Below are 66,607 nucleotides of genomic sequence, written 5' to 3'. Positions count from 1 at the left end.
CCTACCTTGTTCTCAGCCAATTGAGGAAGTCTGATGACAGAGAATAATCTAGAAAAACAGGTTTCTCAGAAAGTCATATTACTAAAATATCAGTGTTCTTTTAGCCTTGTTATGTCTACCACAGCTCCTTCCACCTGAGGAGCATGTACCAGCCATGTTGATGAATTAGAAGAGAGGTCTCTTTACAGTCATGTCTCCAGGTGCCTGCACCTTATTTCATTAAAGCTCACTACTGTGCCATGACATTATTATTATTACAACAGGTTTACTCCAGAAGGAAATGAATCATGCCCTGAATACTGACTCTGTGGAATTGATCCGCATTGACTCTAAGCAAGTGTAGTCTGACTGGGTAGTATAGATGTCCATGTTCAGTCATGAAACATGACGCTGTAGCTTGAGTGTACCATGGCTTGCCAAAGAGTGACATCATGTAGGACTGCAGAAGGCTGAAGAGTGGACAGAAGACTTGGATGCTAAGGGCAGAGACTGCTGAAAAATATTTGTTCCTAATGATTCCCGTTCCTATTATTTTATATGATCATTATGTGAGAAAGGGAGAGGGCCTCTCAGACAGAAATAAGATGGATGTGGAAAGGCTTGCATAATATTCTGAGAAGATATAAAAATGGACTCTGCTCAAAAAAAAAACCACCCTTCATCTACTCAGTAACACACTGTGATTCCATAACAAATTAAGTACCATCTGAATATGTGCTGTCTGGATTGTGATTTCCAAATTTAACATGAAAATACAAGTGAGAGTGAGTTAATAATTTCTTTATGTTTTTAAATTATTAAATTTAAATGAGATTTAAATATTCTTTTCAAGAATTTCTATGTGCAACTTCAGCAAGGATCGCAAACAGCTCGTGTTTAGATTTGGATTTTGTAGCAGGGTAGGAATACACTACCATGGTTTAAGTCAGAAAACTGTGAACCTAAAATCATTGTACCAAATAAAAATATGAGAAGAATTATAGTCACTCCTTCACTCCTCCAGTCAGCATTCAGAAGCAAAGGAATGGAATTTTTTTCCATGTTTTGTAAAGAAAAGGATATTTGTCATGGCTCTGGTGAGGTGAAAGTTGTGTCCCAGAATGTTTGGCATCAGTCGTTCAACTGGAGCATTGGACTAGATGATCTTAGAGGTAATTTGCAACTTTAACAATTCTGTAATTTTAGCCAAATAATCCTTTCTTCTCTGTAGGTTTTATTACCCTAGGATAGACTGTGATCCAGGAAGGAATCTACCCAGTGAGGACAGAACACTGAGAACAGAAATGTCACTGTGTTTGAAAAGAAATTGAATGTATTTATTCCCAGGGATGTTACAGTGCATAGAAATGCAACAGTCCATGGCTCTGCATCTGCCCAGAGATATATTTGCTTATTCTTTGTCATCCCTAGGAGCTAAATCCCCCAGGTCATTGTTCTCTGCTTCTTTTTTGTATCATGCTTCAGAATACACATTTCCATCCTTAAACCACTTTTTCCTTTGTCAAAGACATAGAAATACTTAGTTTTGAAAAAAAAAATAATAATTGATCATCTCTTTCTCTGTAATGAGGTTTGGCCAACTGATCAATACGAGCACTCAAGTCTGTGGCTGTTGTGATCTTTCTCATCTACTATTTTTTGGGGGGAAAAAAAAGAAAGGGATGGAGAAAGGATCATAAACCATCACCTCCATGCAAATAAGAGTAATGTTATTTCACTCTTGGTGAGCAAACATAAATCATTCCTGGATATTGATGTTCTTGCAAATAACAAGATTCCTTCAAAACCTTCTTTGTTTTTGAAGGGACGATTTAATAACTGTGCAGCATCAGAGGCTTGCTAGCGATCACATGGGCTGGTAAATGCAGTATCACCCTCGGGAATGGCTGCATAATTCTCTCTTCAGAAAGCCAGTGGACAAACTGGACAGGACTGCTACGTTTCTGCCCACCAGGCGAGTACGCCTCAAGGAGGAAGGCAAGTGAACTATGAGTTAGGACTGCAGGGCTGGGAGAGCTGTCAAGTTCAACTCTGGATATGGCTTCAAATGAGAGGTTTGGGGAGCTTTGGTATTTATGAATCAACATAATTTGATTTTAATATTGTAGAAGTCAATTACTTTCCTTCCTTGCAGTACTTTAAAAACAATTGCTTATCATACGATACCTCTGAGTCAAGGAATGCCACGAGACATCACTAAAACACATCTTGTTGCTGAGTTGTCATGTAAAGATGACATAACCAAGAGCACTGGATGTAGAGTGAACATGAGATGTTTCAGTACATGAGGCAATGGCACCTAATTGAATCTGAGAAAACTCAGCTTAGATGGGAACAAAAAGCATTTTTACCATCTGTGTAGTCAAATACTACATCAGATTGCCCAGGGAGACTGGGAAATAAAAAATATTCAAATCTGGGCTGGAAACAACCTGGGACGACCTAGTTGATTTTGCTTTGAGCAGTGTGGTTGGGCTTGAGACCTCCAGATAGCCCTTCCACTCTCAACAATCCTGTAATTCTATGATATTTAGTAAATATAGCTCTGGACCCATAGAAGAACCACAGGTGTATCTGTAGAATTATGGAGGCATCAAAACAATGTGGTTTTGCAGTGAGAGATTGGAAGGACGCACAACTAGTTGTTAACAGTAAGGATGTCTTCACAGCTGCTATATTTCTTTTTGACACAATCCTTATCTGGATAAACAGGAAAACTCTCTGTAAGCTGTAGCAATGTTATTTGTGGACACAAGTCACTCTATTTCACACAGTGCCTGTTAATTTGCAGCAGACATTCAAACATAGATGAGAGGTTTACTGTATGGTATAAGTGATTGCTTCTAGAAATGAACATTTAGCTTTATCTATTTCAAGCACTACCCTGAAACTCTTCAGGACCAAAAGGGATTGCAACCTGCTTTCCTTATTTGGAGTGAAAAAATATTCTCTCTTTCAACCTACATCTATCCAAGAGTACAGAAATTTCCTGACAGATGAAAACGCATGAAAATATCAGAAATGAAATTGGTTCTGCTAAGACAACAAATACAACTGCTGTTGATTTCCTGAAGTTGTAGTTGTCTCTTTTATTTTCTTTAAAAGCTTATTTGCAGGGTGTGAAATGCACTTTTTTAGAATACTGAAATGTTGCTTAATATGAAAGATATTTCACAATTTACTGCATTAAGCAAATTATGATATTGTACAGTACCAGAGTGTTTTAAGCATCAGAGATGGATGATTTGGGAAATGATGTACTGTGAAATTACTGTGAGATTTCATAGAATTATTATACTGCCTTGTGAAACATGACAAGAAAAGCCTACTTAGAAACACTTGCACATTATCATATTTGAACAATGATCCATTAATTATGTTTCCATAAAATATTTTCATGTGATTAGGTTTAAAGACATGAGAGACATGTGGTTAGTTGATAAAAAAAATCCCAATTTTCCACAGAAATCACACATCAGCAGGAGTGGTTGCATCTCAAAATGTCTAAGCCCCATTCCCCACTGTGCTATTGTTAACACACAGCAGAATAATCCATCTTACAAAAGGCACCACTTCACCCACGATGAAATGTAACCACATGCAGTTGTACTTCAAATTACATAAGTGTACCACCACTCAGAAAACAACATGTGAATGCAAAAGTAGGACTGTTTATATCCAGTCTTACATACTAGACATTTTCTCTTCTTACCATGCAGCTGTACTAACGATCCACCTGCTAAATTCACTGTTTAAAAATATGCACAAGCCTTCTATATGTAGCACATGTGTGTTGCCCTCCTGTTCTATCAGTTTTCTAATATAATAATTATATTCACATAGCATTATAGACCTCTGAATGTGAAGTACACCATGAAATGATTGGTGGGCCCAATTAAAAGAGAGTCAGCTTTCTCTTCTCATTTTTTTTTTTTGTCACATGTTTGTTTAGTGGTGATTAAGGTTGCTGTTCCACTCATTAGTGAGCCATATTAAATGGTAACATCAATAACTGACAATAGAACAGCAGTAGGGCTGTCTGTTCCACAAATCTGTAGAAGTATATCAACAAAAACATGAACACCGTGACTCCAGGCTTTGTGGAAATGTTCTCTCCCTGCTTCTTAGCTGATGGTCATGTAAGGGATATAGGTTCATAGGTTCATAAGGTTGGAAAGGACCTACAAGATCATCTAGTCCAACCATCCTCCTATCACTATCCCTACCCAACTACTAAATCAAATCCCTTAGCACCTCATCTAAACGCTTCTTGAACAGCGCTAGGGACGGTGCCTCAACCACCTCCCTAGGCAGGCCATCCCAGTGCCTGACCACTCTTTCAGAGAAAAAATGTTTCCTCAGGTCTAATCTAAATTGATATTAAATCAATATTAAATCTAATATGACAAGAGAATGGAATAATGGAATCGTAGAAACATCAAGGTTAGAAAAGACCTCCAAGATCACCAAGTCCAACCTCAAGCCACCACCACAGTGCCCACTGACCAGGTCCCTCAGTGTCACATCTCCATGGTTCTTGAATACCTCAAGGGATGATGATGACTCCATCACCTCCCTGGGCAGCCTGTGCTGGTGCCTTTTAAGCACAGCAGAGCTTGGCTCCATGCTGTTGAATAGGTCTGCTTTACAAGCAGAGGTGCCAGGATTGGTCTACTTGGTTTCTAAAGAGAAAAAAATAACATAAAGAAAACAATCATCACAGCTCCTAAGCATGAATTTCTCTATGTGACATCGTTACCAAATTCTCAGAGGTCAAGCTCTGGTAAAGGAGTCTTCTGTAAATTCTACTCAGGATCTTGTCATATACTGAGGAATCAGCTTGAGACATCTCCAGTTTGGGGACCAGCTGTGATGGGTGCTGTATCAAACTGTATAATAATTGTAAGAAAATCTATCCTTATCAAAAAGACTTTTAAAACGTAACAGGTGGATTGAAATAAAGGGAAGCTGAAGACAGCAGTGGGAGAAATGAAGAGAGAGGGTGAGATCACAGAATTAATAGGATATTTTAGCAAAGAAGAGGAAGGTGAACATTATTTAAACCAACTTGAAGAAGAAATCACAACATACCACTAACCTACTTGTTACTATACAGCTGTGTGATAAGAAAATCTTCCTGAAAAGGAAATCACTGTGTGTATCTATTTGTGTGCATGGGGGGTGGCCTAGTTTTATGAAGGCAAATGAGATATGCAATCATGTTGTTTGTCTGTGTATATTTTAATTCGTTTCTTACCTAATAATAGCTATTTTCAGGCAAATTTGGCTAAGTATCAAAATCTCAAAGATGCTATATTTTAACACAGAACTATTTAACATAGCACCAGCACTGACATCCCTTGCCCTTCTTCTGAAAAAGATCTGTAGGTGAAGCGTGAGGGTCAGTGGTGTTATGAAGGGAGTGAGGAAGCCTGGGAAAACAGAAGGCAGGTCAGTTTGCTGCTCTAGAGATGTTCAGCCAAGAAATACTGAAGATATGATAGATGTGAAAGGGTAGAGAAGATGCTTAAGGGGATTGTTGCAATACTTACTGAAGGATTTAAGGGGGAACGTCAGAGATTCTGAGGGTGTTACTTTTCAACATTCGCTACCATGGGACACCACAATTCATTTGTAATGTTTCTCAGTCTCAATGATAAATCTAAATTTTATGCCTTTTTAAAAGTTTTTGTAGAAAATTGATCAGTTTGTGCTTCAAATCTGAACTACCTTGAAAACACTATTCTTCATCTTGAAGGAGACTAATCAAACACACTGTTCAGTCCTCAGACTACTTTGTTCCAAAGTCCTCTCATACCCTGGTCTTTAAGAGATTATATACAACAGTATCTCATGTCAAGAACAAGCATTCCTATTACTGTGCTGCACTGTAAAATATATATCTCTACAGAAAATATCACCAGTCCATCACATCCATATGACAAGTTCTAACAGTAATCTTCTAGGTTTAACAGGCTTCAACTTCTCAAGTCTATGAAATGCTCATTAATTTCCTGTTAAATTCTGTTCAATAAGGAATCAAATCTTCCGTTCTGAAAGCATGTCATGATATATCTCTTAATTTATTCACCTTATACCATATTTTTGCACTTATTCTAATATCTTGTCTGATTTGTACTATTAGCCAGGAGAGAAGGCAGCTATAATATGTTTGGTTGTCACTAATGTGCCATTAATATCTCCCTTTCTCTACTCATCTCCTCATCTCTACTTCAAAGAATTAGGAAACATAAGGTCTTATTGTCCCACCCATCCCAAAGACTATAAAACCAAAATCCTTTGTGAGAAGGAAAGAACAAACCTGTAATTAACAGTACAGAGATGTGCAAGACCAGCTCTAGTGTATATGCTAAGTTAGATGTTCTCTGTACTGGGGATAATGGAACTGGAGAACATTTATCATACTATTATTTTCATCAAGTCTGTATGCATTTGAAAACTAGTCTCTCTGCACTATGATTTTTCTCTTTTCCATTCCACACACATTAGAATCTATGTAAGCCTCATGCAATGCAGAATTCTACTGGATTCCCTTCCAGGAGATCCTTCTAGAAAACCTCCAAACTGGGATAAATATTTCCAGATCAATCCCATTCACCTCTAGGCTGTTGAATAGAGACAATATTACATCATCTGGACCAGCCTCTCACTTCAACCACTGTCAGCTTCAAAGTGACAGCAAAACTCAAAATACAATGGTCTCACATAGGATTGGATATATCAGCTGCAAAACAGACAGAAGAATGTACTTCATAATTAAAATGGAGAATATTGACAGAAATCCCTTAGCTTGAAATCCTGCAATTGATTCTTGTGGGGCCTGTGCTTCTGTTTCCAACCAACACGTCTTCTAGTCCTCTGTGGCTTCTGTATAACCATTTTTTTTGTGGTTGGTCTGGACCACATTTCTTTTCACTGCAAGACATTGGACTGCTGTCTGCATACTTTTCATGCCTCCCCACTCCTCTCATCACATTTGTTTTTGGCTGTGACTGATCCTTGACTTCAGTAGAAAGAGCATTCACCACTTAATTTGGATGTACTCTATAACTATTTACAGGGTTTCTCATGTTACTAGATGCTTGATATTTTGCAGGTATTCAAAAATTCTTGTTGCTGCTCGAAGAGAATTTTGTCAGTGAAACCGCATAGGAAGCTACTTAAATCTCTTCAAAACTGATGGCAACATTTCCATAGTTTATTAATAGAGATGACTGCACTGTTTGTCGTAAAAGGAGAATTACATGTGGGAAGCATCTGGGACTTCATTATTTTAAGAAATGAATAATATTTTTAGATATTGCTATGGAAGCCACTTTGGAAGTAATCAGAATGGCATGAAACTTAAAATATACTTGCAGAAAACCACCTACCCAGCCTCTGAGCACTTCAAAGGAAATGTATTAATAGAAACAAATTACATGTGTAAACTGATCATTACAAAATGCCAGTCAGCTGAAATAAGTTTGGGTATAGATCCTGAGATATATAGTGATGAGGTGCACTCTTGAACTTGTAACATACTCAAACCAGTAAGATGTGTTTTCTGGAGAGGTCTTAGCTTTGTTCAGTAAAAATCTTCATGTGGAGCAATACATTCACTACAGAACAGGAAACAAACATATATGACTTTGGCTGTCTTTGTCTCCTTCTCTGGAAGCACGCATTTATCTGTCCAGTTATACTTCCAGAAAACTCCACCTAGTTCAGTGAAAGAAGTGCAAGACTTCAGTGAAAAGCTTAAGAAGTTCAGGGAATAGGCTTTGGGTCAAAAAGTCCTCCACACCCTGACAGCTTATATCTCATGATTGTGAGATAGTATGTCCCACGACATTAAGCATTTTATCTTTCCATAACATTACATATTTCTAGATCCAGTAGAAGTACCAGTCTGAGTCCATTTTGCCAATATATATATGCATCAACAGCATATATAATGACATAGTCAAATCCTCCCAGCAGCTTCCACTGAAAACAGAAAAAAGTCAGTTGAAAACAAAATGGTCCACCTCTTTACCTGGATAAGAACCATTCCAAGGCCAGACATCTGACCAAACTATGCCTTCCTCACTAACTCTCAGCTCTTGCTATGGAAATCTACATGTGGAAAGGCAAAACGGGAGAGGCTGTTTCATCCTGTCATCCTTTGAAATTTCATTCTGTGAGATAATGCAAAAGTTGCTGAGGGCAGTGTATGGTTGCCACTCCTGCCACCTGTGATCCTACATGGAAATTTAGAAGATTGGATATGTAGAAATCTTTCAGCCTCTTTCACAGATTTTAATTAATTATTTCAAGGGTGTGTATTTTGCCCCACAGCTAAAAAAGAAAACCAGGGCTTATTCTCCTACAAAATAAAACCTCAGGGCTAATAAAAATCTGTGATCGTTGACCAAAAATTTAAGGTAAAATAATCTAGTAATGACTGTTACAATACAATTGGAACAATACAATTGAAACAAAGAGAATGGAGAACAAAAACACTTCAGATCAACAGCACTGAGATGTTGGTAGAGATGTTCATGTTATTGAGACTTCAGACTAATTAGAATTAGACATCAAGCTTCCTTTTTCATGTTGTTTGAGAGCAGATTTTGAAATTGAACATAGCTGGATTCACTACTGCTTACATCCCCCACAGCTACATAACAGCTAATATTTGCTCATGTTGGAGAAACTGGAGGATAAAGATCTAAATATCCCATACTGCTTCAGTTCCTCTCTTCATGGCTCATTTCCTTGGAGCATTTTAGTAATGAGAACAAAAATTAGTTGTTCAAATGGAAAATAAAATAAAATAAAATAAAAAGCTAAAAAAAAAAAGGAAAGGTGTAATCAAAATTTGTTCTTTTCACCAATATTTGAATGCATGTATAAATTCATTTCTGTTTTTTATTTTGTTGATTGCTTCATTCTCCCCACTTCCCCTTCACCAGCACTTGTATTCAAGCAAACAGAGAGAAGAACTGGCTTATCTGTAAAGTTTTCTTTTGTTTTGTTTTGTTTTTTAAAGCTAATTTGTTTCCAACCAATTAAATCTCTACTATGTTTTGTGTGTGTGTGCAACCACAGGAGTGCTGTAGAGCAGAAAAGCTCCACACAAAGCACCAGATTGTTCCAAATTGAAAGAGTGGTGTACCTACATCTTGACATCTGCATTTGTGTATCAAAGGGATACTACTACATCTCATGCTTTAATATCTGCAAAGGATCAGGAAATTTCCTGATTATAGAAGTTGAAATAAAACAATTAAAAAAATAAAGATCCACTCTTCATTTTTTACTTATTTTCCCTCTTCACATTTTTCCTACCAAGTATATATTACAACTGTCCCACGGGACATATACATATTATTTATGACCAGAAATCTTCAGGATAAGATGATGTTTCATGCTCAAGGCATTTCCAGAATCTCATGCAATAGGAAGTGAGATGTTTTCACAGGTGAACAACTCTTCAGCAGAAGCTTGTTGCATAATGTAATATCTCCTAGACATCAGTGAATTAATTGTTGATAATCTATAAAATTTCATTTTATATGATCAAGATGGTTACCCTGAGGAAGGATGTGTTCCAACCAAAAAGCAAAAAATGGGAAAACGGAGGAAAAAGTCTTTTTTTGGTTAAGTGCTTAAATAGTTTCACAAAGCTTTTACCAGTATACTGCAACACCTTCCATTTTGCTGCTTTCATGTTTTTCTGCAGAATATGCCACGGAGTTTTCACCTCCCACTTTCAAAATTTCCTCCCATCAAGATTTTTTTCTTCCTTCAAACTCATCCCATTAATCATTTCACCTTCAAGATCTATCTGAACTCTGTTTCACACACAATCCAGATTGTCAAAGTTAAGAAGAAATAACTATGCTTGAAGTTGTGCAGTAATTCTGGATCTTCCAGAAAAAAAATAAGATTTGTCAGTCTGATCATTTTCTCCAAAAAGACACTGCAAAACACGTTTTTACTTTTTCTTTCTAGTATGGCCTGTTAGAAATAATATGACTTCTTCAGAGATATAAGACTGTGAATGAGAAATTATTTGAAAATCTGGCTTGATCAGATTATGAATCTAAAAAGTGAGTCCGTGACAAAGATAATATGAATGATGTGCTTGAAAATATGACTGTTTTGCTTTGACTTTTTAAGAATCCTTGAATAAGGAGTTATTTGCTTCCCCCCACAAAATCTGCCTTGCTCATTACTACTTAAACAATTTCATCCCCTTCTGAAAATGTTGACCCAAAGATGGCACAAACTGACATGAATCGGACCAGGTCTTCTTTCATTATTGGCTACACCTGTTCTGTAATACATGTGCTAACAAACACAAAAACAAACACGTATAGGTGTTGAGGCAAACTGGAATTGGTACTGTTAGTCAGGTGATAAAAGAACAGATGCTAATCTTCTTTATAGGTTCATAGGTTCATAAGATTGGAAAGGACCTACAAGGTCATCTAGTCCAACCATCCTCCTATCACTATCCTTACCCAACTACTAAATCAAATCCCTTAGCACCTCATCTAAACCCTTCTTGAACAGCGCTAGGGATGGTGCCTCAACCACCTCCCTAGGCAGGCCATCCCAGTGCCTGACCACTCTTTCAGAGAAAAAATGTTTCCTCAGGTCTAATCTAAATCTTCCCTGGCGCAACTTGTGGCCATTCCCTCTCGTCCTGTCATTACTTATCAGGGAGAAGAGGCCCACCCCCTCCTCACCACAACCCCCCTTCAGGAAGTGGTAGAGTGCAATAAGGTCTCCTCTGAACCTCCTCTTCTCCAGACTAAACAATCCCAGCTCCCTCAGCCGCTCCTCATAAGACTTGTGCTTTACTTGATCAATTCCAAGTCGCAATAATCATTAGGAACCTACCCAGTTAGAGAGTTATCAGTGCTGCATGAAAAAATAAAACCTTCAGATCGTCTTGTCTAATGTGGCTGTTGGTGGAAAGTCATGCTGCATTGCTCCTACCTATTTCTCCCTGGTGGCAGAAAATGTGTTTCGACAGAAGCCTGTTGCCTGTACAAAGCCAGCTGTGTTATTATTCAATGCAAGTCCATGCTAGACAAGCCATGCACATCCTACTAGCAACAGCAGGGGGCCAGAGGAAGCTCTGTGTCAGTCTATTGCAAACATTAGCACTGGAACACACAAGTTCTATTTCCCATTAATTTGTGTACACCAGATGGTGGATCAACACTTTTCCCAATCTGCACAATGACAGTAGCATTGCTGTTGGATGCTCATCTTTCAGATATTTGCCAGAGACTATTCTGTAAATGATTTTCATTTTATCTATTGTGCTGAAATAGCCTTCAGCAGTATGGCCTTCCTCTCTAAATTCCATTTGTTTTCCTGAAATTTCTCTTTCCTACTGTTTATTTTACTGTTAGCTTTTATGACCTGCTCATCCTGGATATCACTGCTGTGCCTGAGTTCAAAGCCAAACAAAAAAGACAGGTTTATTTAGTGGAATTATTTGCAACTGCAGAGCAGGAAAACTTTATTCCTTGTTCCCTGCGGCTAAATAACTTCTCGGAGAAGGTAATAATAACAAGAGGAAAGATATAAATTAGTTATGCTTCTAAATGAACAAATAACAAATACAAAAAAAAAAAGTTACTATAATAGAGTGCAGTCTTAGTGACATTCAATAAATTGTACTTTTTATTTTGCAAATCAGCTAATTGCAAAATGCATTGAGTTGCAAGTTGCTCTCTGTTTCCAGCTGACCTGAAGTCTCTCTTTCCTTTCCAGCTAATTAGTAGATCTGGTTATGAATTAGGGGCATTTTGCCCCTGAACATGTAGAATTCAAAGTGAAAAAATCTTTACATGGGCCCAGAATTAAACCATCTTTAGTGAAGTTCTCCTGTGAGTGTTCACATTATTAGTTGGCTTGGAATGGCAGCCTCTGAGAAACTGTTTCATGTCAAAATAAATATCCCCAAACCTAAAAATATACTTTCCCCAAATTCTATGGACATTTAGAAGAAAAAATGGTGACTCTTCAGTGATCTTGCACTCTCCAGGTGACTTATTCAGTGCTGACAGTTCCACGAGACAGCTACGTTCACCTAGAAGCACTTAGGACACATCCTGATCTCATCTTCTGAGAGTACTGTTGGGCAGCAGATTAGAAAGACCAACAGAAAGAATGATACTGTCTCATTATATCTCCCAAAGTGTTCTGTTACCCGGGGCTTTGAGGTACATCCTTTCCAAGGCAAAATAAAATGAAGGAATTTTAGGTCTGCCCTAAGACGGCCATTGAATGAACACTCTTTGATCCAGCAGCCCTGGGTGCCATAGTCTACAGTTTCATAGAACCATTGACCTATAGAATCACCAAGGTTGGAAAAGACCTCCAAGATTATCCAGATCAACCATCCACCCACCACCAGTATTTCTTCACTAAACCACGTCCTTCAGTACAACACTGAAATGTTTTTTGAACTCTTGCAGTCCCTCCTTTTCTCTTATATTTTCTATCATTTCTTTCTAATTCTTAAATTTTCCCCCCAAAATTAAAGAAAAATTATGCTAGGCCATTTTTCATTTTTAAAATAAAATTCTTCTTCCAGTTCTATTCCACAAACTGTACAACACACAATTTATATATATATAAATTTCCCTAGATGAAGGCTAAACCCTGACCCGGTTAGGCATCTTCTACAAGATGCACTTAGTTAGGTCTCAGGTAGGCAAGGGCTGATCTACATTTTGTTTGCTGGTATCTAGATTTGAATACTCAGTAAATGAATAAATGGAATTATATGTTGCAGTCTGTTAAATGAAAATATGCTCATTGTTCTGAAACCTACTGAAATAAGCCAAAGAGTTTCAAGCTATGGATTAGTTTTGCTTCAGGAGAAAATCATACAAAGCCTTTATAAATAAGATATTGGTTTTTCATTCCCAAGCTAGCTAACACACAAAAAAAAGCTACTTTTTTTTTTTAATCATCTAATCACATAAGGGAGAATATAAAATTTTTGAGAATTGCTTCATAATTATGGTCACTTCTTGTAAAATTCTCTCATAAAAGGCAGAAATAATCCCCTCAAATAAATAAAGAGACATGACATTATCTGAGAGGTATTCAGTGAAAATGAAAGTTATTCAGGATGGATAATTGGAGCAATTATGGACTATATTTGTATTGCATGAAGACAATTTTATTAGAAATGAGAGTTATTTTAATCTCTATTAAAACGAAGAAATACTTTTTAAATTCATCTTTACCAGTTAGTGTAACATATGAAGACCACTGTTAGTGCTTCTTTTCAGTGAAGACTTCTCCTGCTCCTGGCTTCTTGGCAAGACATAGACTGGGATAAACTTGCAGTCTTCCACATTGTGCCAGGGTACAAGTCTTAGTATGACTGTCGGATAGCTTAGGGTGCTGATGTATTGACTGCCTTCAACACTGGCTTTGTACATGCTCCCCATGAGGGTGCAGTATGGATGGAGAGGGAATAGGATGTGACATCAGAAGGGTTGTATCCAGCTCTAGAGGACATGCTGAAAGCAATGGAGACCTTCTTCACTGAACCAATCTTTTAATCCAGCCCTGACATGCTCTCACAATTAAATCAGCACCATCTGATTATTTCTGGATGGGAAAACAGAGAAGAAACCTTGGATGCTTTTAATTAATGTCTTCCCTCTCAGTGACACAAGTGAGCTTGTCTGAAGGCTGCTTTAATTTCAAGTTTACCCATATTAAGTCACTAAGGAGCTCAGTCAGATTTTCACAGTCGTGCCAGTGCCCAAGTGAAAACCAAAACCAGCTCCCATGTTTCTGTTTCTAATGGAGAGTGAGGAAGTGCCATCTGCTCTCTACTATTTTCAGGCATTGCTCAAGAGCAAGAAAGCTTTGTCAGCACACAGATCTCGAATTATAAAGGAAGATGTTACTGGAGCTATGCCGAGGTAGTTTGCCTTCTGAAAGTCAGGGTCTACGGCATTAAGTTGAGCAAATGGAGACACAAAATCATCTGTCACAGAACTGGATCTCCTTTTGAACACATTCTTGGTCAATAACAGCTGCCTGTAAAAAAAAAAAAAGAGAAGCATATCCTTCCTTGGCAAGTTAGGTTGTCATCAAATTATTACACAATATATATCAACTCTAAGAAACTGTTTTGTATATTCTGTGCTTATATTAGTTGGCAGTAATCAGCAACAGTAATAATTAACCATTGGCAGGGGCCATTACCTAGCTTCAAGGTAAATTACATACCCTCACCATGACCATATGATTAGATTCTCTTGGCCTCCAAATAGAGTGACTGTACTCAACCCACCTACTGGGTACAGTCCATGGCCTAACTGAATAACTGAACCATGCCAGGGATATACTAAATATAGTTATAACGATCTACCAGTGTCCATCCTTGGTTCCAACTCCTGCATCGTTGCCCTAACATTTTGCAAACACTGTTGTAGTTCTGTGGTTTATTCCTTTTTATATTCTTAGTCATTTTTCATATGATGAATTTCCACTTAAAGCAGAATTGTTTATGTTTTTAATACCCCATGTCCATGACTTTTGCCTCTGGTACCATATATTGTTATTCCACTAATTAGTAACCTTTCTTCAAGATATTCAGGCCACCCAGAATGACTCTCCAGTTTTACACAAGAGTGAGCATGCCTCTAAATATCATGTCTTTAGTGATTATTCTTACCTCACGCCTGCTTCGAGTGGCTAAACTCAGTGGAAATTCTGACTACTGATTTCTGGGAGGCTGATCCACTACTAACATGACTCCTTTTGGTGATGCTTCTTTTAGAGCAACTAATTTTCATGATCTAACTTTGTATGTCAAGCACCTGTAGTTTACCCATCAGCAGCTCTTCCTGATAGGTCTCAGTGACAATCTGCCCGTGTTACTTCTCTTAATAGGAAAGATTGCCCCTGAGATATTCTTAACTTCAGTAGAAATGCTTCTGAGCCACACAGAGCATCTTTGCCATTTACAGCTTTCTGCTCTGGGGTTCTGATGGTGGAATTAATGATTCTTTGTCATAATAATCCTCTTCCAACAACATGAATGCACACACATCTAGAAGCCAGGCATTTGGTCTAAGCTAAACTTCAAGCTCCTTCATAATCAGCAGAAAGACACAAGCTTTTTAAATGATGGCTCATTGCACTTTAGATATTTATTATAGAATAACTCTTAGAAAAATATCTCTCCCCTGCATTTTAAGGGGAATTAACATGACTGACTTAATTTTAAATGGCTAAAATCAAGTGAGATGAATCCTATTTTTCTTACCAGTAACATAATGCCTTTAAGTGACTGGGAACAGATCTTAGAGCTCGGCTTACTTCTTCCAGCCCTCATTATCAAACTGGACTGTTTAAGAAAACTCTACAAATTTCCCATTCAGCAAGTATGCACATAAGCTATGTTTAGAAACCTTGACTCTGTACAAAGATGAAGCTGATCGAGGTCACGTTTAAAGTGGAATATATCAAGAGTTTATATTCCTTAGTGTCCAGATTCTAAAATTTTCTTTAAGAAGATGTAACTTTGATGTTACTGTCCATACAGCAATGCCAGCTGATGCAATAAGTTACTGCTAATATACAAAGACATTATCTTTGTCACTAGGTGAAAGTTGTCTGAGGTTTAGTTATGTTGAATTACTCATGTAATGAAGAAGTGCAAAGATATGGTAATTCATTTCACATCATGCTCACATCAGAGCCCATAAGGGGAGTAAGAGTTTGGCCATCATGTTTATGGTCCAGTAGCTACTGGCTGATGTTTCAGTTCTTCTGGAGAGACTGATTTCAAACTTTCTCATTTGTCATCCTTTAACACAAAGATATCTTGAAAAGTGGGCAGACTGACAGAACGTGTAAAAAAATACAGAGCTTTCCCTGACAGAATATGTAAGACTTTTTAAATAACACAGTACATATATTGCACTTGTGTTTGAGGACGCTGGAAATATATGTTTGATGTCCTTGCTGCTAGTTACATCTCAAATAAAAACGATATGAATGTGTGAATATATGAAACAGACACACACACAGAGGGGCATTTATAATTTAGTCCATCTTGAAATATAAAATAGGGTCAAACCCCTCGACACTATTCCTGACAGATGTATATTTGTCACATTTTGAAAAATGTCTTTTAATAGGCATTCTTTCATTATTCTAGTTAGCTATTCCAAATGTGAAAGATCAGACTCATTTCAGAGCTTTATATATATACAACACAGACTCAGAGGGCTCAACCAGTATCTTCTGGGTTCTTTCAAAAACCAGTGAGAAGCAGAGGCTTGGAGGCCATCGCTCATCTAACTTTCTTCAGATATCTGCTCTGAGTTTAATCATATTCTTTCTGTATATCCCCGAGGAGTGCAAGTTGATTCTAGATGAGCAGTTACAATGGAGACATCTGTATTTCCTAGTTGACTCCCACCAAAGCTAAACATCTTTTCTCAGTATCTATTCTACATCTCTTCTACAAACCAGTACCTTTTCTACATGCCTGTAGCTAGTGGTGTTCCCAAGGGGTTGGTGCTGGGTCTGATCTTGTTCAGTGATGTCAGTGAGGGGATAGAGTCCACCCACATGAGTTTGCTGATGATACATAGCTGAGAGGATTGGCTGACACACCATGAGGCTGTTCTGGCATCAGCAAGACCTGGACAGGCTGACACAGGCTGACCTGACCAGGTCCTGGTTCACTAATGGCTGACCAACTGCTGACCAGCAATTGGCCAACAGTTGACCAACAGTTAACCAGTGGTTAACCCAGTAGTTCATCATGAGCCAGCAGGGTGTCCTGGTAGCCAATAAGACCTATGGGTGCATTAAAAAGAGCGTGGCCAGCAGGGCCAGCAGGGAACAGAAGGAGATTCTCTTCCTCTTCTCTGCCCTGGGGTGGCCACATCTGGAGCACTGCTCCCATTGCTGGGCTTCCCACTTCAGAAAAGACAGGGATGTTCCAGAGACAGTCCAGAAGAGGGCCACGAAGATGATTAAGGTCTGGAGCATCTCCTGTATGAGGAATGGCTGAGAGATCTGGGACTCTTCAACCCGGAGAAGGCTGAGAGGGGATCTAATCACTGTTTAATAAACACCTAAAGTGTCGAGTGGATGGGGGTGGAATCTTTTTGGTGGTGAGCAGCAAGAGAATAAGTAGTAATGGTCAGAAGCTGGAACATGGGAAGGTCCATACAAAAACAAGGAAGAACTTCTTTGCTGTCAGAGTGATGGAGTACTGGAACAAGCTGTCCAGAGCTGTTGTGGAGTCTCCACTGGAGATATTCAAGATCCGTTTGGACGCCCAGCTGTGAAACCTATTGAAGGGAACCTGACTGTGGGGCAGTGGCCACAGTGATCTTTACAGGTCTCTTCCAACCCCAAAATTGTGTGATTATGTGATCTCCCAAAGACAAACGGTATATTCGAAAGAAGTTCAAAGTATTTGGGCATTAATAGTTATCTAAAACTTATTCCAAAATTTGTATTTATTTATTTTAATGTACATATTTTAATGTTGCTTTTATAGCAACAGTAACATGCTGTTAAATCCCAAGTGGACTGGTATTCACTGTCAATAATACACATATTTCTGATTAATCAGTTACTTGTCATTCTAATTATGTATTGTGTTTTATTTAAAAATATCCTTTGCATTTCTTTCTTTTTTTTCTGTCAAAAAGATAGCTGCATCATCTTTTAATTCTTTTTGTCATGGCAGTAGTTGTTAATTTTGACTGAATTCAGACTAATTTACATTTATAACTCAAACTACTATGTATTCATAGTTATCAAAGTACACACACTGTACATGCAAAAAGTTTCAGAATCACAGGTCTGCTTTATGTATAATTACATAGAATATTTATAATAAGAATATTATATTTATAAATTATACATAATATTATACATATTATATGAATGTGTGTGCATGTAAAGAAATGTAGATGGAATGCAAACCAGCCTAGAACTTGATTTAGTGAGTGTCAGCCCTTCCTGTGGCAGAGGATTGGAACATGATGACCCTTAAGGTCCCTTCCAATCCAAGCCATTCTATAATTCTATGATTCTATTATTCTATGATTAACTAAAGTATAAATTTATTTCTATTTCTTCATGATTGTTTCTGATACAAAGCTTGAATATTAATCTGGTGTAGAGAGATATTAAATACAATGAGTGATGCCCAGCAGCACATGTGTAAACTATACTGTAAGCTTCTTTCTTACACCACTGACTTGGATTATACTTTCAACTCTGAATCAAATATCTGTTCATTTTGAAAACGAAAAATGAGTAACCAAACATTTTCACCAACATAGGAACATTCATTTCTTAGAACCCACAGTTACAAAAGCACTGAGTGGTCAAAATTATGAAAGATTGTATTCCATTTTCCCTGGGAGATACATATCTTTGACTGCCCAATTTCTTTCTATGCACTGCAAACATTCATTACTATAGTAACAACACACAGCTTTCTAATTTTCTTGATTGCAGTCTGAGAATCAGAGGAAAAAGCAGATTGGTGAAATTTTCAGTAAGATATGAATCTTCATACTTAAAAAATTGTCCAGGAAGGAACATTCAGTTCTCTGTTGTCGCTATACAAAAATGATGCAGTTTTATTTTTCATCCTCAATAAGAAGTAATGGAAGAAAAGAACCCAAATACTCTGCTTCCATTTACTTCTTTTTCATTTTAGTTCTGCTGTTGAGTACAGAACTTTCAGAAAAACTTAATACTTTAGTATTACCTAATACATCAGGTTTTCAAAACAACCAATAGCTCCAAAATTCAAGATGTCATTCAATGTTTTTCATAATGATACCATGCAGCAATATGGTTTTGGAAATCCATCTTGTAGAGAAGGACGTGGTGATCTGTTGGATAGTGAACTGACCATGAGCCAGCAGTGTGCCCAAGTGGCCAGAAGGCCAAAGGCATCCTGGCTTGTATCAGACATAGTGACTTAATCTTGAATACTGTGTTCAGTTTTGAGTCCCGAATACAAGAAGGGTATTGAGTTGCTCCAGTACTTGCAGAAAAGAGCAACAAAGCTGATGAAGGGGCTAGAAAATAGAAGTTTTGAGGGCTGAGGGAACTGGGGTTCAATCTGGAGAAAAGGATGCTTAGAGGAGATTTTGGCATTCTCTACAGCTCCATGAAAAGAGGTGCAGTGGAGCATGTCAATCACTTTTCTCACATAACTAGTGAAAGGACAGGAGGAAAAATATCTCAAGATGCACCTGGGGACATTTAGATTGAATATCAGGAAGAATTTATTTTCATGGAGAAAATGAAAAAGCATTAAGAAGAGCTGAGGGAGGTGGTGGAGTTCCCACCCCTTGAGATATCTAAGAAATGTGGATGTGGCATTAAAGGACTTGGTTTAGTGATGGGACTCGGTAGATCACTTGGTGGTCACTTAGTATCACAAAATGGTACTAAATGCCATTAAATTGCACCAAAAATGCCCACAGTAGGAGTGTAGAAGTATGGACATTTACCTCTGTCGAGTGCTCAGAGAGATTTCCATGGTGGCACAAAGGGTTTGGGCAATCTGTGGACCCTAATCTCTGTGAGGGGAATAGTAATGATGCACAAGCTGATACTTGTTGACACTAGAGGAAATCAGAGAAAGTACAAGCAGGTCTTTCTGCTAGATGCTGTGCATGCCAGATTGCAGATACCACACTTTGTGCATCTTTGAACTGCCATGTGAACGCATCCTTTATTATTTCCTACTTGCAGCCATTTTCAGGCAAAGTTCACTTTCTACATCTACAAAGATTTCAGTTGAAATAGAACCACTTCCATTTGAAGCAAAGAGAACATTTTTTGCCCCACTAAAGCTCAGGTCTTTTTTAGTGAATCAATACTATTTAGACTTCTTAAATCAGAAAGTTATTTTCTATGTTATTTTTCTCTTGAATTGAAAGTGAGATACAGTTATTCTGGGAACATAAAAGTGGAAATGAATTAGGTTTTACTTGAGAAGAAAGTATTTTTGATGGAAAGAAAAACTCACTTGCCTAGAGGTGTCTGCTAAAATAGAAATGCTTTTCAGTTAGCCTTAAAGTTGTATAATATGCACACAGAAAAAAAAATATTAGCAGAAATCTGCCATTTCCTCTCCAGTGCAGTTCATTTGCAGTATCTGTCTCCTCCAAAATCATTATGTACTTGATGATAGAATGCTCAAAACCAAACACATGATATTTATGTATTTTTTTCCTACAGTGTATTGTGCTGTGAAGACATCAAAAGAAGCAGGAAAGCAGGAAACGCATAATTTTTGCGTAAACTGATTTGAATTCACTGCACCAATTCAAGGATCAAAACAACATGTGGAAATCAGGTTACCTTATGTCCAATCTGAATACCACAGTGCAGCTTTGTTACACTCCCAGGAGTCTTACTGGTCAACAAGGAGAAGAGAATGGCACTTCCCTTTGTGCTTCCTCTGCTCAGGAAGTTACAGAGAACGCTTTCTAAATGAACTCGAACAAGATCCAGTGAAAAACGAGGAGAAAATAAAGTCTACATAGAAGTGTGTAGGTCATACAGCTCATGTTGAACAATGTGCAAACTGACACTCCATCAAATAAAATGGCAACACTCGCTGGCAAACTCCTATAGATGTAAAAGCATTATCCCATGGAGAACAAGATCAGAACATCTGAAGTATGAGATCCAGGGTATAGATCTCTATAGCTTTTAATGAGCTCTGATTACCTCCTGGGGTCTAATCCAGTTGCTTGGACAATGGTTATAGTAAACAAGAGTAGTTATTTATATGAATATCGACATCACTTTGGTGCACTTTGAAAGTAGTTTACAAGATAGTTAAGATGAAGCAGTGTCTGTTGGCACTCTATGCTGTGCTGTAAGATTGCACTTTATTCTATACAATAGGGCCATTCTTTACTGTCATTATGGATAATGTTCCAGAAACTTAAAGACTTAAGACGAAAGGAAAAAGAAAAGAAAAGAAAAGAAAAGAAAAGAAAAGAAAAGAAAAGAAAAGAAAAGAAAAGAAAAGAAAAGAAAAGAAAAGAAAAGAAAAGAAAAGAAAAGAAAAGAAAAGAAAAGAAAAGAAAAGAAAAGAAAAGAAAAGAAAAGAAAAGAAAAGAAAAGAAAAGAAAAGAAAAGAAAAGAAAGAAAGAAAAGAAAAGAAAAGAAAAGAAAAGAAAGAAAAGAAAGGAAAGGAAAGGAAAGGAAAGGAAAGAAAGAAAAGAAAAGAAAGAAAAGAAAAGAAAAGAAAAGAAAAGAAAAGAAAAGAAAAGAAAAGAAAAGAAAAGAAAAGAAAAGAAAAGAAAAGAAAAGAAAAGAAAAGAAAAGAAAAGAAAAGAAAAGAAAAGAAAAGAAAAGAAAAGAAAAGAAAAGAAAAGAAAAGAAAAGAAAAGAAAAGAAAAGAAAAGAAAAGAAAAGAAAAGAAAAGAAAAGAAAAGAAAAGAAAAGAAAAGAAAAGGAAAAGAAAGGAAAGGAAAGGAAAGGAAAGGAAAGGAAAGGAAAGGAAAGGAAAGGAAAGGAAAGGAAAGGAAAGGAAAGGAAAGGAAAGGAAAGGAAAGGAAAGGAAAGGAAAGGAAAGGAAAGGAAAGGAAAGGAAAGGAAAGGAAAGGAAAGGAAAGGAAAGGAAAGGAAAGGAAAGGAAAGGAAAGGAAAGGAAAGGAAAGGAAAGGAAAGGAAAGGAAAGGAAAGGAAAGGAAAGGAAAGGAAAGGAAAGGAAAGGAAAGGAAAGGAAAGGAAAGGAAAGGAAAGGAAAGGAAAGGAAAGGAAAGGAAAGGAAAGGAAAGGAAGGAAAGGGAAAAGGGAAAAGGGAAAAGGGAAAAGGGAAAAGGGAAAAGGGAAAAAGGGAAAAGGGAAAAGGGAAAAGGGAAAAGGGAAAAGGGAAAAGGGAAGGGAAGGGAAGGGAAGGGAAGGAAGGGAAGGGAAGGGAAGGGAAGGGAAGGGAAGGGAGGAAAGGAAAAGGGAAAAGGGAAAAGGGAAAAGGGAAAGGGAAAAGGGAAAAGGGAAAAGGGAAAAGGGAAAAGGAAAAGGGAAAAGGGAAAAGGGAAAAAGGGAAAAGGGAAAAGGGAAAAGGGAAAAGGGAAAAGGGAAAAGGGAAAAGGGAAAAGGGAAAAGGGAAAGGGAAAAGGGAAAAGGAAAAGGGAAGGAAGGGAGGAAGGGAAGGGAAGGGAAGGGAAGGGAAGGGAAGGAAGGGAAGGAAGGAAGGGAAGGAAGGGAAGGAAGGGAAGGGAAGGGAAGGAAGGGAAGGGAAGGGAAGGAAGGGAAGGGAAGGGAAGGGAAGGGAAGGGAAGGAATGTAACTTCCAATCCATCCCTTCCAGAGGAAAGAACTACTTTTACTGGCATTTCATGCTCTCTCTTTAAAATAACAATGAAAAGTGAAATAGTTTGTGTATGAAGGTACAAACCAAAGTTCATGAAACACACTTCTGATGAATTTCCGAAGATATTCTTGCAAAAGCATAGATATGTAGTTGTGTGTAATTACATCAAATCTGCATTAAGTACAGAAACTTTTTTGCAAGTGTAAACAAGCTTAGCATGAGTAAATCTGTAAAAAACAGTAAACTGAATTATTCTGTTGGAGGAAAAAAGAGAGAAAGAATAAGCATTCAATAAATATTCTCCTAAATGTCCACAATGCAGCCAAGAGGAAAGAAAAATAACATCTAGTGTACACAGGACTCTGAATTAAAAATAAGCTGTGTGCTAGATATCAGCCCTTGATAGTTGCTTTGGAAACTGAGGATAGTTATTCTGTTGCTGTAATGCAAGAGCTGGAATTAAGATTTCATGAACATAGTCCAATACTCAAGGGATGCTGAAAAATATGTGTAAGTTAAGAGCAAGAGGTTTAATAAGGAAATTAATAAGATTATTTGGAAGCACTGTGTTGTCTTCTAAAACCCAAGTGGTATTCTGCTACCTATAAAATGGTGTGGTCTGATAAATACAAAATTATTTAACTCCATAGTGCTTTGGTGTTTAATTCAAGAGAATATACTGCAACTTCAGCATTTCACTGAAATAGTTACTATTAATAAATCCAATTTTGATTGGCCTTTTTTTTTTTTTCAAGGAGATCTCTGAAATACTTTTATATTTATATTGAATGAAATTGAATTAATGTTATGGAGGGACAGACCACAAGCTGGACATCACTACTCTTTTTTCTACGCATGATAGAGAGCTGCCTATGCTAATTTACTTTAGATGAAATTCCTTGAATGATTTAGAACAATTAATTCTCTGAAGACAAAGCTCTGTCCTAAAAAGAGGCAGCACTGCAGGCTTCTTCTGCAGTCTTTACAACTCCGCATTCAGGAGTTATCTATAGAAGCAATCTCTTCATCTGTTTCTCACATGAACTCTGAAGGAAAATTAGAAGATATCCATAGAAGAGAACAAAGAGTTTCTGATATACTTAAAGTTGTTCTGAGAAAGTGAAAAAAAAAAAAATTCTAGGAAGTCTTAATGGATTTACAAATCAGAAACCTTTTCTTTTTTTTGTTCCCAAAAATCTAGGCGTCCAAACTGTCCATTAATGTTTTCAACTTGGCTGCTTTTCATAATACCCCTAAGACAATTGAGATATGGGATTATGGAAATTCATTGTGAGATTCATATTATCTACTCATAGCATCCTAAAAATATTTGTGTCTATTCTCAGAAGTCTCTGTAATAGTAAGTGGAAAGAGGATGATCATACCACCCACATCTGGGAGTTCATCTCAGCAATGCCATCTGAGCTGGCCAGAATGGTCTTGCCTGCCTGCTCAGAACACAAGACTCATATAGATTCTCTGTTATATCTTCCAATCCATGCAGAAGGTTTCAATATAGTGCAGCACCTGATATTGTAATAGGTGTCTAAATTGAGACAAGTATGTTACTGATGGACAAAAAATTTAATATGAGCTAGCAATGAGTGGCTGCAATCCTGAAAGCCAATCATGTCCCAGGCTGAAGCAACAGAGAAGTGGCCAGCAAGTCAGGGGGGGAATTGTCCCCCTCTAATCTGCTTTCATGAGGCACCATCTGCAGTACTGAGCTCAGGTCTGGGGCCCATAGTACAGAGAAATATGGGATTGTTGGAGCAGGTTCAGAGGCTGTTGTACCTCTCCTACAAAGGAGAGAAAGTCTAAAGGAGATGGTCTTGTTCAACACAGAAAAGAGAAGGCTCTGGGAAAATCTTACAGTGACCTCCCAGTACTTAAAAGGGGTCTACAGGAAAGCTGGCAGGGACCCTTTATCAGAGTGTGTGCAACAGGGAGTTTTGAACTGAAAGAGGGCATATTTAAGTTAGGTATAAGGAATAACATCTTTATAATGAGAGTAGTGATACACTGGCCCAGTCTGCCCAGAAAAACTGTGGATTCACCATCCCTGAAGGCATTCAAGGCCAGGTTGGATGGGACTTTGAGCAGCCTGGTCTGGTGGAGGTTACTGCCCACAACAGCAGGATGAAACTGGATGGAATTTGAAGTTTCTTCCAATGCAAATCATTATTCTATTCTATTCTATTCTATTCTATTCTATTCTATTCTATTCTATTCTATTCTATTCTATTCTATTCTATTCTATTCTACTCTACTCTACTCTACTCTACTCTACTCTACTCTACTCTACTCTACTCTACTCTACTCCTCTAATCCATTCCATTCCATTCCATTCCATTCTATTCCATTCCATTCCATTCATGATCCTATATGTACATAACTGGATAGAAACTCGGGCACATAATTCATACGTGGAGATACAGACTGTAACACCTATATCTAGGTGTCTGTATCTGGAGCTTTAAGTTGCAGAACAAGAACTGTGTACCTAAAACTAAACAGCATACCTCCTGCAATTAGTTATCAGTCCCTGTTTTTCTATGAAGACATTTCCTTTCAGTCTCATTTCAAGGTCTTGAAATTTTACAGTCTTAAGAATTCAGTGATAAATTTGAAAGGCTTTGATAATAAAGAAAAAAATGTGAAGAGTTTCCTGTTAAATGTTATTACAATTGATATTATCTGAGGAACAATAATTGAGATGAAAGCTTGCTGCAAACCAGTGATCACCTAGTTCCAAAAAAACCTACAAGTCATATCTTGCTCATTTAATCAAATGCTGTGTCCTTTTTAGCCTCATAGTATCTTCTGATACAGTTTTTTATCTCAGAAAATTTGCTTGAAATCACACAGCAGAATATTTACTTTAATATTCACTCAGAATCAGAAGGATGAGGGTTTTCTTTAAAATAATAATAATAATCAGGTAAATGTTGAGGAAAATGCTGTTGACAAACTGTAAAAATGAGCAGAAATATATCAAGGTCTTTAATTGAGTTTCATCACACTTAAGATAAATAACATGTAAAGTTTTCATGGTTTTTTGACAGCATTAGCTGGGCTGTTTTTAAGAGCCACCTGACAGTCACCATAATGCTATATTCATTTTCTTCTGACAGCTGAAAGCATTGGACCATCACTTGATGGCTTAATAGCCTCTCTTCTAAATCATCTTTGATATGTTACAGGGTTGAATGAAGAAAATAGACTTAACTAAATTAATTCTCCTAATTTCTGGGACTAACTCTCAATTCTGTTAACATGATCCTATTTGATTTTTTTTGGGGGGGATGAGGAAGTGAATCATGAATATCATAGAATCACAGAATAACCCAAGTTGGAAAGGACCTATATGGATTGTTGAGTCCAGCTTCTAAGATGAGTAAGCAAATATGATCCTTCAAGCAAGAAGTGTTGGTTGAGTATTCATATGGAATCATAGGATCATAAAATGGTGTGGGTTGGAAGAAACCTCTAAGATCATTTAGTTTCAGCCCCCTCTGCTATAGGCAGGGACAAGTCCTTCCAGACCAGGCTGTTCCCAGCCCCACTGAGCCAGGCCTTGGTTATTTCCAAGGAGGGGGCATCCACAGTGTCACTATGCAGCCTGTTCCAGTATCTCACCTCCCTCACAGTAAAGAATTTCTTCTTGCTGTTTAGTCTAAATCTACCCTCTTCCAGTTTAAAGCCATTCCTCCTCATCTTGTCACTACATGTCCTTATAAAAAGTCTCTCCTCAGCTTTCCTGTAGGCCCCCTTCAAGTACTGGAAGGCAGCTGTAGGGTCTTTTCAAAGCCTTCTCTTCTCCAGGCTGAAATGCCCCAGCTCTCAGCCTGTCCTTGTAGGAGAGGTTGAATTACAGAGGTTGGATAAGACCTCTAAGATCATGAAGTCCAACTGCCCACTGATAATGTCTCTGTGTCACATCTACCCTTTCCTTGAACACCTCCAGGGTCAGTGATTCCACCACTCCCTGGACTGCCTGTGCCAGTGCCTGACCACTGAAAGAGAGAAGAAACTCTTCCTAATATCCAACCTGAAAACATCTTTTGTTTATAGTAAAACTGTCAATACTGTTGGAATCTATTGCAGTTTTAACTCTTCACTGCGGTGGTATCTTCACAATATCCAATGTTGATGGCAGCAAAAAACATGATGATGCTCTAGCATACTGCCAAGGCTGAGCCACATTGTAATGTGGGCTCTGTGCTGAGATGTGAATGACAGCATCACATGCCAAAACATGGAACAAAATTTCCTGGGAACTCTTGGCCAGAACTCATGTGAGAATTCCCTTTCAGTTTTTAAAAGCTCGTTTTTTTTTATCATGTAATGAATTTCTCAGCCTCATCCAAAAACATCATCACAAAATCATTTGTTCTCTGTAAGCATCTGTTTCCTTTATACATAAATAACTTCTTTAAAAACAGTGAACTTCATTTTGTTAGACAAATACATTTCTCACAGATCTTCCTACTTTGCATATTAAAGAAACAAATAATGAATGGGGAAGGAGTCAAGGACAGTGGATTAAATGTAGATACCCATGCTGTAAACATCTACATTTTTTCACATAAAACCCAAGAAATAAAGTCAGCGAGGCAGCCAATTCCCAAGAAGAAATCAGCAGGCAGTCATCAACAGCAACCTTTGCATTAGCAGAGATGGTTCCTTAAGTGATTGCACTTCCACCAGTCAACTTCTACCAGCAGATAAATGTCTTCTCCGAGGTATGCCCACAGCCATGTACATTTTGATGGCACTGAGCAGCTAAGCATGTAATTCGTATTTATATACTGTCAGGGTTTAAAAACCAATCATTTTTCTGAATCTAGTTGAGGATTATAAAAAGTTTTTGCACCAATTCCGTTCTCAAAAAATTGAAGAGTTTTGTTTTTATTTCCACTTTATCCAGTATTTGTTTTTCCTTTTTTTTCCTCTTCTTTCTTATTATTTTTTTTTCAATCCAAGAGTCGGAGATTTTAAGTCTGTCTCTTAACCAGGAAAAGTTAAACTCACACAAGCATGTCCTAACCATTAGGCTGCAGTCTGGTGGGTTCTGAAACCATTCTGCCAGATCTTTTTTTGCTGTTTTCCATGCTAATTAACAGTTACCTGAGCAAGAGAAAGGAATAGGGTTTGCAGTTAGCACATGAACCCAGGAGACAGGAAACTGCATTTACACCATGCTCCAATGAATGCATACATTACTTATGTTAATTAGAAGTGGGACTCAAGCCTATCTGCCTTCCCTCCAGTAGCTGACTAGCCTCTGGGGTTCAAAAATTACATTCACTAATGTCTTTCTCACTCCCTCTCTCTCTGGTCCAATTCATACTGAATTATTTCTTGCAAAGCACAGTGGCTTATGCAGAGAACTGAAACATCCACCCCCTCCTGATGGCCTGCTGATTAGAGCAGAGACTGTCAAAGCACAGAGATGATAGAATCAAAGAATCAGAGAACAGCTTGGGTTGGTGGGTACCTTAAAGATCACCTAGTTTCAACCTGTGCCTTGAGCTAGCTTTCTCCCACCAGCTCGTACTACCCAGAGCCCTATCCATGGTCTTGAGCACCTCCAGGGATGGGACACCCAGAGCTCCGGGCAGTGTCAGGGCCTCACCACCCACCTTCCTCCCCACATTTAATCTGAATTACCCTTTATTCAGTGTAAAGCCAATCCCCCTTGTCCTATCACTATCAGACCGTGTACAAAAGTCAGTCTCCCTCCTGCTTCTAATCTCCCTTCAAGTACTGGAAAGCTGCAATGAGGTCACTGCAGCCTTCTTTTCTTCAAGCTGAACAAGCCCAACTCCCTTAACCAAGTATCTTCCCAGATATAGGGAGGTAGCAAGCCATCCACAGAAGAAGATTCCTTTTTTTTTTTTTCATAAATATTTTTAAAATATGTTTACTTATTTAACAAGAGAATAAGTTATTGAATTCCAAGAGTGTATATCAAACTGCCAGTTCCCAGAAGGATGAGGCAGTATCCTTCAGTAGAAAAAAAAACACAAAAAAAACCAACCTCAAAATCATCCAAGAACTCATGACACAACACTCTACTTGCATTTCTTATTACCCAGTCTGGATAGTGTTCTATTGACAGAATTTTTGCAGATCTCCTCCTTTTGCTCCTAGCACTTGCTTGGATGTTGTGAATTCTGCTTGGCAGCTTGACTGACAGCACTGTAACAAGCAGCACAGTGACACATTATTCACCTTCACAGATCTGACCCAGAGTGATTTATTAAGTCTCACACAAGAAGTGTGCAGCAGACTACAGGGCTGAACTTGTCTCCTGAATCTTAATGTAGTACCTGACCTTCAGGATCCCTCTCTGAAGGCTTCACTTGAGTGTCTTAACAACTGGATGCTCTTCAGTCACATTCTGACATCTCAGAATTCAGTCATGAACACATTCCCTAGGACAAATTCTGATTTGTGGGATCAGAAACTTAATTATTTTTAGTTTGATGCTTCATGGTTAATGCTTCACTTCATAATGTGAAATATAATTTCACTATCCAGCTTTATAGACTGATAGCCTCTTTTCTATTTTGACTTGAAAAGATTTATATGTTCTTAAATTATTGTCTGTTAGAAATTAAATTGATTTTTTTCTTTGTTTCCTTGTCTTTTTAAATGTAGCAGAGAAAGGAAGTGTTATTGTGATTGACAAGGTCTTAAAAGGAAGACGTCCCACAAGACTCAAGAGAACTAACTTTGAATCGAAGTAGTGTTTTGTTGGCCATTGTGGAAACGAAAGTAGCTGAGTAGCAAAGCTAGTTAGTTTTTATATTTTATGTTTTATCATGTGTGGGGGAGTTAATAACTCTATGATTAGCTCTGTAAGTCTGCACAAACCAACTATCCCTGTTTGGACCTGGTCAAAGTAACTAAATCAGTATTTGTAGCCCACACATACAAAATGATAAATTGGAGTCAGGGTAAAGAAAAAGTTTGATGATCTCTAGAGGTCTCTTAAACCCCTACAATTCTGTGATTCTGTGATTTCTGTTTAACAATAATCACGATAGCAAGTCAGATGATGGTGATCCGAGGCAAATAAGAAAGTTTATACGGAGGAATGGTTAGCTGATGTTTTTCCAAAGGGACAAATAGCTCTTCATATTTCAGTAAGGTTTCAGATTTATAATTCATTTCAAAACCTAGAGAAGAAAAAGCATTGCCATGTTCAGAGTGAAATGGAGGTTGTAAAAGAAGATAGTTTTACTCTTATTCAAACTTAAGTTCATTTGAATTTCTTTTCATCATTCTACTGATGGCCATTGCTAGGCACTAATACACTCTTTAGGATTTTATATAGCTTTTTTCATCAATACTAATATGTGTGATTTCTGTTACAAAAAGTCTAAACAACCAGTGCAAGCTTTACTCAGTAGAAGGATACGCTTTAGACTGAGAAACAACCTCAGGACAAATTTGAAGGAGTTGTTTAAGGGGTTAGTTGGTTTGAAGGAGTTACCTTGACGTCCTTACCCAATACACAAAAATCAGCAGCTGAATTTCTCATTTATCCTAATCCTTCAGAAAATGAAATCTACTTTTGCCATTCTTAGCCCTGGTAACCAATGAGAATACGGGTGGGAATGACACAAGCTACACAAGGGGAGGTTCAGAATGGATATAAGGAGACATTTTTCTTTACCCCGAGGGTCAAGCACTGGAACAGACTTCCTAGAGAGGTGGTTGATGTCTCATACCTGTCAGTGTTCAAGATAAATTTGCACAATACCTACGATAATGATTAGACTTTTGCTTAGCTCTGAAGAAGTTTAGGAGTTGGACTAGGTACTCCTCCTCTCCTCTCCTCTCCTCTCCTCTCCTCTCCTCTCCTCTCCTCTCCTCTCCTCTCCTCTCCTCTCCTCTCCTCTCCTCTCCTCTCCTCTCCTCTCCTCTCCTCTCCTCTCCTCTCCTCTCCTCTCCTCTCCTCTCCTCTCCTCTCCTCTCCTCTCCTCTCCTCTCCTCTCCTCTCCTCTCCTCTCCTCTCCTCTCCTCTCCTCTCCTCTCCTCTCCTCTCCTCTCCTCTCCTCTCCTCTCCTCTCCTCTCCTCTCCTCTCCTCTCCTTTCACATTCCTCCTATATCTATAAATCAATATCAGATATCATTGTATATGTAACTTGTCTATGCTTTATCTTATTCTCTTACACACTGCTGAAGAACTGTCAACATGAAGAAAATAATACAAGCTTGTACTGTGGATGACAACGATAGTCATTCAGTATCTAAGATCAGGTTCCTTTGTTTCCTCAGTGCTGTCCTCACTAATAATTATTATAGTCTGTATTTCTCTACCTGTAGAAAGGCAGAAATATATTTTCCAAAACGGAACCATAAAAAACCCAAACTGCTCAACTTTTTAGGATTTGCTAATGCAAACATACATATTGTAGCTACACTATCAGATATAATGACTGATCCCAGTGGGTTATCTACATATCCACATATATCCATATCCTTGGACCTTAATTTCTCCAAGACTGCACTATATCATAACAGCCACAAGTGTGAAATACTTGCTGAGGTTCAAGAGACCTCAGTAATTAATTTTAATCAATGTACTTATTGAACGATACAATGAATTATATCATCAATGAATTATCCTAAGTTACTTCCTGACCATATTTCCCAGAATTTAGTGTGTATGCAGAATTCAAGAGTACTAATTGAAATTATAGTGAGCTTTGACTAATTTAAAGTAAGAACTGCCTGTGAGGCTAAATTTCTTATAGTTAAGCATCTTAAGAACTCTAGCTCTCGAAGTACAGCACGCATCTGGGAGGGAGCTTGTCAGAATTTTCTCCATCCGCTGGCTTAAACCCAAGAATAAGTTCAAGAAATACATCTAATATTTTACTGACTAAAAGATTAGATCCTGAAATGTTCATTTGGACAAAAGCCAAAATTATCAATTGTAGGAGGGAGCAAGAAGGAAATCGTTAAGATGTAAAATTTTTTACAGGCGTATCCTCATATCCATTTTTCTACTGCTGTGAGGAATTGGTGGATAATCAGGGTGGATTATCTCAACAACCTCTTAGATACTTGGTAATCTGCTTCATAGATGAATTACCTTCGTCTGGGTGGCAGTTAAATGACTTGCTAAATGACTCTAATCCTGCTGCCAAAAGATTATGTGAATACTGTTCGTAGTGAGCCTTGTATGCAAGAGGATTTCTTGAGCAATCAGAGACTTCTTTCTTTCAAACAGTAGCCAATGGATCTTTTTAAAAACATGAATTCCGCATACTTAATGTGGGGTTATTCCTCCATATGGCTATAACTCATGATTAAATAATTGCACTAATATATTTTTCTAAATGCAGATATCTACATATGTGCAGTGTCTCAAATGTTCATTGCAACCAGCACAACAGAGCATAAAGATCTGTTCCATTCACTAGATGGACATCAGTACCAGATGAGTAGTTCTCTTCACTCTTTGAGACTCGATTCAACCACAGAACCATAAGTATTAGGTACTCTTTTCAATGTATGCTGTTTTTTGGGTTTTCTCTTGGTTTCTTGGGTCTAGCAGTGAGTCACAGCATGGACGAATCAGACACCCAAGCGAATCTCCGCTATCACTGGACATCTATAAAATCACAACTGAATCAAACTCTATATCCCTACTGACAATAATGAGGGCATCAACACAACATAGAAATGTAGACAAAGAGTTCAGAAATACAATATATCTGTTTTTATCTGGGAAAATATTCACAGGTCATTATCCTCTTATGAGTTGTAAAGAACTTTATTTTTTTCAAACAGAAGACTGAGAAAAGGTCACTCTAATTTTGAGATGATGGCTGCTGTTATCTACAAACGGGATAGGATAGGATGTGGACATTGAAGGTCTTGCTCTGTGTGTTTTGGACAACAAAAGATAACAAATAAATAAGATAATAAAATAAATAAATAAGATATTAAGATGCTTAGAGAACATTTGTTTTGCTCTCCCAGCACACACATTCTGTTTCTGGCAGTTTTCCTTTTGTCAACAGCTCCTGAAGTCTTCTACCTATTTTTCTTTCCACTTCCACCTCAATTTTCCTACTCTGGAGAAACAACTGGTAGGACATTATGAATTGTTATGTCCCTGTATTATAATAAGATGATTCTCTGGAGAGATGGATTTAATTCCTGCCTCTGATATTGAACCATAGCATATTTTTTGATAAATCCCCTTTTGATTTCATCTTTATTAGTTGAAAAGGCTCATTAAGTTTAATTTACTTTGTGTCCATATTGCTCTTTCTCTTCTTATGTAAGATGTATTTATTCTGACATAGGCAAGACACCAGTCAAAGCCTGAATTAGACATCCTGGGGGCCCTTCATATATGCTGGAGAGAAAGAAACAGTGCAACAGGATGATTTCTCTAATCCTAAGATAAAAATGTCCTCTGTTGGTGCCTACTTCTCTCCAGTGACTATCAAAAATGAAAACAAAACAAAACAGAACAAAACATGAGAGAGTACTATAAACTGAGATATGTAACTTTTATATACTTACAATTCTGTGCAGTGAATTGCATGCTTGATAAGTAGGACCTTTGGCAAAATACTTTTAAGTATGCTGTTCATTTACATGGAGCGCTTGGATGATAAAATTAACTGTAATCAATTATCATGTCAACCTGAATCATTTTGTAAAGCTGGGGGAAGCATAATAAATATGAAACTCCTGTTTCTTGACAACTTTATTTTCTGTAGGTTCATAGGTTCATAAGGTTGGAAAGGACCTACAAGATCATCTAGTCCAACCATCCTCCTATCACTATCCCTACCCAACTACTAAATCAAATCCCTTAGCACCTCATCTAAACGCTTCTTGAACAGCGCTAGGGACGGTGCCTCAACCACCTCCCATCATCTGTGCCCAGTGTATTCAAAAACAATAGCAGAACACATAAGTTTCTTTGTGAGGGGTCTTTGTCCATCTCTGCTGTGTTTCTCTCTCTGACGTTTGGTAATCTAATTTATAGAATTTTCCAAATCTATCTTTCTTCTTAGAATAGAGTATGTATAAAGCAAGTGAAAGAATTCTTCTGAAGTCATGACTGTCAAAAGGAAAGATGTACATTCATGTTTGCATCTACTTCAGCTAAAACAAAAAGGACTTAGATCTCAGCAGGAGTTGTTTCAGGGAGTAACAAAGTCATTAGTTATGAAGTCTGCTAGTGAGAAATATCTCCAGACAGATTGCTTTCTTAGGAGCAGACTGCATAGATATCTAAAATAATTACTTAGGTAAGCAAAAGGTACAAATTAGACTAAACTAATATTATTATTCCTCAATGTTCTCAACTACTCAATAGCGCAGAACAAATAAATTGACTCTTACTCTACTTGGAAAGTGTTTGATGGAGAAATGCTTGATTTACAGGGGCATGTTTGTAAATCGTTCCTTTCTGTTTTTAGTTAATAACAGACAGAAAAGCTTTGCTGACATTCAGAACATGAACAATCTTTCAGTTTTCATATCTGCTCTTTGGTAACTATTACACCAGGGGCTGTATTGTCCCATGAACAGCAGCCTAAAAGACAATATGTCTAATATGAATGGCAGAAGAAAGGTGGAATGAGGGATCTTTTCAGAGCAGGATACTCTCCACTTGATTAATTGGTAGAGGGATGACTTGTGCAGTATATTAATGTACAGCTGTTGTTGACAATGATACCAATTTGTGACTGAATCTGTACTTAAGTGTTGATTAATTACACAATAAAGAAAGCTAAAATGCTTATCTTTAATATACAAAAGCTTCTAGAAATAGAAAGAAAGGAAATTCCCTACACTGATGTTCCATTATGCTTCTTTCAACTGTCTGCTTCAGCTCATCTGAATGTTAATTCTTTTCAGTTTCCTTGCTTTTATTTTTTATTTTTTGCATCTCACTCTACAGAGAGGAAATAGTACTGGGCTGACCCATCAGGCAAAGGAAAACCATGATGCTCACCTTAAGTGTGTTGTGTCATTACCACCTAAAAATATGCTTCACAAAATAGTGCTTATTAGAGGAGAAATAGGTTAAGTAGGTAAAGATAGAAAAACATCTTGCTATGTAGAAGACACAAATAGACAGGTAGATGAGTAGATCTGTAGCTCCTTGATTGTTTCAGATGCCACGAAGTCTAACAAGCTGACTGATTAATGATCTTCTGAGAAACTTAGTGGTTATAATAACAGTTGAGGTCAACCTGTCAGCAGTTGGTTGGGAAAAGTAATTTAGCTGGTTTGCACCTTCACTCTGGAGAAAATACTAAGTAAAGTGTGTATCTTCTGTTGGTTTTCTTTTGCAGGTAAACTTTCCCAGGTTCTGAAGAACTCTCAATCTAAATACAGTGTAAGGGTTTCTTTATTAGGGGAAATAAAAGGTTATGGGTGGTGAAAGCTCAGAAACAAAATGCCAACTATCTATAAGTAAAAGCAATTCGTAAACATGAAGTTCTCTTCATTTCTGCATTCGTACTGTGGTACTAGGAGGGAATCAGATTCTGTACATGTTCCACTTTCATGCACTATAAATTGCACACATGGGTTAACTATAATTTTGGAAATGTCTGTTTCACTGGTTTGGGCAGACAGGTGAGACGAAATTCAAGTCATCTTAGAGCTAAGTGCCTTTTCCAAGTTACACTTGTAGGCTTTCTCGATGGTCACTGGAAACAGATACTTCCAAATGTCAGCTCAATCTCCCTCAAGATATGACTAAAAGAGAGTAGGTGAATTATGTGTGGGAAGTTCTGAGTATCATTTTGTTGTATTTTATTTTATTCGCTATTGAGATTCCCCACAGTGAGTTTAGATTTTATTTCTCACTTCTAAATAGCTAATGAATGCTAAAAGAACTTCACCTGCTCATTTGTTTGGACTAATTTATCTTCATCCCTCACTAAGTCCTCTTTTATAAATCTGAAGGCTTCCTGCACATACTCCTGCTACCATAGCCCTGAAGCAATGTCTAAATTTTAAAATGTAATCTAAATGGAAGGTTTAAAATGTGTCCACAGCAATTAGCAGTGTTAGCTTAATTGTTATGTAGTGTGATTTATACAACAAAATCTATTATGCAACCGTGAGGAATCTCTTTTGTCACCTATGCAGAAATAAAAATGAAAAATATCTTCTAATTCAGGGCCTCTGTCATCTAAGAGGACAGACACTGCAGTGATGCTCTATGGGGCCATTTCAATTAATTCTTCTGCAATTTACATATATAATTAAGCAGCTTGCCTTCATTGTCTGAGTATTCTCATTAGTGTTTGGAATTATGCTCTGCTCCCTTTACAAAGTTGCATTCTGTCTGCATAAATTTCAAAAGGAATAGCCCATGGAAGAAGATTCTACTGCTTCAACTACTGCTCTCATTCTCTGTCTTCATTTTTTCTGAGCCTCTGTGATGTTTGAAGTCTTCATCCTTTCATCTATATGCTCCTGAGAAGATCCTACAGAGAGAAACTAGAACGAAGAATTGCTTGTGGCTTCTAACCACCCAGAAAGACATTAAAAATAAAACTGTATTTTTCTCAACTGCAACCAGAGAGAAGCACGTTTCCATAGTAGCAGCAACGCTACTGGGTAAGTCCACACAGACCCTATACAACTTGCTTGGTAGAGCTCTGCTTTACTGTGTAGAATGGCTGAAGGTTACAAACAGCTACATCTTCATTGTATCGCAAATGTCAATATTCCCCAGTAGTAATCTCAGTCTATCTTAGGGTGCTGTTTTCAGAACTATCCAGGAGATCAAGAAAAACACCTAAATGGCTGAACAAGAATGTTCAAGGTGAAGTCAGAAAGATCCAAGGAAGAAATTATCATACATACCAGCACCTGATGAAGCTTGTGTTGGTCTTTCATCTCCCACTAAGCTCTTACTACAGTGAGCCTCTAGCAGCTGGTCTGTCCCCTTGAGAAATGCAGGTCATCCCAAGTGACACTGAGGCCACCAGCACCACTGTGTGTGGATGACTGGAATAAGCACTTGACACTGACCTCATTTTTAGTGGTGGAACTAAATAAAGACATCTAAATAGAAGTATCTATGCTGTATGTTGGCGTACTGGGTTTACATGGTGAGGTTTTGGTAATGGAGAGTTGCAGGAGTGGCTTCAGTGAGCAGAGCATAGCAGTTCCTCATGTCAGATAGAGCCAACCAGTTGGGGAAGAGTGACATTCCATGGGAGGGACTCCATGTGGAGCAGAGGCAGGCAGACCATGAAAAAACAGCAAAGATGAAGCACTGTGGACTGACCACAGCTTCCAATGCCCATTCTTCTGTGCCCATTGGAGGGAAGAGGCAGAATAGGGTGAGTGGGCAAAAGGTGGTTTTAGTTTGCTTTCAGTTCTCACTGCTGTAATCTGTTATCAATAGGCAATACTTTAAATTCATTCCTCAAGACAATTCCTATGCACCCAGTGCAACCCAGGTAAGCCAAAAGGTTGGACACCCACCCATACCCTGAAGCATCTCACATGACAAGCATCTCATCTCTTGTTCATTGTAATAGATGACCATGTTTGGGCAAAAGCATCACATCTTCACACACCACCTAATTAGCTCCCCATGTGAGATACAACTCCTTTTTCTTTTCTTGAAAGAAGGTCATAGGTTTCATGCAGCTCCTGCACAGTAGTTGTCTGCTGTACACTGGTACTTAAAATGCTTCAGTACCTCTCCAGCAGCACTCAGCATCTACTTGTGAACAACTGAATCTGGTTGTTTATGCATAATTTTTGCGAAGTTAGATTTAGCTGGTGACAGCCTCGTCTCTAGATAACATACAAATGCCTACACTTTTTGTGAAGCTGGATATAAATGTCTCTGAGCACAGTTCATTTCAGTTCAGGATGATGAGCCTAAGAACAAAAGAAGTGCTCTTTGAGGGAAGTCTCTCCATCTACTATCCACAGAATCTTACAGATTAGTGGAGATTCAGAAGTCACGTGTCAAATTATCTAAGTAAGGTACAACCTCTCCAATATGGTTGAGTAGAATATGTAAGCAGAGGGCCACAAAGATCCTAAAGGGCCTAGTGGATAGGGCATTTCCAATATGAGGAAAGGCTGAGTAGCCTGGATCTGGGGGAAAAGAAGACTGAGAGAGGATCTGATTCATTTTCATAAAAAGATAAGGAAAGTGGGAGGCAAATGGATGAGTCCAGGCTCTTCTTGATTGTGTGCAGTGATAGGACAAGGAGCAATGGACTAAAACTTGAACATAGGAAGTTCCATACTAATATGCAGAACAAATTCTTTATGATAAAAGGTGATGGAGCAGTGGAACAGACTTTCCAGAGAGGTTGTAGAGTCTTCTTCTATGGAGATATTCACGACCAGTCTGGATGCTGACCCGTGTGACCTATTGTAGAGTACTGCTTATGCAGAAGAGTTGGACTTGATGATCTCTTGAGGTCCCTTCCAACCCCTGCAGTTCTGTGATTCTGTGAATATGGGTTGATACAGCTTGCACTTACAATACATTGGGAAGCCACTAAGAAAAATCTTGCCTTAAAGCAGCTTCACCGTGGAGCAAAACAGAAACCACATTCATGCAACTTTGACACTTCCTACGTATTTTGGAATGGAACTCTGAACTGAAGAAATAATAGAATTGTTATGTTTTTTCTTTGTTTTACTTGGGTTTGTTTGTTTTGTTTTGTTTGTTTTTTTTAAACTTGCTTTTTTGAGCACTGACCAGGTAGAAAAAAGTCAATTCTAAGGATCCAAATTCAGATTTATTTGAAGTTTTTAGTTTGCTCTCAAAAAAAAAAATCAGAACATGAAGCAGCAGGGTTCTCCTCTTCAATGCTCTGACACCTTTGAAGAGAAGAATAAATTAAACCTCTTCCCTGTCAGAAGTGTTAAGAGTTATCTCATGAGACTCTTGTAGAGGAATATGAAGGGAGCAACTAAGCAAACAAGAGGAGAAACTGAAGAGACTTGGGCAATTTTTGGCAAATTCCTTTTATTTCACTTTAAACAGAGCACTTTCTGTCAAGTGTGTAGCATTTGCCACTTGCCTTCCTTCCAACACTTCTATTTTCTCCTTCTGTAACTGCAACATCTTACAGAGCACCTCTGCTCTTCATTCTGTTGTTTCTCCTTCAGCTTTCCTTCTCATCTTCAGTATACTACCTGCCTTGTTTTTCAGATGTGAATGCAATATTGTAGAACATTTAGTCAATTCCCATCTGAAGTTGAAAAACAAAACAAACCCAAACAGACAAAAATAAAAGCCCTAACACAATGAAAGCCTCTCTTAAAAATAATCAAGGCAGAAGTAAACTGTGGTTCTGGAATTGTAATGCATATGCTGTAATCTAAACATTTAAGGCTACATACCTAAAAAATTAAGAATCTGTGTTAGAGGTAGAACCCCATTAGAGCCCCTAATATCGAAATAGGAGTGCAGCTCATCTCCCTGTGTTGGATAAAATCATAGAATTGTGGAATTGTCTGAGTTGAAGGGTCCCTTAAAGGCCATCTAATCCCACCCCCCGCAGTGCACAGGGACACCTACAGCCCAATCAGGTGCTCAGAGCTCTGTCTCCTGACCTTGGGTGTTTCCAATGTTTTGCTTAGGAAAAAAAGACCATCCTCTGGCACTGCCTGCACAGCCTGTTGATCACTAACGAAGCCTGTGAAACACTTTGCTTTGGATCAAACAAAACCCAATATGTGTAACAGAATTTTCAGGACAGGCTGAAACCAACAGAGTTCTTTTAGAATTTTTGGTTGGTTGGTTGGTTTTGGTTTTATCAAAATAATACTGAAAAGAGAATCAGAAAGGGGGAAGCTTGAGCCAGGAGCGCTCAGATTATAACTTTTAAATTTTACAACCCTACAGAACAAAGAATAGCAACATATTTTTTCAGCTACATAATCAGATTGACTTTTACCATGAGGAGGCCTAGTTGTACACTGCTTCTTAACACTTGGTGTCCATTGTCTGCTGAATCAAAGATCAAACCTGAACCTCAGAGCTCAGTTTGTGTAATTTCCCATAGTCTTCTTCAGATCTGGACTTTTTCTAGACTTTTTGGTGGCATATCTCAGAGACTATTTCGTAGAATCATAGAATAATTAAGGTTGGAAAAGACCACTAAGATTATCTAGTCTGACAGTCAAGAAGACATATTTAAGGAGTTAAAGCTGACAGTCAAGAAGACATATTTAAGGAGTTAAAAGCGTCTCTCATTAAAAGGAACTCCTCCCCAGCACTACTTTCTTTCCTTCCACTGCCACCAGGACAGCACAGCAGCACAGCAGCTCCTGCTCCCCAGGCTTGGTTCTTGGGGCCACATTGTTGTGCACATCCCTGACAATTCATAAAATTAATTTGTACTTAGTTTCTAAGTCTGATATCTGGGTCTTTTTCAGACTAGTCAAACGTTCCAGTCAAAAAATCCCTTTCCAAAATCAATAGTCCATACAAAAAGCCTTGATTTCATGGAGGAAAAATTTTTGCCACATGCACTGACCTCCCAAAACAGCCAAGAAACCATCAAAAGCAATGGTCCAGACAGCTCTGATGGAAACATATATTTCATTTTGCTTTCTGCTATTTTCATATTTCATTGCTCAAATATGTGGCTACAAAGAAAGACGAGGGTAGTACTGATAGTAATGTAGAACATTTCCAAATCCTGAGCAGTCACCTGTGAAGCAAAGAGCAGAAAAAATTAGAGGAATTTAGTTTCCTTTTGTCTCAATATGCCATTATATGACTCACCAAATGTTTCCCTCCATCACACATCAGAAGTCAAGGTACCAATGTTCTGGCAGTTCTCTTGCTGCTCATCGCTTCCTGCTAAAAGCATCAGAATTGTTCTCAAATAGCTGATAAATGCAAGAGCCAAAAGAAAGTAGGGTGGAAAGAAAAAGGGAAAATATGTATAGATAAAAAGAGGGAAGAGAACAGAACCCAGCAATTTGAATACAGGCTGTGGATTAATCAAATTAAATTGTATTTTCTGTTATGTCTCTGGAAGGAGAGAGTACTACCGATGTTCCAATAGCTGCTACTTTATTAAAAGCTATTCTATCTTTTTTTCCCCAAAGCTTTTAAAGCAGAGAGACTGAGACTGAAAGCTGACCAGACATTAAAAGCTATTTCCCTTTTGTTAATGAGTTTCTGGGGAGGAAAACACAAATAAAAAGCTGAGGGATGTGAATAGACAACACAGGCTTCGATGTGTCATGTCCCATGCCCAGGCACTTGCCAGAAACAGCAAAGCAAAGCAAATGCCACATGCCAGGAAAATAAGTACACCCCAAACTTTGAGGTTCTCTGGATAGCTCAAAGAACGATACGAGCACGTATCCAGTGTATTTACACTGCTATTACTGGAGATCTAATGACTCTCCACCAGTAAGAGGTTCATCCTCCCACTACTAAAACACACCATTCCCATAGCAAGTATAGATACAACAAACCAATAAATAAATAAAGTCACAAGGGAACCACGCATTGCCCCTCTTAGTTTGATGAATAGCTATTTTAGTTTTAACGGTGGCAGTTGTCTTTATTTCCTGTTCAAATTACAGAAGTCATTTTTACATTAACAAAAAGAAAAAGGAAAAAATTGCAGCAAAACCAACAACAAAAAAATTACAATGGTTTGAATTAACAAAATCTCTCTTCCAAGAAGAGATCTGAGCACTCGTGCAACCTTAACCATGAGAGCTTGAGTTGTTTTTCATAATCAGTGCATCCAAGGTTACAAGAACTGTTCAGAAACATTTCATAGATCGTAAAATTAGTAGAAAAGGAGCTCATTTTTCAATTAAACATTGACTTTCCCAAGATACTCATTCTAGCTTTAGTTATGAAGATAGAAGTAAGTTAATGTTTTCAATGCTTTGGTTGTTGCAGCATTCTTCTGTATCAGAAAAAAAAAAAAGTATAAAACCATTTTTCAGTCAGAACTGGAATGATTTTCCTTAAATCCCCTACAGAAAATATGACAGCTTTGTAATCAGTGATTGTGACATGCAGAAACTCATTCTGTTAACACTCTCTAAGCATAAAATTTACCCTTTGTTCATTCTTTCTGCTGAGCATACCCACAAACATCCAAAATAATTATTTTTAAATTGAATTCCACAATCAAACCACAACCTCCTAGAATCGTATTCCCCCATTTCAGGCACACTAAAAGCCCATAAGTTCCTCTCTCTCTCTCCCTCTCAAAAAAATAAAATAAAATAAAAACATTAAAATGCATGAAAGTAACATAAATGCACAAGTAGAACAAAGCAAATACAGAAATTTTGTCACAAATATACAGAAAAATATACAGTGATTGTGGGACCTGATTTAGCAAATGCATCCTCCACTGTCACAAGTCGCCCTGTACAGCTTGGAAGTCATTTCCTACCACTACAAACAGACACGCCACTGCAGCACCAAACCCAGGTGATATCTTAATTCAATTTCTTTTTGTTTCCCAACATCTCAGGTGGATTTTGTGGCTACAACCACAGCAATACTGCTGCATGTACAAGAGGTGCACCCACACTTGCTGCTTGGTGGAGTAAACTTCTGGCAGGAGTGGTTTTCTCCCTGCCACTAGCTCTGAGATACTGATTGATGCATACAAGTGATCTGGGTTTTGCTTTGTCAGCTTTGCCATCTGCTTGTTTCTCCATCATCTGCTCAAATGGGAGGGAAAAGCCACGCTGAATCTCTTCTCCAAGATACTCCCACCAGCAGTGCAAAGAGACTTGGCAGACCTGTTAGAGATCGTAATTTATTTCCTTCCACAGAAACACAGAATCACAGAACAATTGAGTTTGGAGAAGACCTCTGAGACCCCCAAGCCCACCCCCCCAGTCCACTCCCTCCATGCCCACTGACTGTGATCGCAAGTGCCACATCTCCATGACTCTGAAACACCTCCTGGAATGTAGACCCCACCACCTCCCTGTGCCAGTGCCTGACCACTCTTTCTGAGGAAAAATAATCCTAAGGATCAGTCTGAACTTCCTCTGGCTCAGCTTAAAGTCGTCACCTCTTATCCTCATTACCTGGGAACCAAGGAGCCTGCAGACCATGCTTAGGTTGAACTCGAGGTTGGGCCACGCCAGAATCCATACTCAGTCTACTTAAGGGACATCCTAGGTTGGGATGCTTGCTTCAGGAGTATCTTTGTCTTTCTCTACAAGGACATCTAATGTAAACATATTATATTTTTCTTAAGGGAGCCCTCCTTATGCCCTTATGATCATTTCAGAGAACTAAGGCAAGGAGAAAGGGGAAAAAAAAAAGAGTTGTAATATCGTGGCTGTGGGATAGAGAGTGGAGTCCATTGGTGCTGCACTGAATGCAATGAGTCTCACTGGAAAGATGAGGACAAAATTCATTGATTGATTAGAACATTTTAATTGATACGTGCCAAGGGAGCTGCAATCGGGTTTCCGTGGGATCAGGTCTGTGTAGATCCTGGCTGCCATCTAGTGGAGATGTGTTCTACCTATAGACAAAAATAATGATTCAAATTGTAGACAGGGGAATAGCAGAGAATTTAACTGAAGGTAAAAATTCTTTGCCACTTGAGAAAAAGATAATAGAGCTGAAAGCTCACATGGACACCAACGAAACTGAGGACAGAACCACACCATAATCAGAGAAAATGGGATATAATTGAACACTGACTGAGATCATCTCATCCTGTATTTCTGAGACAGTTTGAGACCTCCCTGTCACCCTTATGGAAAAACAGGGAAGGTGAAATGTTTCACTTCTACACTGCCACATAAACACTACTTATTCTACTGTAACATGTTTTCATGTTCTCTTGCAAAACTATACATTACTTCATTTGACCCAAGTGGACAGAAAAACGCAGTATGAGATGTAGGTCACTGAGCACTTCCTGGCAAAATAGAGAGACTGGATGAAAGGGAAAAAAAAAAAAGAAGTCAGTATTTTACATATGCAAACCCAGTCAAATTAGGGAAAAGGGAATGGACAGATATAGCCCTTCAACCTGGAAGTGGCTCGACCAGAAGAAAGGACAATACAGGCTGAGCGTGGAGCGAGGAATATCATCACCATCTAGAGAGTTCTGCACACGTTGACTTCAGTACAGATAAAAGAGTGTGTCAAGTTAAGTAAGAGCAATAGGGGAAATAAAAAATCAAATACAGTTCATCTGTTTGTGTAGAGATGACAATATTATTTACATTTTTATACATTATATGCATTATAAATTACATTTATTTCATTTTCTCCTGTACCTTTCAGAAATGTATTCATTGGGGGTTGGACAAGATTATCTCTAGAGGTCCCTTCCAACCCCTACAATTCTGTAATAGTCCACTTTAATACAGCAGTTTCATTCAATCACATACAAAATAAGAAATTACTATTGTTGTATAAAATCACAAATAATCTTCTTTCTTTTCCCATATTTTAAAATATTTGTATAGATCAAAAATGATAATATTTGAGTCAAAATATAGTACAAATAAACATTTCTAATAGTGTAATATGATATGTGATATGAACATTATGGGGGTTTTTTTTGTTTTGTTTTGTTCTTAAAGGACATTCTGCAAGAACAAAAATAATGCAACATTCATGTTAAGTGAGATTCCCTTTTTAAGTGCTTTGGTTTTCAGATTTCCACAGTACGTCATCAAATCACATCCACCACACAAAAAGCTCATCATCATCGATGATGGATATGCTTTACAGTAGGCAAGATGTGATTAAAAGCTCCATTCTTCATGGAATAATATGCAAGACTTCCACCTTAAGGACATCAAGCTCATATCTTAATTTGATAATATGAGAGCACAACTCAAGCTAGACAGTGAAGATGTCATTGTCTCTCGTAATCAAAGCTGACTTAGATTGCACATATGACCTCAGCTTTAATTTTCAGACCTCTCCCTAATCATCAGGGATAAGCACTGTTACAGTTAAATGCCCTTTCACTCTTGTGCCCAATCCACCTAAGACAGACAAGGACAGCTCTCTTTCCCTGTAAATACATACAAGCAACACTGAAGATATGAAATATTAGTACTTGGATATTGCTTTAGGTAACATTTTTACCGGTAGAGTTTTATTAGAATATTAAACTTCAATAAATCTTATTAAATATATTGGGCTAATTCTGTGGGGTTTTTTTCTGCTTTTCTCTACAGTTTCCCCTTGCAAGGTCAGTTTCCTTACAACTGTAGGATACCCCTTGGTGAGATGGTGTTTAATGTATTATAGCCTGAATCGTAATTTAATTAAAGCAAAACACTGAAGGAGACACTGAATTGTAGAATATCCCTAGTTGCAAGAGACCCATGTGGATCATCAAGTCCAGGATTGTTCTTTTGAATCTGAAATTATTTCATTATGCAGAAATCAATGATGTTAGATAAAGCCAGAAATCATTCTGTGATGCATCATTTCGTTTTTTAATATTGAGTATCAAAAATACACTGTTAGACAGAGGCACTTTGCCCCTCCTACTGATCCCAAGGTTGTTAACAGTCATGTAGTGTTGGGAAGCAATGGTAAAGCACGAGGCTACACAGATTCTATGAAAAGCAGCATAAAAGGGTGATGGCCTGCCAGAAAAAAAATGATAAAAAAATTCAAGGGCAAAGCGGATGGACAAGAGCCTCACAGGAAATATTATCTGAATGTGTAATGGTGAAGAAACTACTCAAACACTAACCAGTGGGGAAGATTTCCATCAAAATAAAAACATATGGAAGAGGAGGCCTTCAGTGATGCCATCCTGTCAAAAAATAGTGTTTATTTTTGGCAGGTGCATTTAAGGGTAGAAAGAGAAAAGATAATCAGCCCATTGAGATTGGCTTTGGTACAACATGAAAGCCAAGTCCAAATTATTTCAGTTCTTTGGCAGTGGCAGAAATGGGGCATGTTTCTGCTTGCTGCAGCCTGCAGTGTGATTAGCTCAGACAGCACCCCCAGCAGCTCCGATTTAATTCTGTCTTTACTCATTTCAGTGTATGCCCTGCAGCAATTTCCACACCCTGAGAGTGACTTTCTCACCTCAGGTTAATTTTTCATTGTTCTGGCCCTACTCCAAGCGAAAAGAAAGCATACTCAGCATCATTTACTCTTCACAGGCCAAGAAGTTTCTGTTACTCACATTTTTCATACCTATTTTACAAAAGTTTTCATGGGACAGACAGGAACGTGCTGAAACATAAACTTATGCAATAGGTACACATATGTTCCTAGCAGAGTATAGCTAAACAAAAATGATCTACACTCAGTGCAATTCCCTTCTTGAAAAATAATGAATATTGATTGGGTTTTAGTTTCGTGTGACACAACATAATCAAGATTAGATCTGCCGTTAACATTTCATTTTTGGCATGTTCTCTGCAGACTCTCACTTCTGCTCATGTTAGCTGAAATGATGCATGAATATCTTCCTTACTATATGTGCTAAAATGCAAATCAAAATTGTTTGGAAAGATCACTTGTATTCTTGATTCAGAGGGTTTGGGGGCCAAGCCCTTAATGCAGGCTTCTATAAAAGCAGAGAACAAGAGCCCTGAGAAGTCTTTGTGCCATTATGCCTATTTATAATGTGTTCATTTAACCTCAGGATCATCATGGTAATAGCATTTTAAAATTTTAGAACCTAACTGTCAGCCAGAAAATCCAATTAATAGAGTAAATATTTAAAGTACATAATATGACATGTTATCCTAGTGGTTGAGACATGAAGACAAGCAAAATGCCATCACATACTCAGAAACTGGGTGAGCCAGACAATGGCTGGTCTGTTCAGTAGAAGGAAGAATTTTTTGTTGTTTTTAAATCTCCTTTTATCTTTCAGATGTAGCTCATGGTGGCCCTCAGGGGAAATTTTACAGTTAATTGTCCAGCAGAAGTGTAGAATTGTAGGAAATTTTCTATCTAAATGTCTGTAGGTCGAGGTGGGTAACATGTAGACTTTTTACTCCAACTGGTTACTCTGGTCTCCCATTCTAACTGATAGAGACCATGATCTCCTAAGGCTGAAACATCTCCTTTTTCAGGAATGAAGACTCACTCAAATACTTCTACATTCAGCCTTACAAGTCATTCCCATGCCACTTTTCTACATTAGCTGGATGCTCTATATCAGTGAAAGCCATGAAAACTTACCTTTGTTACTTACTTTATGGAGGTCATCAGCCACTCAGCACACTCTTCCATCTAGCTCATCTTAAGTCCTTTGGATAAGGGAAGGAAATAAACCTAAACAATGCCTTGGGCCCTCAAACATAACCTTTGTACTATGGTGTCTCTGCAGAAATGGAAACAAAGAACCCCCAACACTCCTTCAGACTCTTCTCCAACCCTCAGCTCTGAACTCAAACATGGCTGTGTTTTTCACAAACTGGAGGAGAAGGAAAAACAAAAACAAAACAAAAAACAAAGAGAAAAACACTTCTCCTCAAGTGAAAAGGATGAAACCTCCTTGACATTCAGCTTTCACATGAAAACTTGTACATGTAACATTCCACTTTTTCTAGTTAGCTATAATTGCATTAACTATAATTGTCTGCATGCAATGAAGGACCACAATTCTACATGCTTGTATTGCTATTTCTATTGCATAATGATACTTAGAAGCACACTGGAGTGTCTCAAAGAGTAGAGTGAAAATATATCATCTGACAGTCCTTGCTGTTCAGTACAGTTTAGCTCTCCTCATTCCTTTCCAAGCCCTGATATTCCCCTCAAAGAGGTGAACGAATCAGTTCATCTACAGAATACAACAACCATTTGGGACAAAATAAAATCACAAATCCAAGTACTAGAAGGGCACATTTATTTACAGGCTTCTGAATATACGACAACACTGGCGAGCACAGCTAGTCAGACACAAAAAAATACTTAGCAATATTCCTACTGCTCCCCTAGCCCATCTCTTTCTGTGCAGAACAAATTTACTACTTTTCTTCTGAATTTGCTTGTGAAGAGCAATTATTCCTTAACGACTATCTTATGGAGTTGTGTCCTTCTCAGTACCTCTTATTTCTGACATCTGCCTTTCAGAAAACATCTATCCTGTAATTATTGGAATAACACTTGAACATGAGAATGTATTTGTTTTTGCCATGCGTATTGAGACGGATTTCATGTAAAGAGAGAATATAAGAAACAGAAGAGGACTTTTCAGACACGTTGCAATTTGACAAGGCATTTCGTTTCCTATTTACATCTCTACAGAGTTGAAATAAAGAACTAAGATTGAACAAGGTGGATAGACTCCTGCTCCTCTTGTTTAAAGACTGAGTACTCATTTCCACAGCTGGTCATCCATGGTGTCGCTGAAGGGTACTCCTGGTGTCCTCTCCCTAATACACTATGCTATACAGTTCATTAGTAAGAGAGTACGGACAGGGAATGAGAAAGAGGCAATATATTTGCATTTGCTGTGCTGCAGTAGTTTATCCATGAGAGGATGATTTTAATTGTCCAGTCAGTCTTTAATCCATCACCTTAACACTTGTAATGCAAGAGAAAGCTGGTGGGCAGAATTTCCACAGAAGTGGATCTTCCAGTTTGCTCTCAATACACTGTCATTGTTAAGGATTTCTTGTTGCTGTTTGTTTTCCCTAATCAGGCTTATTACTGTGATTACTCCAGATTTGGAGGCTGTCTTTAGCACACAGATGTATTCATTTTTACTCCAGAACTCGTCGGGACAGTCCATCTTGTCCTTCTCCAAACTGGCATAAGTCCATATCTCTTACCGTGCCATCTCCGACCAATTTCTGTTTGCACCTCAAAAGGAAAGGAGAATGTTATTATGTGGTCAAACACTGAGTAGGAGGCTGATGGGAAAGAGGAAAAACACAGCTTGTTTCTAGAAGAAGGTAAAATTCAGACATTGATGAGCAAGATAATTCCTCTGGGCTCCCATTCTAGTGACACAGAAAGTTTGGATCTCCTAGACTGTGGTTGAGATGACTTGTCCTAGTCTGTTCATTCCACTGTGTTGATGAGAAGTCTTATGTGGCTACCTCAGAGTTGCCCTCTAATGTTCAAAACAGTAAAAGATTCTCATTTTTACATGACTACAGGATTAAGGACATACTTTATGTTGATCTGCCCTGTCCTATGCTCCTCCTTAATGATTATAGGCACAGTAATCAAAAGTTTATTATCAGAGCCATCATGAGGAAAGAGGGAAAGGAAGGGAAAGGAAGGGAAAGGAAGGGAAAGGAAGGGAAAGGAAGGGAAAGGAAGGGAAAGGAAGGGAAAGGAAGGGAAAGGAAGGGAAAGGAAGGGAAAGGAAGGGAAAGGAAGGGAAAGGAAGGGAAAGGAAGGGAAAGGAAGGGAAAAAGAGGATCACTTCTATTTTAACTTAAATCATTTTCTACCTACTAACAGAGTCCACCTTCCTCTACTTAACTGAAAAGTCCATCAGCAATAAGAAACTTTTTTCCCAGCAAGTATACTTTGATATATTTGTGCATAGTGTAGTCATCTAAGTTTTCTGATAAATGAAATACCATGAAGCTTCTAACTCTAGCACTAAAAAAGATTTTCTTCATTAATACGATATTTTCTTAGTTGTTTTTTTTCAGTATCCTCACTCCCTCCCTCCCTCCCTCCCTTCCTTCTTTCCTTCCTTCCACATTCCACATTCCTTCCTTCCTTCCCAAATCCTTTGGAAATTTATTCCAGGAATGATGCTACCAACTGTGTCTGCTCAATTAAACACATCATCTGTACGTTGTTTGCTTTTCCAAGTTGCTAAGAGAAGTCTTCTTGTTCCCATCTGTTTCTAAAACAGTATAATTTGCATCACGTTCCTTAGTCTACACTCCTCAAATTGTGGCTAAGGAATAATCATACTTTGCTATTTAAAATAGCAAGGGGAAAAAGCCATGAGCAATCATTTGCTTTCTGTTGTTGACAAGTACGTGTGCCATGCATTGGCATGTTCACAGAAACACACACTGCATCCAGACCATTCACCAAGGACTGTTTTAGCATCTGAATCTCATTAGAAATGTGTCTTCCCAGATGCTTAATAGGAAGGAAATATCTAAAGTGGAGTGCTGTATGTCTGCAGTGTCAGTCTGGATGTGAAGGTAACGAGTACCATCAGAAGAGATTAGAGATTATTAAAATATCTCTGGTGAACAGGAATATTAACTATTTAATAGCCTAATTCAAAAAGGTCCAGTCATAAACTCAACGAACATGCTAAGAAGTGCTAATATATGTGAAGACATTCAGTTTTATATTTGAGAAATTTCTTACTAAATAATCAAGTTAATATTTTGATCATGGCTAAGCAGTTGATTAAATACTGTTTTCAAGCTTAATCAGCTCAAAACTTTTGGCTTGGAAAATGGAGATCTAGTCAATACAATCCAGGGGTCAGCTCCATCACAGATGTTTGCACTTTGTACTTAAATCTTTCTCTACATTTCACTGTTGATTAGGAATAAGGTTTATCTCCTCAGCACAGCTCTGACACCCTCAGAGACGGTGCTCTGTGCAGTGGCATACATGAATCTTGAAACTCTCCCTTGTAAGAAGCAACAGATAGAAATTGTAAGGGTTTGTGGAGGAGCATTTTCTCCTCTGAGGGCATCTGGCCAAGGACCTTTTCCAAGGCAACAAGGAATAGTAAGAAAGGGACCGTTGATGGCAAATATGTCTGCTCAGTTACACTAATAGATGAGAGCATGTGAGGATTATCTGACTGAGGACTTCTAAGCTGAAAGACAATGCCAAGAACCAAACCTCTTAGTCATCTAGTTGTCAGACTAACAAGTTAGAGGTGCCATTTCCAGGCAGGATGAAACAAAGGGCACCGTGCTTGGAGGACACAGAAAATGTAGAGCTCTGCAAATCCACGGAGGGGAAGGGGGGAGCGGGAGGATCAAAAAAGGGTAGAACAAGGTCTGAAAGTGTACATATTTGCCCAAATCCCGCGCCAGATCTGAGCAGGCTGACCTGTCTTCATCCATAGTTGGAGGGGCCATAGCTCTCTCTATTTATAAGAATCCTACAGATATTCTGTGCTGAGTGTCAGATCCTGTGAGGACCAAATCAAGAGAACTGGGTGACAGCTACTGGTCTGAATCCCAGTCACGCTCTACAATAGTCTAAAATCTATCAAGTCAAAGAAAGGAAAATATTCACGAGTACGTTAAAAACACTGTAAAATAATATTCTGGCATTGGACAATCTGTATAAGTTTAGAATTATTTACAATTTAATTATTTAGTAACTTTAATATCTAGAAGTCACTTTGCTTCACTGTGGCAGCTTGTGTTAAGTCTGAACCTAGCAAGGGTTACCCAAGCCCCACCACAATACAAAAACAGACAAAAAAAAAAAAAGACTTGATGGAATAATTTGTTACTCCACTAGATGGCTTCATTCTCATGAAGAATATTTAAATGCAATTCAGCTTCACAGATTCCTGTGTTGACAGATTATCTTGTGAAACTGAAAACATTAGATTGTCTGCTTGCATGATTCTCATTATTAACTTCATAAATCTGCATGTGAAATCAGTATTGTACAGGATATATTTCCCTTACCTCTTGGTTCAGGAAACAGTAGAGGAGCGCTACAATAAATCCCTGAGGAAGAAACACAAGACAAAACAAAACAGCAGTTGAGTGTTATCACTGCTTGAAAAGGCCCCTGGCACTGACTCCATGGAAGTGCCACGCATGTGAGCCTGTTGCATTAGAGTACTCTTACAAATTATGTACAGCCAATCAGACAGGTAATCAGCTGTTTAATTGCCTGTCACCAAAGTCAGTAAGGTGTCAGGCATTCATGAGAATACACGATACAGCAACGGAACCCTCAAATTATGCTTAAAAAAGCATGCACATCCTAAAGCCAAGGAGCTCATACAGCTTTTCTGATTACTTGGATCAGATAAGATAACATTTTTGCCCACTAAATACATTCTTAAAGTTTCTGAACTAGGATAAACAAAGGAAAATATGAGGAGGTCAATGCATTTTTGTGGTCAGGTTCTCACTAAACACATCATCTCTATGCTCAGCTTACTTTTTTCTTACTTTGTTAGTTAACAGTGAAGGGCAGATTCAGTTACCAAGGCTCAGGATTCAGTTGTGTGGGGGTGATTGTACAGGGTGAGCACAACGAGTTAAATTTGCACAAGGGCTGAACCAGCACTGCTTGTGGGTTTTCAGTAATGCTCACTGACAACTGATGCCACGCAGCCATTTAGAGATGAGCTCCCTTTTGAAGTTTGGTAGGATTGCACACATCTGTTTCTTTTAGACTCTGAGATGTGGCACAGACACAGAGAGTAAAGCAAAGGGAAGCAGTGTGCTGCCTTGCTTTTAACTCAGGCACTAAATCTACCTGGAGGGATATGTCAGAACAGCCCCAGTGGCTGTTCCTGTTGGCATCAAGCTCATCAAACTGTTCATGCCTTGTGTATCAATTCAAGGGGGCACCCAACAGACATGAAACACTTTTTTCTTATCACAGAAGGAAAAACACATATGATATCCCAGAGCAGCAGTCTGTCTGAGGCTGGTATCTACACCCAACACAGCTATTTTTTAAATATATTTAAACTATCAATGTATTCTTTGCCAAAGGATTGGAAAGGGGGCTGAACCTGCAGCTTTTATTGCCCCTGGATGTTCTATCAACATCCCCAAATGGATTGATCTTGCCAGTGAAATCAGGGAAGACCCATGGGCTGATAGCAAAGATGACTTCGACCTGTCTGACTTTGCCCCAATGTTGAACTAACAGACGTATAATGAAAACTTGGTCTTGTATTGGCAATCTACAAATACACAATCTAACATACAGCCAGGTAGGATGTGGATAGCATCCTCAGATCACTATCTCAGCAAAGACCTTGAGGAGATACTATCTTGAAGTTACAGTTATCTTCTGTTTGCTTCTAGATGTCATGTAGGAGCTGGACTGAATTAGAAAATCTAGGAAGGAAAGAAGGAAGTGAAGTTTCTGTGGTGACTTTACCTGAAAAGATCCAATGCAGAGCTCTAAATAAAGCCGAATGCCAAGACTGGTATATTCCGGAAGAAAGTTGAAGACGATATAATGGGTTCCAAATAATGGAATCAGAAGCAGAGTTGACCTTGAGAGACGTCTAACATGGGCCATGAGAAGAAGTAAGGGAATATTATTTTTTTCAAAGTGAGGACAAATGCATGCCATATGTAATAATGATGAACAAAAGTTAGTGAAGAGATTAATTTTCTAGGTATTAAGTTCTTATCTCCTTGGTCTATAATGCTAGTCAGAAAGCATAATGAGAAAACAGCTGGATAGATAGTTCTTGTGCTTACTGAATTATTAGCAAGACTATGTTTATGATATAAGGTATTTTGGCATTCATTTTTCTGAACAAAAGTGTAATTCTGGAAAAGAAAACCATTACGATATAATTTGCACTACTTGAGCCACTAAATTTTTAATATTTATTAGTAAGCAAAGATTAAGCAATATGCAGTCTCCTTGTATAGTTCATGTCCATAGAAAAACAACTCTAGACAACAATTTACTTCTTAGTTAAGTTTCAAATGGAACAGGATAACACTGGGAATTTCTATTATTAAATCCAAGCAAAACTGAGGCCGGTTTTGGCACTGGGCATGTACTTCTGTACGTGAACTTTTGTGACTAAAATATTTGACAATGTTTTTATTGTTCTATACACTACCTGTATTGAGATGAGTTATTGAAGTTGATTTGTCTAGGATCTAGTTTTTTCAGCAAAATTCTGATGATGTTGATAAATAGGACAAAATTGACCTGTTTAAAATAATCATTTTGAAAAAAAGAAAAAAGTTACTTTATCATATTGAACTTTTCAGTGAACATTATTATTTGCTTTCAGTTATCATGTCATTTGTGTAGCCTCAATGAAACCTTTGAAAGATTATCACTATTATAATCCCTGTTGGCAGCATTCAATCCTTTCAGTAGGTTGCATTCCTTCCAGAAGAGAACAAGATGAGAACCTGAGAATTTACCTCTGTTAAGCAAGCTACTTTTGTCAGTATCTCATGTGATTCATAAACCTCGTAGATCACATTTTCTTTCTTGTTAGAGATAGCTGTTGCATTTCTTTAGACATTAGAATTCATCTTGTTAAATATAGATATCTACAAAGGTTGCATCTGAGCTGATCACTCTGTTCTCTTTTTACAGTCAGTTGAGAGCAAGACAATCATAAGGGTCTCAGACTGAGTTGGGGATGAGTCATCTCCAAAGTCAGACATCAAATGAATCACATACCAACAGTGCCTGTTTCTCATTGTTGACTCTGAAGAAAGCTGAGGAATCTCAGCTCCAGAGCTGGTTAGAGTCAGTACTAACCTGTGAAGTAAATTTTATCCAGTTGCTATTTGGCATCGCCTTGCTAAAGTCTATAGATCAGTTTAGCACTCTAAAATATTAAGTGCATTCAAGTAGAGAATTCATCGCTGTAACCCCTTGAATCAAATGAGGATGTCAGACAGAAAATAGTAAGCAGAAAACTAATGGTAGAAAGAAATGTCACATTTTATTGGAACATGGCACCTATGACCAGTGTTCAAATTGAGTTTGTACATTTATGTTATACTTATTTGTATGCATCTCTCATCTAATTAAATTAATCTTTAGATAGACTGCTTTAAAGCCATCTACTTTGAGACCAGCTGACTCTTCACAGAATCCTCAGTCTTAATGACAATTACAAGTAATCCACAATCATTTAAGGCCATCAGTTACGTTAAAAAAAATGTAAAAAGTCAAGAGCTATTATTATTGTTATCACTAGTGAAAGAAATCTATTACTTTAATCACTCACCACAGAATTCAACCAGACTGAACATTCCAGGAAAATTTCAATTCTCTGAAGAACGTTTGCCATAGGTGATGGGAACAGGGCAGTGCTCTGCCTCGTTTTGGACTAACTGAAGGTAGGTAAGTGATAAAACACTTTTACAGTACGAATTCTACCATTCCTCTTTCTCATTTCAAAACTAAAACATTTCATCCAACAGTAATTAGATTTGCATTCAGAAGATTGTTTTCTCTTCTATCTAGTGTTCATAAAGTTAGGAATACTTACCCCAACAGAAATTATAATAGGTCCTTTGATTAACCACCAATAAGGAGAGTCTTGATTGATATCCCAGCATCTGAGGAAATACTATTAAGTTTAGAAAACAGGTGCATGTAATCACTGCAATCAAGACACCACGTAACAGTGAAATTCTCAACAGATGTACTTTTTATGGAGGTGTAGGTACACTGTGAGTACTCAGATATGTATCTGCTTTATACAAGATATAGTTTCTTACAGATTATCCTACTCTCTTCAGAAAGTAGAGCCATCATGAAGTATTAAATGACAGCCAAGAATGTGACAGTTCCAACAAAACACTTGAACAGATGATGCCTTGACAGATATAAAGATACAGATTTGTTCTTCAAAGACACATATTTAAGATGTGAAATATTTTGTCTGAACTCTAAGGTTCAGAAATTCCAAATGTATTTTGTATCAGAAGCTCCAAAAAATGTGCTTTATCATCCTCCTTATCTGATTGGAATCTCTTTTTCTCTTTTTCTCTTGCAGCCAAATTAAATAGATGAGCTTCCTGGGAAGGATGCCCTGCACAATGACAATACTGCTGCCAGATTATACTTTAGTAGATGTTGTAAACCCTATTCACTGTGTCTACAGGGGAATGGAAACTCAGTCCTCCACCACAGGCACTTATTTAAATGGTGATGTGGAGAAAGGAAAGGCCAGTAGTACACTGATACGATTTTCCCATATCCATGACATGAGCCTTCATAGCTATCATTATTTCTAAAATGTTACTCACATAGTAATGTAGGAAACAGTGACTTACGCTGTGTCTTCAAAGTAGAATTTTGCTAATATCCATATAAAAGTGAAAAGTGTTGGGAAACCTGTCAGACAATTAAACAAAAATGTTTGTTTTCTGGTTTCATCAATTAATTAAAATATTATCCATTGGAACTCTGCTGAGATGCTGCATCTCAGCCATTTTCACATCTGTAATTATTTTTTGTGTGTTCCTAAATCTCATGGGATGAAACAAGATTGATTATTTGGTGATCACGCATCAATATGAAAATGTAGAGGATATAAAAGCTACTCACACATGGCATAGTGCTGCCAGGGAGATCTGAGCTTGCAACTTCTTACCTGCATGAACGTAATTCACATGTGATCTTACTTTAGCACTTGCATGCAGACAGCACTTTAAAACCTAGATTGATGTAATGTGTTCTTTTCACATGACAAATGACTTAATGAATATTTTTATATTATATATTTTATATTATATATATTGTAAATATATATATAATATATTATGTTTATATGTAATATTATATATTATATTATTTTATATATAATATTTTTTGAATATTTTTTTATTTCTCCAAATAATAGCAACGTGAACAGTTTGTAAATACAGAATTGGATGCACTCCACCTTACACCTTCCTTGAAATCTACCTAGAACACAGAGATTGGTGTTCTTAGTTGTCAAGCTCAACCTTAACCTTTGTGTTAACAGGCATGGATTGCTTTCCTGAACTGATCAAAACTTCTTTTAGCCCATACACTCAAACGAGGAAGTTTTCAGGTACAGATAGTTAACATGAATCCCCAGATGTACTTAATATTCTATTTCTTTCATAGAGACTTCAGTGCTATACTTTTAAAAACCTTGATTGTTCATCACTAATGTATGTGTAAAAATAAAAGCAAACTCAATGTTTTGCTTTGATTTTTGCTACTGACATTAGTTAGACAGGCTCAATTACTTCCTGTGTTTTTGTCAGATGAATAAAGCTTTTTGCAGCATCTTGTCTTTCATTAATTTTATATAAAATTCTTACTTACCCCAACCGAAGAGAACCAGCCACCAGAAATATCTTCTTCCATGAGAAAGGGATGAGAGTAGTAGACAGTTTAGGTAAAGAGCCTCTACTAGCAGCCATATGAAATTGGTCATCATGAAGTAGTGACAGAAAACAACTGAGATCTTGCATTCAGTCTACAGGTAAAGAAGGTCGTAATTATGACATGATATGTAAGTATATAAATTATATTTGCAGACGTGTAAGATCTAAAGAGCCCAAAGATCTAAAAAGAGCAGGATCTCACATTTACTTCCATGTTTAAAGCAAGATCACCAAATGTAATATGGCTTCCTGAACAATAGTACAGCTTGGAGTCTACTGGATTCTAATTCCTGTCTCCGTGCTAGTAATATAGTTTGATCTCCCAAGCATGTGATTTCTCCTACACACGGACTTCTTTCAGTGTAGCTTATACAAGTAGACTCAAATGCTCACTAACCCTTGGGAAAGAAAAGCATGTTCAAAGACCCATCACTTCTTCTGTTATCCTCAGTTTTAAGTTTTGCATTGTCAAGGAACCTGCTAATTAACCTCCATTTGAAAACCATCTTATTGCCAATATCCATCACTGGTCCAAAGCTAAATTGGTTGTCTAGTACCTTGCACATTCTGTGGTCTACAGTTTGGAGCTTCTAGTCAAGAACACAAAATCCAACTTTTCCAGAAAACAAAAAAATGTTGTGAGATATTCAAAAGATTTTTGATTTTAGCCTGTGAGTCAAAGAATAACAACAGAATAATGATACTATTCATTTCTACAGCACAGTCTAAATCTGATTCAGAATACAGTAGGATCACAGATTGACAAGTTCAGGACATAGAATGACAGAATATCCACCCTTATGGAAGCAGAACATTAGAACACAGTGGTGAGGGTACTAATTAGTGTTCACCAACACAAAATAAAATTAAAAAAAGGAAAAGGAGCAGTGAATAGTAAGTCCATACATAGATAGAATGAAAAAATAATCAAGTACCACAATATCTTGCTTTCCATGTGCTTACTGTAGAAAAGCTGCAATGGTCAATGTCATCCTCTTGGAACAGGACAGAATCCTTAATGAAAATGGCAATAGCTTTTAAGATAAAAGTAAAAAAGAGCTGTATGTGGATATAATTTCTGGGGCAGCGTAGCCTCCTGGAAGAAAAGAAGAGAAGTCCTACTGAATTAGTTCACTGACTTGTGCTGGCAGTAATTCAGATACACAGTAAAGCCTTGTTTCACCTCAAGTATTTGATTTAGTAGGGATTTGTTTCACCTCAGGGATTTGATTTAGTAGTTGGGTAGGGATAGTGATAGGAAGATGGTTGGACTAGATGATCTTGTAGGTCCTTTCCAACCTTATGAACCTATGAACCTATGAATAAGTACTTTCAGGCACATGCAGAAAGACACTTGAGTCAATGCAGATTAATTTTTCTGATTGTTACCAAGAATTCCCTTCAGATCCATTGATCTCAGAGTAACCTACTCTTCAAGCTCAGTTTGCGTGTGCAGAATTTTACTACCAAACAGAAATGCCAATCCCATTGTTGGCATTTTACTATAAGTCTTTCCTCCCTATTTCTAAATCTCTTGCTGTCAATTGTTTCTTTCCCATTATTTGACTTGGTTTGTTTTCTCAGGGTCAGAATGGATGTCTATACATGTAACTATTGACTTCCAGACATAAACTAGGAAGCAGAAGAGGTCAAGAAACTTTCCCCAGAGAAACCTGACTCTCACAGAATAGAAAGAAGTGATAATAAATCTCTTTTTCATTTTATTATTTTATTTTTCGCTCTGCACAAATAAAAGGAGTAAGCAGAGATTTGTAAAATCAATCCTATGTGGTAGCAAGCATCAAACCTACACTGAATGAGAAAACAAGCAATTGTTTTTACTCCAAATACTCTAAAATACGTGTGAAAATGTCTAATGAATAGGAAGTTACATGAGAAAGAAATGTTACCAAACTTGCCAAATTCAGACTTCATAACTCCATAGGTATGCTGTTTGTTCTAAATGTTTCAATGGTGATATATACAGTGCCACAGAACATTGGCTCAAAATTGAGTTCTTTTTTATTTTTCTTGATACAGAATCCACTGAGCTCATATAAGCAAGCATACATAACTTATTAAAATCTATCTTCATTCCAGCTCAAGTAAGCAAATCTACCTCCTAGTTATTTACGATCTGAATTGCTGACTATTGCTAGCAGACAGTGCTTATTTCCCAGTTCAGATTCCTGTTTCTTTGTTTCTCCAGTAATCTTTAATTTCTAACCTGAATTTAATACTATTAAACTAATATTGCCTGAAAGTCTTATATTTACTCTTCTGAGTTTGTTTCTATTACTTCCTTAGGTCTAATCATGTCTCATATAGACTGACACAAAGAACCATTACACGAATCAAGTCAGAAGATAACTTCACATACCTGAATGCCATAAGAACTGTCACAGCAATAATGAGTGAGGTAATGGACACACTGTATCCTATGGTATAGATGATCTTTATAGTAGAAAAGTAGGATTGCTATAAAATAAGAGAATATCTTGTCATGTAAATTGCCAAATGACGTCTGTTTTTCTGATTCTGGAGGTTTTGCTTTATTTGGTGCTTCCAATCTGTTCTGAGCCTTTTTTACCCTTCCTAATTCCATAGGAAATTTCAACTGAAATCAATCAAAAACATTTCTTTTACAAAGACCCATTCTATGGGTATGTGAACATAGCATAGTTTGATAAAGAACTCTTTATTGTTTAAGTTGGTTTCAAACTCATTCGTAAACTGTGAAAAGAATAAGTGAATCTTCCATAATTACACTGAAAAAAAACCTCAATTTTCGTAAGCATTGCATTTATACTGCATTTTCTGCACAGCAATAGTGAAAGGACAATCCTGCAGACTGCATGATGAACAATGAATGCTTTCAACTATTCCTTATGGTGTCTCCACTTTCCCTTGCTTCATCACCTTACTTATAATTTTGCCATCTATTCCCTTTTCCATTAATAGATATATATATAATAAAATTTATATATATTTTTTTCTTTTTCCTTTTCTGGAGATGTTTTCTTTCCTTTTTCTTCTTGCTTCCATATTCAGTTTTTAATCAGAGTATCAATCAAAATCCATTTCAATCTCAGTGGCACCTCTTATCAGGCACAGTCTCTGAGTGAGCCTTATCTGACTTCAGCTATCATGCATGGAAATACAAAGCAGAATGAAGAAGCTTCAGGCTGTAGATCTCTCCCTTTGATCTCTTGGCTCTGTCTCTTGAACCCCTGTTCAATATTCTTACATCCTAACAACCATACAGCGGTGCAGTATAATACACTTGACAGAGAACTGTATTATAACATAGTACCCAACGTGCAAGTTGTGAGCATTTCCAGATACCATGGTAGAGTCCAGTTGGCTGAACTTCTATTCTTGGTCAGAGAACACTATGTGCATCCTGCATTTGTCTTTCACTTTGTTATTACCCATACAAAACCACATCAGTCTTTCTGAGAGCACCGCTGAATGACAACAGGGGGGCTTCCTTAAAAAGCTTATGGCTGATCCTGACCAAAACACTAACATAGATCCACCATGGAGTCTTTAGCTTAGCCTTACACAGAAAGATCTGTGTGTTCATTTTTAGACTGACAAAGTGAACTGAAAACTGTATGAAGTGGCCTCTACTGTCAGACAGCCTGGAAGACAGTGTCCCACAAGAAGCGTATGAAAGCTGTGCTGGGTCTGCATTGCTTGGCTTCTTCCACTTACCACCTGGAGACAAGAAACTCAGTAAGTAGTAGTCAAAGCCTTAAGCAGGTAAACATATAAAGTGGGACTTTATCTGGAGCTAAATGAGTTGCTTCTAAAAAAGAAAGATCTGGAGACACATTAAGTTTGTTTATTTTACACTAGAAAATGCAAGGAAGCAATAAAAGAAAGAAAGAAAAGAAGAAAAGCATTTTTGTGGAAGTTTCTTCTTATGGAGAGCTGCAGTTACTGTGCCTCAGAGGCTGGGAAGGAAGTCTGAGTTAAACAACATGACAGCAATCAGTACAAACAGTAATGGGAAGATGCTGACATGAACTAAACATATGCAACATTTCTGAATCCTTATTTGACGCTTTTTTTTCTCTGCAGATAAATTCTAAGTATCATTGAGTACGTAAGTCTAGCTGAAGGAATGTGTCACACACAGATATAGACTCTGAAGCATATTTTGTTTTTACTTCCTTGAACTAAATATTTTATGCTAGCCAGGGTGAGAATCTCAATTGTTATATCTGCAAGCAAGTTCAACAGAACTGCATGACTGCATGGAATTTGCAGTTGGTTTTCTTAACGTTATTCTCCTATAGTTGAAAGATAAAATGTTCTTAGTAGTTCCTCAAAATAAGTGGCCAGAGTAAAATCTGAATCACATTCCTTACTTGGTAAGATACTTCAGAACTTCAGCTTCTGTTGAGTTTCCTTCCCCAGCGGTCTTCAAGAATAGAAAGGAATCCTGTAACGTCATCACATCACTCACATATGTTTATTTAATCAAACTTACTTCTTCAAGTGGAATCTCATCTTCAACTGGACAAGCAATATGATAGGAAGGGAATGGCTCTGACCAGCCTTTCTTTGTGCAGTTTCTCCTTACTATCCCAGCTGAAAGAGAATTGATTATTTTTACCAGTGAAGAGCCACATAACACAGAAAAGAGAAACCAGGAGATGTCTGGCTAGTGTGAAGATTGTAACAAGAGAGGGGAATCATCACCATTGTCATCCCACATTGTTGGTGGGACCTTTAGCATGTGTACATCCAGGTAGCCTGGTACAAAAGTTTTAACTTTTTTTTCCGGAGATTAGCAGCAGGAAGTAGTGAGTGACCCAAAGAGACAGAAGTAGAGGTGAAGTGGTAAGGAAGAAATCATAGGAGGGACAAGCAAGCCCATTGAAGAAGACTGGGAAGCACTGTTCCATCAGGTTGCTGCCTCATTCAGCTCTCACCCCTCTAATGTACCCCTTCTTACTCCCACCTTCCTTGGGCTTACTTATCTCTGGAGATCTGACACTGGAATAAGCAGTTTGTTCTGTGAGGATAAGACATTTCCATAAAAAGATTTCTGAGTCGGATGAATAAGTGAGAGAAACCCAGAAGAGGAAATGAAAGTACGCAGATGAAAGGGATTTTCCTTATCCCCCTTTATAGCTAGCAAGTGCTGAATGAAGCAGAGGTTGGGGTTTGAAGACTTTTTTTTCTTGTGAATCTACATATTTCCTGGAATATCTTTTCCTCCTTATGGGATTGCAGTTTGTTCCTGGCCAGCTTTATCCACAGAGCAAGCATTCACAAAGGCATTAACTTGCTTAGCTTTGTATTTAACCCAACACAACACATATGCTATTTTAATGACAAGATGCTGCTTTGTGTTGCCAACCTTGGTCTTAAGGAACAGTCAGATAATTCATTCCTCAGTCTTTCATGTCATCCCATGCTAATCAGAGCATAAACCTCACAAAGATCCATGCTTAAGTTCTGACCTAGATGAGTCCTCTACTAGCTCTGTACAAAACTTACCCAGCAAGATGATCCTGAAGCCTGTGGAAATCAATTGAAATCACTTGATTGATTTTAGCATTCTGTGGCTCAGGATCTCACCTCAGACTATTGGACTATATGTGGCTGTATAGCATGCATAGTATGCAAGATGATCTGCTCAGCACCCTCCAATCTGATTGAAATTTTTGCAGGGGTGCTCTGATATGAGTACAGGGCAGAAACTTGCACGTTCTGTCTTCATCCATCATTTTTATAAATGCTTGCCTCAGGCATGCAGCACAATAATGGGTATACAATCAAAAATAATAGATCACCTGGCTCTTCCATGAAGTGAAAGAGGATGTTTGGGCAAGGTAAGGCAAGAGTCTCTCCAGCATCTGCCTCTGGCCAGCATAGTAATTTGTCCCAGGTTTTCTTGCAGCCTCAGACAGAAAGTGAAATACATTTTGAATCATGATTACGTTTGAGCAATATGGAAGATTTTTTTCTTACTTCAGCCCTCTGCCCCTCACATTTCTTATAAAAATAGTTTACTCTCAGTTTTTATTCTATCGTGAGAAATAAACATCTCCAGATGAGCATCTACTCTTCTTTAGTTAGACCCACAAAGCAAGAAATGAAACAGGAGGGGGAGTTCTGCTGTATGACAGACCTGATCATGTCAAGAGTTTACACTATTGTTGAAGACAGTATCTCTACTATGATGCCATGATAGAACCCAGCGAGGGGAAGGAACAGGATGAAGAAACATCCATTAGACTGCCCATGTTTGAATATGAATAAAATAGTAAAAAATAATAAAAAAATAATAATAAAAAAGCACAGTTGAAGGTGGAATAGGAGTTGAGCAGAGCACAGGGATGTGGCCAGGTAGGCCTGGATGTCTTCCTGGGCAACCCAGTCCAGGGAGCCTGCTTTGGCAGGGGAGTTGGAATAGATGATCTCTAGAGGTCTCTTCCAACCCCTACAATTCTGTGCTTCTGTGGGACAGTGAGTAAAACACTCAAACATGCACTGAGAGTGACTGAGTCCTGATTCTGGTAGTGTGTTTATTCTACATCACTCGTTTCAACCCTCATGGATACCTGATGTTGTATTCCCATGCTCCTCTGAGTTCTCTGTGCACTCAGCCTCCTTTTTCTTCAGCTCTGCTATAAAATCACATTCCGGATGGACGTTCCCAGCAACCTACAGAGAAAGGATTTTCAGCCAATTAGGAAGAACATTTTGAGAAGGATCTAACACGACATGACTCATTTGCTGCATGACTTCAGCTTTTACCAAATCCGGATCCAGGGAGCTAGAATGTTCTCCCTTTCTCGATGGTGAAGGGCATACTGCAGGATCTGCCTGCTTCTCAGCAGAGACATGTCCCCTCCCAACCTCCAAAGAAACACCTTGAAATGGCATAAGATTTTTTTTTTCTTAAATTGCCATCTGAACAAGCTCTTTGCTTCAAAAGGAGAGAATCTGTTATCTATTTTCTGCCACTGGTTGTGCTTGATGAAAAACTGAACATTTGCCAGCAGGGTGCTCTTGCAGCTTAGAAGGTCAGTTGCATCCAGGTCTGGGGTCAGCAATGCAGGAAGGATGTGAAGCTTTTGCAGAAGGTTTAGAGGAGGTTACAAAGATGCTCAGAGGGCTGGAGCACATCTCCTTCAAAGACAGGCTGAAGGAACTGGGCTTGTTCAGCCTGGAAAAGAAGAGGCTGCTGGGAGACCTCATTGCAGCCTTCCAATATTCTAAAGGGAAGTTATAAATATGGGGGAAATCAACTTTTTACAAGGGTACATAGTGATAGGACAAGGGGGAATGGTATTAGACCAAAGGAAAGAAGATTTAGATTAGACACCAGGGGGAAGTTCTTTACTGAGAGTGGTGAGGTAATGGCAAAGACTGCTCAGCCAGGATGTGGATGCTCCATCCCTGAAAGTGTTTAAGGTCAGGTTGGGTGGGGCCCTAGGAAATCTGATCTAGTACTTAATCTTGCAGCTGCCAGCCCTGTCAGCAGCAGAGTTCAAACTTGGTGATCCTTGAGGCCCCTTCCAACCCAAGCCATCCTACAATTCTAGAGTCACAAGCTCCACTGAAGGCTTGCACTGGGCCATGGACTGTATGGATTGATAGTTGAACTAGATGTTCTTAGATTCTTAGAGATCTACTCCAGACTTAATTCTGTGATGTCTCAGCCTGACTTTGGTCCATTCCTGTCTCATGGCTCTGTCTGATTATTCCAAGCCATATTTGGTCCTGATTTCCCTCACTGATCCTGATACTGACCTCCACAGACTGGTGGTCACCCCCAGTCTCCCCTGCCTTCTTGCTGGAGGTTGTGGGTTGAGTTCTGGATGGTAAGATTCACCCTTGTAAGCCAGGCTGTCATTTATAAAATAAATACAGCATAGAAAAAGTCTAAGTGATTTTCTTGTGCTCATATTTGCATATACTAAGGAGATGGGTATTTCCCCCAAATCCTTTTTGAAGGGTAAGAATGAAAGGAATCATGTAACAGAAGCCAAACTCTTTTTCAAGGGGATCATAGTCAATATTTCAGGTCAATATTTCAGGTTGTCCTACAGAAGTCTCTTTGCTGATGTGGAAAACTGAAACTGCTAATAAACACTGATATATTCCAAATAGAAGATGAATTTGCAGCTGCTGCTGCTTCCATTAGTTTCTACATGGAAGTTGTGTTTTTGCATAACCATGGAAAATCAAGCAAATCTTGATTGCCAGAAGACCTCGGCTGGAAGTCTTGTTAGTGTGATAAAAAAACAACAACAAACACACAGCAAATCAATAAAAAAAAAGTTGGTTTTAGTTATCCTAGGTGTTTTCATAACATCATGCAAAGCTTGCACCTTAAATGTTGCTTTTCCTCTGTTTTCTTTCATTCATATCTGGATGGCTCAACATCTTCATTCCTTTCACATTACAGCAAACATCACACAGGTGATGACAACAAACAAAGCCTTGGTTTATAGAAGGTGAGAGCCAGCCTCTTAAACATTCAAAACCTCCCCAAAAGTTGGCTTCATTTCTTCCAAGGAAAGCAAACTGTTAGGTCATGCAAATAATGAAAAGAGGTGGCTGTTTTTAAAAAACATTTTCTAGGCAAAAAAATAACATTTGTTTGCCTATCCTCTCTTACAGTAAGATATGTAAATGCAGAATATGGGCTTTATATTATACACTTACACATAAAAATGTGAATTTTGATCAGTGCATAATCCCAAAACCATCGTAACTATCATGACTACATAGAAGAAAATGCTATTTCTCTTGTATAAATGGGCCACATCCTTACAGAGACCTTCAGTGATATTATTGACTATTAACCTGGATCCTGATATTCTACGTAGGAGCAATTATAATCCTCAGAGCCCAGGGGAGCAGAGACTGTCATATGGGCAACACAAAGGAAAACAGTGCTTCTCATGAATGAAAAATATTTGTGGTCATTTTGCAGTTCTTTGTTTCTCTCTCCACGAAGAACAAACTGCTTTGCCACTCCTCAAGGGATGATCCATCAAGGAAGGTTCCCTGGGTTTTGACTCTCACAGGAGAACAAATAGTATAGCAGAAAAATAGTGAAAGGAAATGCTGAAAACATCATAAGAAAATATCCTACCCCAACGTTTTATAATTTTTCTGCTACATGTGTGTTTCTGAATGCTGTTCTCCTGATCACTGCCAGATGCAAAATATCAACAAAATCTCTAAGTGGTCTAATGGTGCTGGATATTTCTAACCCCAACATAACAATAGCTGCTGATTCAACTCATTTGTTACCTTTGGTATCTGAGCTGCTTACATTACATAATATTAATGCTATCTAAAACACAGATGAGATGAGAACTGATAAGACTGCATATTCTGCAAATTAAGAAAACCATCAAAGCTCAGCTGCTCTGATGTAACAGCTCTCCTCTGGTTTCTTCTTTGCTACCGTCTTCCAAACCCTACACCCAAAAAAGCAATCCTGCCAATGATGTTTCTACACAGCGAGTAGCAAGAAAGCAGTGAAAATCACTGATACACAGATCCTGCAAATTGTGTCCCTTCTGATACTGTTCACACTTTTCGTAGTTTCTCACCTTGTTTAACTGCAATTTAAAGCAAACAAAAACTAAAAAGCGCTCACTCAACGAAGCAGAGCTGTATCCAACCAACTGCTCCAAGGAGAAAACAAGCAATTCTTAAAAAACACTGAAGGAAAAGTTAATTTCATGCAATTACTCACAAGCACTGCAAGCATCAGGGTATACAGGACACAGAGGTATAACATGCTAGGATTCGTGTTCCAATGCAAAGTCAGACTTTGCTTCTTTAATCTTCCTTAGCATATCTCACCTTCCTTTTGACTTCCCTTTCACCCATCAGTTGCTGATCTGAAGCATTTATCCCTTTGCACAGAAGTGACGTAGCAGCATGGTGAAGTGGGAATTAAATATTAACAACTCTCTAAGCTGCATATAACCTGCTTTCCACATTTTAACTTTTCAGTATACTCTAAGACTGGGTGGGTGGATTGAGCGACTGTTCCCAAGATTGCTGGAAGCTCAGCACCTCCTAGAGAGACACCACTCTATCCCTCCCTGACACAAAATAACTTAAGGAGGTATGAATAGCTCCAAATGTTGGTAATCCCACATTTAAACAACATCTTGTATAAAACAAACCCTCTACTACCAGCTCTTGTTAATATCAATTTATTCCAATAAAAC

General features: G+C 38.1%; 1 protein-coding gene across 1 annotated transcript; it reads right to left on the bottom strand.

The window, feature by feature from the left end:
• Positions 1–47,880: 47,880 nt before the first annotated feature.
• GHRHR (growth hormone releasing hormone receptor) lies at positions 47,881–66,168 on the bottom strand. Its single transcript, XM_065744903.1, has 13 exons — positions 66,124–66,168; positions 62,966–63,068; positions 62,195–62,302; positions 60,883–60,983; positions 58,765–58,862; positions 57,348–57,480; positions 56,323–56,476; positions 55,299–55,359; positions 54,509–54,578; positions 53,111–53,202; positions 52,408–52,537; positions 50,967–51,008; positions 47,881–48,183 (listed from the first exon to the last, which is right to left on the bottom strand). The coding sequence occupies exons 1-13, from the start codon at positions 66,166–66,168 to the stop codon at positions 48,061–48,063; spliced, it is 1,260 nt and encodes a 419-aa protein (XP_065600975.1). The 3' UTR covers positions 47,881–48,060.
• Between the last annotated feature and the right edge of the window lie 439 nt (positions 66,169–66,607).

This window comes from Cyrtonyx montezumae, unplaced genomic scaffold (assembly GCF_038088225.1).
Source record: "Cyrtonyx montezumae isolate F1298 unplaced genomic scaffold, pur_monq_1.0 scaffold_32, whole genome shotgun sequence".
Classification (NCBI taxonomy): domain Eukaryota; kingdom Metazoa; phylum Chordata; class Aves; order Galliformes; family Odontophoridae; genus Cyrtonyx; species Cyrtonyx montezumae.
This window is presented reverse-complemented; position numbering and strand designations above follow the sequence as displayed.

What these genes read in the sequence shown, in the direction of transcription:
- GHRHR (XM_065744903.1), bottom strand. Translation starts at nt 66,168, where the DNA reads ATGTTATACCTCTGTGTCCTGTATACCCTGATGCTTGCAGTGCTT. An exon ending in TCACTTCATGGAAGAGCCAG is followed by an intron (nt 60,984 to 62,194) that starts GTGATCTATTAT and finishes ATTCTCTTTCAG; the next exon opens with CTGGGATAGTAAGGAGAAAC. An exon ending in ACTGTTTCCTGAACCAAGAG is followed by an intron (nt 48,184 to 50,966) that starts GTAAGGGAAATA and finishes TTTCCTTTTGAG; the next exon opens with GTGCAAACAGAAATTGGTCG.